The sequence below is a fragment of the Chiroxiphia lanceolata genome, chromosome 6, assembly GCF_009829145.1.
Source record: "Chiroxiphia lanceolata isolate bChiLan1 chromosome 6, bChiLan1.pri, whole genome shotgun sequence".
NCBI classification, from domain to species: domain Eukaryota; kingdom Metazoa; phylum Chordata; class Aves; order Passeriformes; family Pipridae; genus Chiroxiphia; species Chiroxiphia lanceolata.
In genome coordinates, this window is record NC_045642.1 from 7,771,529 (window position 1) to 7,843,617 (window position 72,089).

The following is a 72,089-nucleotide window of genomic DNA, read 5'->3' on the forward strand; positions in this document are numbered from 1 at the left end:
TGGAGAACAGTGGGCAGAAGTTGAAACACGATCCCACCCTTCTTGTTTCCAGCTCTTTAATGCTTCAAAAGAGGCAATGTTTTAGGGCTTGCCTTTCTGGGCAGCCCATTCCTCCTCACATATAGTCAAAAGAGTCTGGTCCTCATGCTGGGCTTTACACCAGTGGCCTGGCCTTATAAAAAAAGGAGGTGCAGTTTCTGGCCTGTCTGGACTGTCTCTGCATCAAATCTGTCCCCAGATGTGCTTAGTTTCAGGCATTTGAATTATGTGTCAGAAATATTCATTCATTAAAAAAAAAAGGACTGGCTTTCCATACAGTTACTTGAGAGTTGTACGTCAGGAGACTAAAATATCTTTCATTTCAGTTCATTTAGTCCAGCAAGTCTCCCCACTGTAACTGTAACCCACCCTGCTGTCAGGGAATGTGCTAGAGCTACCACAGAGCTAGAGAACCAAAAAATATACATTTGAAGTGACAGCATGAAAAAAGTGAATGGGGGTGAAATATAATTAGCTAAGGCAAGGACAAGTAGGTAAGTCTCCACAGTCATAATTTATGTGGGATATTGTTATAGTTATTACCATGCAATTTAACAGGAATACACCAGAGCAATTTTCATATCTTAAAACATGCAGATGCACTCACATATATACGAGAAAAGTCTCAGAACTCAAATCATCCAAAATAATCAAGGAAGTTATTATCATAAACAGCCACAATTAACACAGGGATCGCAAGGGATGAGTCTCAGTTTCTGATAATCTTAAGAGAAAATGAAAGCATTATTAAAACTTTAGTGTAGAAATGGTAGCTACATTCACATCTCTCTGCACACAGGAGCACTCTGTCATCTCTGCCAGTCACTATCCTACTGTTCCTTTGCCAGTCCCAGACCCAGCAAATTGTGCAGATTTGAGATTTTCCCAAACCATTAGAGGACACACGAGGTAATGAAAAATATTCAGACTGACCTTGCCAGTTTGATTTTTTTTTTTTAACAAAAGAGTAGTCTTCAATTACTAAAGAGGAGAAGGAGGAGGTATGGACACTATTGGTACAAGCTTCTGGGGATTTAAAGTTGCAAAGTGCTTTATGACAGTCTGTGCTGCCATCCATAATTCACAGGCTTCCTTCTAATGTTGCTGTCAATACAGGATTCCTCTTATCAGCTGCATAAATTATTTCTACCAGTAACATAGAATCAAAGAATGGTTTCAGTAGGAAGGGACACTTAAGGTCATTTAGTCCAACCCCCCTGCTACGAGCAGGGACATCTTCAACTAGATCGGGTTCCTCATCAGAGCCCCCTCCAACCCGGCCTTGAGGCAGGGATGAGGCATCTCTCCCATCTCTGAGCAATCTGTGGCCAGCATTTGACCACCCCCATTATAAAAAAATTCTTCCTTATATCTAGTCTAAATCTATCCTCTTTTGGTTTAAACCATTACCCACTGTCAAGGCTTTCTCCACAGGGCTGCTCTTAATCTGTCATTCCCCAGCCTCTACTGATATCAGGAGTTGCCCTGACCTAGGCACAGGGTCTTAAGCTTGGCTTTGTTAAACCCCTTAAGTTCCCATGGCCCACTTTGTGAGTTTGTTCAGGTCCCTTTGGATGGCATCCTGTCCCTCAGGTGTGTCATCTGCACCACTCAGCTTGGTGACATCTGCAAACTCGCTGAGGGTGCACTCGATCCCACTATGCCATTGAAGAAGATATTAAACAATATTAAACAATACTGGTCCCCAACACAGGCCCCTGGGGAACACCACTTGTCACCCATCTCCATCTGGATGCTGCACCATTGATCATAACCCTCTGGATGCAACCATCTAGCCAAATCTTCACCCACTGAACAGTCTGCTCATCAAATCCATATCTCTCCAGTTTAGCAAGAAGGATGTTGTGGGGGCCCATGTCAAAGGCCTTACTGAAGTTCAGAGATGACCTTTGTGGCCCTTCCCTTGTTCACTGATGTAGTCCCTCCATCATAGGAGGCCACCAGGTTGGTTAGGCAGAACTTACCTTGCTGCCTGTCTTGATTCACCTCCCTGTTCTCCATGACAGAGGGAGAAGCAGAGCTTCTAGGAGGATCTGTTCCATGATCTTCCCAGGCACAGAGGTGAGGCTGACAGGTCAGTAGTTCCCAGGATCCTCCTTTCTTCCTCTTTTGAAAATGAGTACGAAGTTTCCCTTTTTCAGCCACCAGGGACCTCACCTGACTGTGCCACCATTTCAACAAAAGGAGACATTCGTCATTTTAATTCACACTTAAATTGCTGAGGATTATCCACTGTCCATTAGATTTCAACAATACCCAAACGTAAGCAGTTCTAATCATATGCTAAAATACAATAACCACCAACTCTCACAACCGTCTGAAAAAATCAATCACTCCCACACCGATCAAGTTTCTGTCTCTCTCAGAAGTTTTTTTTCTCTTCTTTTCCTGTAGTTATGTGTGCCCAGTTGATTTCAGCTTAATATGCAGCCAACCCGTGACTCCTCACAGCTGCCTACTTATACCTTGTGTGTACATATGTTTCAATCCAGTAGATACGGTTTAGAAACAGTTGCTCTTGTCTTGGGGCATGAGGATGGGCTGGAAGAGCTCCAGAGGTTTATTGTTGTCTTTAAAAATCTGTTCCTCAAGCTAAAAAATGTTGTCCCAGCTTTGGAATGGGAGCACTTACTTAAGAAAAAGGGATAAAGTACTCCAGCCATCAGCACCTTTTCTGGCATTTCTGGCATTTCTGGATCACAAAATCATTCTCCATCTATTTGCCATATACTTAAATAAGAACAAAATGAATCTCCAGATAATGCAATTTAGTGGTTTTATCTTTTTCATTTTGAGGCTCCAGGTGAGCTGGGACCTTCTCTGAGCCAGACCAGTTAGCCCTGTTAGACCAAGTCTGTGCTCCCAGCAAATAACTCTGCAGTTAAAGCAAGAGACCCATAAAACTCTTGCAAATTAAGGCTTATGCAAGATTGCTAAGGTCAAAATTTTAGATCTATCAAAGAAAGCCCATTATGTTATTTCAGGGTTGGGTTTTTTGCATAATTTTTTTTTCTAATACTGCCAGTCCATGTCTGTAAAAATCTTCTTTCCTCTCTTTGCTGAATCATGCCTGGAATCCATATTAGAAGTCAAGTGTGAAAAAAGGAGGGGAAGCTGTGCTACAGGCAGCTGTTGTTGTCAATGCCCTTTCCTTTCCTGAAATAAAAGTCACACAAAAACTTAAAACCTTGCTGGGCCTCTACTCCTTACTGTCAACATTACCTCCCTTCAGATCTGTAAAAGGGCAAATCTTTTCCTAGCAACAGCATTAACCCATTCACAGGGATTTGAAAATAGGCTTTCTGTCTTTCCCGTAGCTGGCAACACCTTGTGCTGTTCCTGCATGCCTGTGGCTTAGAGTGTTGCAGCCTCTCTTTAGCATCAGGAACTGTTTCACAGGAACTCCAAAAAGAGCAGAGAAACGGTAAAGCTTGATAATACCAGGGCATTTGTTCTGCTCTAATCAAAGCACCAAATATCAGAGCAAGGGAAGGGCAACTGATAGCACTGAGAGGCAAATATTACAAATATACAGCTACAGCAGAAAGTTTTATAATCCAGTATTGATTTGAATATGTGGGAATTTTCTGATACAATCTCAAGTCAATAATTAGGCTGCTCACACTTACTCTTGTCTCAATAAAGAGCCATGATCAGGCTACTTAGTCATTGTGCAATGCTCCTCATATAGGAAGGAAGACAGGTAAGTATAGCCACATAAAAGGTCTACAGTTCATTTCACATATATAAAAATAGATACAGAGATAGACATATTTTGTAGCAGCACCTAAAATATTTTATGTATGTATTTTTCTAGCTTCTGGACTAAATCAAACTTTATTCCTTTTTCACAGACCACCAACTCAATAATCTTATTTCCCATTATCACTGTAAGGCACCAACACATTTGTCTTCATCTCCTAACAGACTTTGGATAAGGAATTAAAGCCAATGTCCAGCAGCACTATTTCTTTCTCTTATTAGCAATGCACAAAACACATTTTCAGATAATTGGGTTTCAGGAGCCACATGTCCCTGTCTCCAGTGGAACTGAACTAACTTCATCACACTTGCTGATGAAGAATTGTGGCTGTACCTGGCCTGACAAAGGCCTGACCTCCCCTGTGCTGGCAAGCAGTGAAGGTGACTCCTAACAGCAGTCTTTAAATTTTTTTACATTGTTATAGCCTCCAAACTATGGTAGACTCATCCCTTGTCATCCCTGAGGTCCTAATAAATAGTCCTCATGTGCTCCAGGAAAATACCAAACGGGAACATATATGAATCTGTCAGTTTTATGCGACATGGACCTTGATGGAAACTCCTTATTTCTCTGCCCTGTCACCTCCTGTCCCAGGCTCTAGACGATGATGGGAGTTTGCAAGACATATGCAAGACATATGTCTGACTGTGGTCCGTTGGTCTAAAGTTGGGGCTATTCAGTTTTGCATCCTTAACAGTGTTAAGAGTGGCCTGTTGAAATCCTATCTATCTCTGGAGAGGGACCTACACACAAAAAAATGGACCATAACAACCACAGACTGGTGAAAGCGCAGCTCCAAATCTGAGCTTTGTGATGGGTCCCTCACTACAGAGACAACACATTAGGCTACACTAAAAAACACCAAGGAATTCAGATTACAAAACTCAAGCAATGCTTTCTTTTTTGTTGTACAGGTGCAAAAATGTGATATCTGTGTATACAAATGGCAGACAATTCCAAAAAGGAGTGGATGCCATTTAAAACACGTAACTCTAGACCAGCTGGTAATCTGAGTGTTTTATCATAATGCTACTGATATTTTGTGAGCTACTAAAGCATCTGGAATCCACTGACATGTCTCATTCAAGACAAGGGTAAAACCTAAAGGTGAATATCTGGTGATATGTCAATGCTGAAATGAAATGAACAATAGAAACCCTACGTGATTTTTGCAATATTTCTTATCAAGTAGGAGACATTTTATCAAAAGTGTTCACAAGAGTTCTTCATTCAGAAATTATCAAAGAAAATCTCCAGAAACCTGACCACAGTGGCTCTCCAAAGGTGTTCTTATTTTTTCCAAAAGGAAGCAAGATACAGAAACTTGTAATCCGCCCCTAAACCTATGATCTCCTTGCCAGCAGATGATGTGGATTTGGAAAGGGGAGACTGGACAAGCACTTGAGAGAGATTCACTGAGGGCACTTAAACAGACAAATTGCATTAGACTCAGGCAAGCTCTTGAATCAGACCCAGTCTGAGACTAGGAGAGTATTACTGTATGTAAATATCATAGATGCATGCCTTATTCTCACTCGACCCGAGGCACTTGCTATGGCCACTGCTGGAGACAGGATGCTGAGATATGCCTTCCTCTGAGCCCTTATGGTTATTCTTGTGTTCCAGTGAAGTCACAGTAAAAGTCCTGTTGGCAGGAAAAGCTGTGTTGGCTTCATGTTGGCTTCATGTTGGCATGAAGCATGTGTTTAGCTGTCCATCTTTTTTTGTTTGTTTGTTTTTAAATATATTTTCTAGTGCTTCAGTTATCTCTAAAATCTATACCTACAAAGTAATTAATTCCTAGCAATGCATAAATGTTTTTTCTGCTGGATTTTACATGGAGTATGTCTCAGGGGTTTTAGTCAGCCTGAAGGTGAGATGACTTTCCTTATTCTTCTGTGATACACCTGAGAAAGTGGTGACACATCCAGAGCAATTTCTCTGCCTTGCAGTTCTTTCCACATATGCATCACCCTCCCTTATTTTTTTATTACTTATTATATTTCTGTGTGTCACTACTATGAAGTTATATAAGGTGATTAATGCTCTATGACTGTGCAATGATTTCGTTTGATTTGAGAAAAAATAATTAGAGAAGAAAGAAACCGCCCTTAGAAAAAAAACGAGGCCAGATGGAACGGTATGTCTTGGGCGTGGGAATGGCTACACAGTAGTCTTTGGGAAACAATCACTGGGGGATTTTGCTCCCCTGCTCTGCTTGCTCAGTGATGACCTCAGTGACCAGTGCTCTCTTCTTAATTGTCGTAAAAGTTTAGGAGAGAAATTCATTAGGGAAATTTGCCCTTCGCCAACAGATTCGTCTGAGTTAAGCTTCTCTGAAACTTTTGACTGGCCAGGGAAGTCCTTCCCCATAGCTTTAGTATTTATCAGAGGGTTTGGTTCGATTTCAGAGGACAAATCATCTTACTGGCATCTCCACACCCAGGTGGGACTGAATACAGACCAACCTCTGCCAAAATAATAACAACAATAACGAGAGATGTGTTGACTAAGGACTTGTGCTCAGCCACTTCCTCCACTACTGACGCAGGAAGCAAAGGGGAAATTTTCATAAGACAAAAGCAACACAATGCCATCTATTAGCACTTACTGCTGTCACCTTGCAGTAGGGGCTTCATACTTTAGTGGATTTAGGACCGTACACCTTGCCACAGACCTCACTGTCCTTTTAACCTTTTCTGTGGGACATGGAGCAACAGTGGCAAGTGCAGGAGGCTGTTAGGCTGTGTGACTCTCACTGTCTAAAAAAGCTGTACAGGGACCTGAGCTTAAACATAAGGAATTACTTGATTCAACATATTGTCACATCAGCCATGTAGAAACAGAACCAGTCCTATGCAGTTCTGAAAGGCATCACTAAAGTATTTATGTCTAACCTGGGAACTTGTTTTTCAGCTGAAACAGGATTAAAAGAGAAAGACCCAGTCAGTATGGTGGGGGCTATACATTTAAAGGTTCTCATTCACTCTTGTGTTTCACTATTGAAGCTTAATTTTGCTACAACATCGAGTTGGTTCCATCTAAAAACAATCCCCCCTTCAAAAAGAAAAAAATAAAATCCACAAAAAATTAAGAAGCATTAGGAGATATACTTTGGGTTTAATTCTACTCTCCAGCAAAGCCAGAGTGTGCAGAAGATGATTGCTTTCAGTCTTAGAAGCACCTGTTAGTTCACAATCCAAATGAGCTATACTGGTTTGTTTAATCAGAATTAATAAGAGTTTTAAGTCTTGGGGAAAAAAAAATCTCAGGATAATCAAGTCTGAGATTTCTCTGTTTACCTTCCCTGAAGTCTCCTCTCAATGTTAAAATCAATAAACATGTATTTGTGATATCAAAAAAAATGTGGGATTTCAGAAGCTTCTTAGCATTTGATGGTAGACAGAACCAGATTGGACACAAATCTAATGTTGATTAACTGTTATTTTGATATATTATTTATATTTAAAATGTATACTTGATTAGGTGGCTTGCTGTGGTGGAGATCACAGGGAGATCTTATGTTTCTTTCTTTATTGGGGAGAAAGCATGTTCTCAAAATCTTATTTATTTCTGAAAAATGAATTGGGACAGAGTAAGCAGTGCCAGGGATGAGTAACCAGTGCCAGGTTAAGCATGCTTCACTGGATTGCGAGGATTGGGAGGCTCACTGCCATAGCAGCTCATCAGCCCAGACCCACCCTCTGCCTGGCACAGTGTCTGGTCACTGTGGATTCCTGCTGTGCTGCTTTTCACCACCTCAGATGGCCACTTCAGTCAAGTTTATATCAACTGTTTCTGGCTCTTTGAGGTAGGTGTCTCCTTCTTCATCTTACAAAAGCTTTGGTTGTGCCTGTGACACGAGCAATAATTCAGACTGGCAAAGGCTATTCAGTTCCATCAGACGTACTGATGAGTTTTCACAACGATGGCTTAGGCAAATTTCCTAACTATATGTTTCTTCTTGCTTGGGAGATTGTTGACCAGGAGTTCACAAGTGAGCAGGGCACTCTTTCCAGGAGAAAAGGAGGTCTGTTCCTTGCCCAGGTAGAAATTCAGATGTTGGAGGGGTGTTTGAATCAGGCCTGGCGACGCAGACACAATTAGCGGACGTTGCACCTGCCAAACCTGTAGCAGATATTAATGTTGCTTAGAAAAAAGGGTCACGAACAGAGATGTCAGACTCTGAAACTCCTGAGGAAATTATGCTGTCAGCAAAAGGCCAGGCAGACCCCCGAGACGGGAGAACACGCCAGGAGGTTCCTTTTGCTGGGAATGCAGAGTTTTCCCTGTGGGGAATGGGGGTTGGCAGCTGCACACCTGCTTCCTCTGCAGCTTCCCAAGTGCCTCCCCAGATGGGAGCGTTTGCTGGAGATGGCCCACGCTGCTCCGAGCAGTTTCCTGAGCCCTGTGGCTGCTGTCAGAGGAGGAAACAGTATGTGAAACGTGGCATCATTTCATTTCACTAAAAGGAGGCAGACAACACAATGGATAAAATAATGTTCATGTGTGGCTCAGCACTGGTGCTTAAAAGCACTGTATGAATACAGTGGACCAGCAATAAGCACAAAGAGAGCAGGTTTTAAATGCTTCTAAATTACACTGCAGCAGTGTTTCTCCCAGTTTTCACAGTCTCCACCACCATGACACATAAGTATTTGATGTAGGGCCTTGCTCCACATACCTTCTTGTTCTTGAATCAGTTGAGCTGCTCTGCACTTCAGGCTTTCTCCTTCCACTTGGACACTGGAGGACTCATTTTGCATCTTGTTAAAAAGCAAAAGAGCTTTGTTGAAACTTCACCCATGGAAGGCTACAGGACAGGATGGAAGTGGAGCCACAAGCTTTGCTGTGCCGCATTTCAGAGACCTGGCCCCGCTGAACACCCTCGTGCACCTGTAGGCTCTGTTTGGAGTGCTCAGTGAGAGTGAGGGATCTCAGAAGGGGATCTGGCCCTCCAGGCCCCCCGTGCTGCCCTATGGTCAGGGTGCTGCACACCCACAGTGTGGAGGCAGAGCCTGGGGAAAGGTGTTTCCTCTCCTGCTTGCCCCTCTTGCTGGCCAGCTGCCCTGTTTGGGGCAGCATGCAGGCAAAACTTGCCTGGGATCCAGTGCCAGGAAACTTCTCCTTCAAACAAGAACCATAAGGGAGGCCAGGGAGCAGTCTTACTTCCAAAAATGATACGAGGGGATGATGGAGCTGTGACAATTATTCAGTCACAAACCAATTAGAGCAACTCACCAGAATGTGAGGACTTGGCAGACCAAGTGTCTTCCAAGTTAAATCCTGAAAAAGTCCACTCCAAACCAGATAAACTATTGCAGGAACAAGACCAATGTCCAGGTCTCCTCCAGGATTCCAGTGAACACTGTAGATGGTAGTGCCACTAATGCTTTCTTTTTGTCTTTGAACTTTCCAAAATGTGACTCATGGGGTCAAATCCAGTACAAACATCTCCTGGTCTGCAATAAGGAAATGAGCTAGACTGGTTGGTAACATATGAAACTAAGAGCTCACTCTTTCATCCTGCTTCCACAACCTCTTCTCCCACCTTGTTTCCTAGAAATATTTATTTGTATTCTGAGACTGTCACTGTAGAAGCTGCACTGGGAGTTCACCTGGAGTGCCCAAACTTCAGCAAGCTTCTTGCAGCAGCATGAAAACATCAATATTTGTACTGAGAGAAAAAAACCTGCCATACCTTTAAAAAACCTCATTGCTCTCCCATGGACCTAAGGTGAGCAAAGAGAAACCTGGAAGTTTTTCCTGCAGTGAGACAGGGAGTGAGCTGTATATTGACAGGACATCTTAATACAGTCACAAAATTAAGTGAAGGGCACCAAAAGGGGGATGTTCTGTCACCTAGTCACTTCTCCTCTCGTGAAGCCACACATAGCACAAAGTTAATTAAAGCCTCTATTCTGAGAAAAAGGAATGTTCCATTTGGTAAATTTAGAAACAGCTGGTTAGTTTTATCCATTACTTTTGTGCTAACATCAGTTGAGCTCATTCAGCTCTCTCTTTTTATGAAGCTGTCCTTCCTATGCTACCTGATAGCTACTAATTGCTGCAACTACATTTCTGAATTGCAAATTTTCTGCACTGATAAAAACTTTGATTGCCTGTCAGCTACACATAAGGAAAAGATCACCAGTGCTAAATGAGGTGTTCCACGCTTGGATAATAATGCCTAATGAATTATTCAAAAAAGAATGCTTGAATGAAGCAAACAATTTGAAGGGTTACTAGCAGCCGTAACAGTTCAACAGCCAAAAGAACAAAAGTATCATCCTGAAAATTACACTAATGATTAAAAAATGCGTATTAATTCTACATTTGGAGAAAAAAGAAATGCCAATCTGATTTTAAAGGTTAATCATTATTTTTTCACTAATGCTCTAATCTCTGGGAAAAACACCCTTTACCAATATTTTGGGACATATAATATTATGACATAACATATTTATATAATTTTCCAGGCATTAACCCTCTCTGCAAATTTCAAATTTCACTGGGAAAGAATTGAAAGCCTGTTTTGAAAGCTGTTCCTGTCCACAAGATTCTTTCCATTGCTTTAAATGAACCTCGAATCAGGCCCAGTTTCCAGCACAGCAGCATCACACTGGTTGCCTTGGGATCAAGCACCACCAAAGGTGCTCTCAAGAGAGCCACCACTGAGCCTCAACCACACCAAAACACAGTCCAGAGTGTCTGAATTCCTCCAGACTGGCTTTGGTGTGGTGAGGCCAGAATCTGGCTCTCACTGTTCACTCAATGAAAGATTTGCTAAATGGAAAAATGGGTGATGGAAACAAGACCCACACATACAAACTGTAATAAAAAGAACAGCTATATTCCATAGCTGCTGTTATATGTAACTCTTTCCAGCCCAGATTTGATTGTGCCTTTAAAAAAAATGGGTGGCTAGTAGGGAAAGAAATATTTTCCCTGACTGCTCCTGGCTAAAGGGAGAAGGATAAAAGAAAAAGAGATCCTTAATAAACCATGAGAATTTCATGTATGTCCAACACTGACACATTTTCAGCTTTCATAAAAATATATTTCCAAGATCAAAAGTGATAATTTATTATGACAGACTCTCTCTGGTTGCCAAAAAGACAAGAAAAATCCGAGAACTAAATCCTGAAGAACATCTCCTGTAAAATATTAGCATTACATGAAATACATGAAAAATAACAGCACAATGGCAGTGACACGTTTGTCTGCTTTGCTGCTAAAACACTCCTGGTTGTTGTGTTTGGAAGTGAGCTAACAGAGACACTCTGTTACAGCAGAGAGGTCTCCCAGTGATAGCACAGCGTTGACTACACTAAGGAAGGGTTTGTGAAATAGCATTTATTAAAATGAAACCCAGTCAACCACTTAGCTACCTCTGTTGCAATTTTACAGCTATAAAGCCTTTGGTATTAGACGCCAATTAGTGATTTTATTATAAAGATGTTCAATGTCAAGATAGCACTTCTTCTCATTTCTGGCAGTGACACTGAATGGTGGATAGAAGAAATGACTTCAGGAAAGCTGAGCTGACCATCTGCTTAGGCCTGCTCACTCACTGATGATTAATCCTTTCCCTCGAGGACAATGTCTCCATGTGTTTCTCTTGCTGTCTTTTTAATGTCACAAAAAGAGGTTGATAAACACATTCAAGTCACAATTAAAAAACATTTTAACTGACCAGTTGCCACTGATGATATTATTAGACAGTTTTAGTCACTGTTGTAACAATGTGTTTAGTGGTGTTGATGTGAAGTGGAGATGAAGTTTCTTTAATGTGCCTTCTACCTATTTTTACATTTAGGTGACATTTAAATGTTTACCTTGATGCAAACAAACAGTCTGCAAGGAGCACAGGGAGAGGGTAATTTTTTACCCTACACAAGCAAAATTGGAAACAATACCTGGAGGACTGCAAGGTGACTGCTGTCCTTTGCCTGGGACGGGGGAGGAGGAGGAAGAGGAGGAGCAAAAGACCCATCAGAGATTTTAGGCAGATTGCAGCAATTGCTTCTAGACCCATATATGCTTCTGCCAAATGCACAAGTGATTGATTTCCAGTTTCCTCTCAACAGGTCAGTGGTGGGTTCATGGGCATCGTGAGCACTCGGGAGTCACACGTGTGCAGGGATGTCCTGCTGGTGACGTGGAAGGTGTCACAGCAATGAACAGAGCAGTGTGGGCTCCTACCTGCCCTCTTTTCTCTCGTGGATGACAGTAAGAATTTTGCTCTGTGTGGGAGCTCACTGCTACAGACCTGTCCTGAGGGAAGAGGTGACTAGTGAGGGCCTAGTTGCTGACAGATGAGAGGACCAGCTTTCTTGAGGACTGGCTGTCCCAGAGCTCTGCACCTCTGGCCGTAAGATTACTTTCTATTTGTATTCTCAAATATGGATTTTGGGAGGGGCAATTTCCAGTGCTCAGGGCCTGACCTTTCACGATCTCTACCCCAGCCTTTTACTGTGTGGCATACTTTTGTTCCTCCAGTGGATGTGCACGTGCAACCAACAGAATCACATTTCTTGGCAGTCCCACAGTGGAACCACTGGGATTCCTAAGTACCTGGGATGACTTATTTATCACCTACCCAATTTAAAGCAAATTTGGCCAGCAGAACAGATGATGTTGATTTGTTTGCAACTGATTTAAAATATTGTCCTGCATCTATTATAGCACTGGTTTCAAACTCCTTATTTGCATCACTATATTTACTTCCATTCCAGTCTCACACACATTATATCAAGCCCCATCAAATCATATACATTGAGCATTTGATAAATTAGACATCAAGTATCCTTAAAGGAAGCATAGCATCTGAATATATTTTATTCTTGTGAGGGCATCATGGGGGGCATTGACTTCACAATCTTTGTGATTAATTTGAGTGTCTTGGCAGACATTACTTTCCAGAGCTTCCTTTAGTTTTTATAGATCTATATCTACAACATTGCCTTTCATTAGATTAAGGGACTTAAACTGTTCTACAGACCTTAGAAATTAATGTAAGATATGACACAATAGGAATCCAATAAGTTATGAAAGAGGACATAGAAAGAAGGAGAGACTTGTTGAAGGTAGATTTGACTTCTGATTTTATCCCTCACCAAAAGGGATTTTCAAAAGCCCTGGGGTAACTTGGAAAACCAAGTGTCACTGACTTTTAATCAATTAGACAGACATATTTTTGAAATTCATGCAGATAATGAGTAAGCAAGTTTACAGTCCAGTCCAACCTGGGGTGAAATCGATGGCAATGTTTGCTTTGTAAAAGATAGTTCCAGTACTTAATTAGGTTCCCTGTAAGCATTGAAAAAAACCAACAAACAAAAACCAAAACAAAAAACCAAAACAAACAAACCCCCCCCAAAACCCCAAACAAAACAAACAAACAAAAAACAAAAAAAAACCAAAACAAAACAAAAAACAAAAACAAAACCAAAAAAATAAAAACAAAACCCCCAAAAACCCACCAAAAACCAAAACCAAATCAAAACAACAACAACATCTCATGGGATGAGAGCAAAGGAACAGATATGGAAAGAGAAGACAAGCAGGATGTCATAAATCACATCACTGGTGGATGGACCTTGGTGTGATATAGAGGGGATTCAATGAAGGAATATAATGGAGGAGGAGAGCTCATTAAAGAGGTGGACCTTTAAGATGATTTTGTTTGAAGTATTTTTTCCATATGATGGCATCAGGAATGGATACTGAAAACTTATTTTCTCATGAACAAAAAAATAGGTAATAAGGAAAAGGACAGGATTTTAAATGCTGAGTCCATGAGAAAAAGTTGTTGTTTAAAAATGGTTTCTTTTAAAATCATCAGGATGTCTATACCGATTTTCAGTAGAATCACATAGATGCTTTATAAGGGGAGAAGAGGAATAACCCTTGTAGAGGCTCTCAGGGGATAGCTGCTGACATGGAAAACCATTTGCCCCAGTCAAATTTTTGGCTTTAATCTGAGATGAAGGATCTAAGTCATTTAAGGGTGTTTCTGTTTACCCCTCAAGCTTCCTGGAGGCAAGAGAGAAGCTTCTGTGATCAATAGTATCAAATGGCATGAAGAAGCATAAAGCATTACATATGTACATACTTTTTTTTCAAATGCAGAGGACATCTCACCTGCTAGATACCAAGTCCCTTTCCACATTATAACCTACAATCAGTCAAACAGACCAACTCAGTGTAGTGGTACGGGATAAAAAGTCTGATTTCTGGTTTATTAAGAGTTCTTAGAAAATGGAAATTAAGCAGCAGGTGGTACCTTAAGCAAAGTTTTTTAGGGTGGATTACTGCAATGGATCTAGGCAAGTATCAGCTAATAGCAACTTTTGAAATTTCATTAGAAGACTTCTTCCTTCAAAAAATTCCTGTGCCTAATACAGAACCACCAGTTACTACAATGGATTTGTGACAGAGTCCTCATAGAGCTGGATGTGAGCGGTAAAATTCATCAATTCCCAACATCTAGTTCGTACATTATCCAACTTAAATAAATGCTATACCTCATCAGTTTAGGCTATTGTTTCCAGTGATAAATTACCCACTCTCTGTTTTAATTCCATATCACCGCATGTTCCTTTCACTTAAAAAAAATAAATCTTTTATTCTCAGGATTTTGATCAGACAGTAGACAAGACTCTTCCTCTTCACAAAAAAGGCTATCAATTTTTTTAGACAAATAATAAATTCCATTTAAAAAATTACGACAAAAAATTCCTGACTTAAAACTTTGGAAGCCAAATTATTCAAGAATCTCAGGGAGACTGCTCAAAAATTGAGACATCAAGGGTGTTCAGACACTCAAAAACATAGGCTCTTACCTTAAAGCTGCCAAGTCCAATTTAAAATTAAATAATAAGCCAAATTGCACTGACAATTGCAAAAGCAGGAATGGATCTGTCTTCTACTGTGGAGCTAGAAACCCATTATTAACAAGATATATTTTAAGAGTTGAGTAAAATGCTGTTAAGTTTGCAACTGAATTCTACCAAGGGTAAATCCAGAGGAAAGAAAAGTGTGCTACAAAGGTAAGCTTTTTAATTTCTTCTTCTGTGTATATTTGGTTTGTGGGATGCTTCCAAGTAATAAAAAGATGACTTTGTAAACAGAATGTGTAATATGATCCTGAAAAGGAGGCATTTCCCCACCTTCAAGAAGCACAGCTCAGATGGCAAAAGAAATGAAGGAAAAGATTAGGGGAATAGTGACAGATTTTCATAGAGACATCTCAAAATGTTGACATTAAAAATAAATTCAAAGAGATTAAATGGCTTTGAGTAGTCAAGAAACAAATCACATGGATGTGTCATCAGCATAACTCTGGAAGCTGGAACCCAAACCATCCTGATGGCTAAAAAAACAGAAGGAGAAGCATACACCACAGGAATCAGCCTGCACCCACCAGCAGCAACTAAAATGACTGATATTGATAAGATGTTAATTTTAGGAATTTTGCAGTTAAGTGCATTATAACTGTAATCAGGGTGTCAATAAAGCTCTGCAAGTATCCTGTGGTCATCGGGGTCAGTCAGAGGGACTGTTCTCTTGTGATGTGCCCCTGTGACTGTATCTCCCTTTCAGCTGTAATGAATTTGAACACCACAGACTTCTACCCAAATGTCACAACTTAGCCCTTCTTTAAAAACAACAAAACAAAACAATCTTATTTTTCTGTCGCTGTTGGCAGCCTTGATGGCCTGCTTGGCCATCTCTCCTACAAGTGTCTGTACTTTTTGTCTAATGGCTGTTTGTGCCTGGAAGCCCTTACCACAGCTCTTCCTTCCATCATCAGTCCTCCCAAAGCATTCTCCCAAGCACCGGCTTCTAATTGTTAGCAGGAAACTGTCCATCACACCTGGAAAACTGAGCTGGAAACCGAGAAGATAAAATAGAAAAATAGACTCCACATGACTGTAAGGAGATGAAAATAAGTGTTGGGAATCACAGCAGCCACACAGGAGGATAATGGGAAGTGCTGGTGTTAACCCTGGAAGACCAAAACCAACCACACAGCCACTGCCCTGGGCTGTTAGATCTGGATTAAGTAATTACTCCATCAGATCTGCCCAGATCCAGGTGTGTGCATCAAATCTTAGCCATGAACTGTTTCAACAACATAGTGTGGACATTATGAAAAGCCAGATATGTAACCAAACCCACACCACCCCTTTCACTTGTCTAGCACACTGTCCTATGAAACATCTATTTTCCTTTCGCTTTACCTTACTGCACCAAGAGAAGGGTTAAATAGAGGGTGTCATCAGGGTGGTTGTTCCAGCACATTTTAAAAGTTCTGTTGCTGCACTTTCCCTGCTTTTCCAGCTCCAAAACTGAGGGCCTTTCTTCATGCATCCAGCTCACTTCTTTGGTTTTCATCTTAATAAACCCACAAAATATGGAGAGGAGATTTCAGAACACCTGAGCAACTGAGGGGCTCTGTGTTGAGCTGGAAAAACAAGAAAAGAATGGGCAGGGACAATGCACTGTAGTAGAGAGAAAATCAAATGCCAAAGCCATTCCCATCTGTTTTTTAGCTTTTCCAGTGTTTCTCTCCCTGTGTACATTGTCCAGGACAGCCACCTTCTAGTAAAGGCTATTTTGTCAAAATGTTCTACAGGGTCTCTATGTTTGTCATCCCTATATCAAGAACAATGTGCATTATTTCACGTTTCTCAGTAATAAATTTAATTTGCCATGTGTCAGCTCAATTACTGAGCTGATCTAAGGCACGATGAATGTTTCTTGCCACTCATTTTGTGCTCAGTATGCATCATAATTTAGTATCATCAGCACATACAGCACATTATGGTGGGTCTTTCTAGCTAGGCAATTTATTTAAAATCAAACTATGAATCCAGGTATTAATCACAGTTAACTATTCCCTTTTGGGGGGATCCCTCAGCACAGAAAATTCATTTTCTTTCATGTATTTCTTTGCCATGTCCTTCTCAGCCCCTGTTAGGTTCATCTTCAGAAGCAGCCTGTCATGTAGATCCTTATCAGAGATTTTCTGAAAACCTAGATAAAATATGTCATATGCACCGCAATTATCTACTTTATACCTCCTAAGCTCATTAAAGAGGTCAATTAGTCATTATTGCCTTTTTTAAACCCCCTCTGGCAGCCTCAGGTTAGACTTTGGCTCCTTAATGCAGGCAGTACTCAAACCCAGTGAGTGCTCCCAGGAGCCAAGTGCTCCTGCAGCCAGAGCTGAGCACCAGCACTTTTAGAGGGAAAAAAAGGGAAAAGAAAAAGAAGGTAACTGCCCACTGTTCCACTCACATATTAAATATTGATGAAAAGACTGAGAAAATAGAGCTGGAAACGTAAAAAAATCACACCTGAGTGAAGAAAAAAAAAAATCACGGAGAGAGCAGGAGGAAGGGCGGGGAGGGGGCAGCGAACACTGCAGAGCACTTTTGTAAGCAGAAGCTGAAATTAGCAGGGGGGGGGTATCTATTTGCAGGCAGAACAAACACAATGAGATGTTCCCTCTGCTAATTTTTGGCTTCTGGTTGCACGAGTGCACTGCAGGGCACACACCTTTCTTACCGTTTCCTCCTGTTCAGTGCTTTCCAGGTGATACCTGTGAAACAGCAAAGGAGGAGCACCTTCATTTTGAGTGCTGACTGTAAGCACCTGGTGACTCCTAGCACTTTGTTATGAAAATAAGCACACAGAGGTTTTGGGTTATTCCTAACAGAACCTTCCTCATAGCACTTCTCCAGGGTGCTGGTTGGATGAACCAACACAGCCAAGCATCCAAGAAGACTCATGGCTGCCTTGTTCTTCCTCTGTTGACTCATCTCAGTTTCTTTGTGGGTCCCAGACAGGACTATGCAGAGTTATGTGAAGATGGAGAAACTCGGCTCAGTGGGGAAGACAGGGAGAGAAATGTGCCCCAACCCCAGCTGAAACTCCATCTAGGAGCTCTCTGCAGAGCATTTCTTCCCTGCTGACCGTGAACTATTCCCAACTCATCTCCTTGATGTTTTTGCTGCCATTGTTGTGGTGCAAATTGAAGGAGAGAAATGAAATGGAATAAGAGAATGAAAGAAGGCTATTCCTGCCTCGATCTCATTATCTCTGCTGAAAAAATGAGCAATCATGGCAGTGAGAAACAAAATCTCTGAGGAGTGCTACTCCAGGCAGAGAAAGCAGCATCTGGGGGAAGGAGAGCATTAATATGTGCTTTTCAACCAACTGCATTTCAATTTACTACTGGACTCTAGCTTTCTTTTATTAATTTAGCAGTGTTCCTAGTTTATTCTGTAATGTGTACCCTACATTTTACAGAATTAGATGTCTATTTTTTCTTCTGTTCTTTTTTCTTAGTTTTGTTTGGCAGTGTTACAGATGATCACATTTCCTTCTATTTGCAAGTTTGCTTTATCTATATTTCACAGTTGCAATCTGGGCTGTCCACTATCTTATTACTGTGTGATAAGTGACATCTCCTAAAACTGCACATGAACTCATTTTTCTCTGTTCCCTTCAAATCCCTTCAAAGTCGGCTCATCTAAAATAACAAATTGTTGTCTTGTGACTGGCAATTATTAGTTTGGGCTTATTAGTTTTGATATCTAAGGTAATTTAATGTGCAACCTTATTATAGTTACACATAGCGTTGGACTCTATGTAAAGTCCAACTTGGCATTACCTTCTTAGCTATTAATTGCAATCCAGCTGAGCTCTGCATATATTAGAACAAAGCAATACTTTCATGAATAAATCTCTGCATCAGTTCCTAATACAAACATTTTAAGGTCATCCAATTAATGAGGAAAACTGAGGTAGATCACACACACTATAGCATTTGTGATAATATCTTTTGTATTTACTAGAATTCAGGTGACCAATATAACAGAATGGATGGTTTTATAGACTAAGCCAATCTTGCACTATGACAAACTAACATTTATTAATATCTCACTATCTGTAATATCCTGAGTTCATTTTTTTCCTGTTCTCAGTTCTGCTGTTTATGTCCTGATCCTCCTGTATCATCCATGCAAGAAGAACTTTATACCCATGCTGGATCCTATGAAAGAGTAAAGGGGCCTTCTTCGAGGGAGAGATATGTCCATTTGCAGCCAGTCAAACATGCAAAGAGCTGAGTTGTGTCAGCAACAAATATTCAGATTTTTTTTCATTGCTTCCCAAACTAAACATGTTAATTGCCAACCTTGTTTCCAAATGACCTAATATGCATTGGATATACTTACTTGTGCTAAAATTCCCGATGCCTTAAAAAGATGAGATGTAGCTGAAATTTATTAAGAATTTGAAGAAATCTATGATAACACCATGCAAAGAAAAGCTTTGCATCACCAGTAAGAGGTAAATATATGAACAAATGGTTACAAAAGTAAGTTGCCATAAATACCTTGATGATACTGGCACAGTACTTGGGGGCTTTGTCTTACAACTGAGAAGTCAGCACAGTAGCAGAGAAGTTAAATAATCTGTGAATCTGATTACATCAAATAGATGATGTTTCACTCTCCATTCATTTATTTAAAATTTTCTCTGTTTTTGGAGAAGTGATGTCTTTTTTTTTGGGTGAATGTGGGGGTGTGTTAACACGTTCCTCTGCTCAAGAATATGATCATGCAAACCTGTTCATTATTGAGAAATAACTGTGTATGTATGCTGCTGTCAGAAGGGTTTTCTGTGGTGATCGCTGAGTCCGGTGAGAAAATAATATAATTTCAATTTTGCTAGCACTCCTGAATCCTCAGACACCTCCTCTGCAGGAACACTCTGGTTACTGTGAAACAAGACCACCATGAATAAGAGCACTTGAAGACCACCACATCAGGACTATGAGCATTCCAAAATATTTCAATACCAGACCTTCGGATTTTCAGCAGAGCTCAGACCCGCGTCTCTGGAATAATAAACCCCCTAATTATTCTGCGGCAAAATCATAAGTCTGGGAATGAAAATCCTGTTATACTAAACTAAAAGCCATCCTACGTGCTGTGAAGCCCTTGCCAGGACCGTAGGCATTAAAAGAAAGTGCTACGTGGATTAAATGCGGGCTCACCTGCCAGGCAGCATATGCTTCGCTCCTGTCAAACCCAAGGGTTCTGTAAAGAATTGAGACAGATGCTTATCTCACCTCCTGCACCTTTTGGAGGGATCATGTCACAGCACCCCCATCATCAGAATGCTTTGTTGTGAAACACAGCACCCTTTTTAACACTGGTTTGCCAGCAGCCTGAGACTTGCTGGTAAGAGTTTTTCTCCCACGTCAGCCAGTCTTGGCTATCCTAAGTTTTCCTAAAGCGACACGTTGGAATTCCCTGCACACGTATCAACCTGGAGATACGTGAGGTGCAGTGAATTGTAAACTTTCACAACTGATTTACATGTTCCAGGTTTTAATACCCTCTCAATTCTTAAATGGATTAAGGAGGACAGTCTTTAGCTACATTTGACAGAGATTATTCTCGACATGGCCTATTTTTCATGGTAGTCATTTGTTGTACTTGGTAATTAGCTATATGGCCTTCTGCATTGATTTTTTTTCTTTCTGAATCTACTCTAGGTCTGCTTCCTAAATGCTGAATATGGTGTTTAGTGACACCACTTTTGTTTATTCTGCAGTCTGGCGTATTTGATAATTCATTCATTTCTTCACATGACATAAATTGGCAAGGAATAAACTAAGGTTGGAAATAAAATGGCTTTGGCTGTCACAGGATGGATAAAAGCTCTGGAATGGCTGCCCAGTAATAGGAATACTGAGGGCCAAAAACCCAACTGTTTTTTTCAGATGAAGCTTACCCAGTTCCTGAAAAGGTTTGTAAGACCTAACACAGTAGCTCTGGTACGGAGGAAATGGGTCCCAAAACACAAAATGCCGTTTTCAGACATTTGCGAGATGAGTGTTCACGCACAGCATGATTCATCATCACAAAATATCACAGCATTTTCTTGTGTGTGCACAAAACAAACAGAAAATTAATCATAGCTCATTACTTATAGGCTTCCCTTTGAGCCTTGGAAAGGCTAACTCTAACTTGGAACACTGGTGCTTCCACAGGGGAAGTCTGACTTTTAAAAACATTTAGGGGCACATGCAGCTGACTCCTGATGCAGAAGTACTTGCAGTTTGTAAGGTTGCACATGCTATCAGATCCTGCTTTGTGATATTTTCCACAAAGACCATCCATCACAGTTGCAGCCTTGCACCTTGCTTTTGCCTCCCAAATATCTCCCACTTCTGAAGCTCCTTCCAGCTCCACTTGCATCTCTGCACCTGTGGGCTCTTTTCTTGGATTGTAGCAAGGGACAGAAATTCAGTGTCTGCTCCCTTTTGTGCATTCTTCCCTTTCACCATATCTCTGATACTACTGGAGAGGGCTGGGAACCACGGTAACCCAGAAACACACCCTCCAAAATACAAGAGAGTTCAGCAGAAGAGTCAGATAACATCCACATCTACAACGACTAAGACTACATCTTCAACCTTTGCACTGAGACCTTGTGTGGCACACGACAAATGCAATCAGCTCCAGGATGACTGCCAAAATCCCCTGAGGAGCTTCATCAAGGGACAAGCCCAGTTCCACATGCTGTGGTCCCCCCTGCCTCATGCAGGAAGCTCTATAAATGCTAAAGCCACCTAAGGGGAACAGAAAAGCATTTCCTGTTCTTCTGTGTATCTGTAACAACAACAGATACCAAGACTGTGACAGTTTGGAAACAGACCCATGGGAATCATTGCATGGCACTGTGAAGGTGAAAGGCAAACACAAGCACAAAGAAAGCACAAGAACCCAGAGAATAAGCATTTAAACAAATCACTATGCTGCTCTCCAGAAGCAAGCTCTCCCATCAGAGCAGACTCATGGCTTCATTTCCCATATTCCATGCTCCAGTCACTCATTCAAGTCATTGCCAGCAGTGACATTTCTATTGCTGCTGCAGTGGCAGGAGAGTATAACTTTTCAGAAGGTGTGGGGGCTGGGGTAGGGTTGAATTTATCTGACTCTTATTTAAATAGGGGAAGAGCCAGAAGGGATAGGTGAATTCAGTAAGACAAAGAGTTTCTGTATCAAATGGGACCTATAAAGCTGCCCCATGTAATACTAGATTTGGAAGTTGTTTGTGTAGCTCTTTATATTCCCAGACTAAGTTCCATAAACAAACCCTGTCCATATCTGCTCTTTTACAGGAGTTCACGGAGTATGGAAGCAGGCTTACTGCTTCTTGAGCCTAAGGGAGAGCTCAGGCTCTTCTCTGCACCAGGGCAAGGCTCTCAGGCTAGACTTGTCAGCACCTCAAGCAACAGAAGAAGAGTTTTACCATGGAGATCTATTCAGGGGCAGAGGCTGTGGATGAGTCTCTGTAGCCTGAGATTTTCCAGCTGCCTCAGGGAACATTGAAAACAAGGACAAGTTGGTGTCACTTAGACAAAAACATTGCTTACATCTGGGACTATCCCAATCCCAGAGTAGCAAGAGAACCTTGGAAGGTTATATCAGTATCATAAAGTATCATAAAACTTTTTCAAACCCTGCTCTCCTCACCTAGAACAAAGTGGAGCCAACCACCATCAGCAGGAATGCAACTGGGACCATCCCACCCCATTAACCAGAAAGCCAAGAGATAACAGAAATGCTAGTTCAGTCTGAACTGAAAGGAGACTTGAAATATCAGTTCAACAACAAAAAGGCACCTATCCCCATCCTAAGCCAACCTACGCTGCTAGGTCTTGAAGAAAATTAGTGTAATAAAACATCAAGTCAAAGCAATATTACCTGTAATCTCAGTCTGGTTAATCATAATTATTTTAAGTATTTATTGTTGGAAATGTGAGGAAAATGCAGAAAGTGAATTGAAAATTGACATGAAGATGTGACAATTACAGTAACAATAATGCCTTTGTATGATGGACTATTCATAAAATGCCTTATATAATCAGATGCACAACAAAAATGCCTGAATGTGTCTTGCCATGTATCAGATAAAACATGAAGTACTTATTTGGCATCAAAACCAGCTGCTATTCCTTCGACATCCATCCTATTTGCAATAGCTTTAGAAAGAACAAGACATAGAAGCATAAGAGGGAAGAGAAAGAAGACAGTGATAAAGATATGAAAAATGCCTGTTTAATTATGCTCCAGATTTTATCTCTGTTTCATATCAGCTCTCTCTCTTTCCTTTCCAAGAGAAATAACTGGCATGTGCTTTATTTTGAAAGCAGATTGACACAAAAAATGAGAATTGGCCATGTATCCTGGCATTAATCTCCCTCCACAACAGCCTGTGATTGAGTCAGAGCTATTATTCTCACTTTCAGGTCTGAGTCATTATCAAAAAGGATGCTATTTCTCCAGCACCCTTTCCAGTAGGAATATACACTGTCTAGCAGGGAAATTGCAGAGCACTTCGAGTCCTACAGAATTTTCTCTGGCTCTTGCTTTTGTCCTGTTCATCCAATGAAAAACTGAAAGCCAAAAGGAGTACAAGGAAATGGTATTGCTGTTCCAGTTTCCTTATTATCTACTTTCTTCCATCTTTCTTCAGTTTACTCCATGATAGCATCCAGAATGTTATCTTCCCCACTAAAACCACAGTGCCTCATGAAAACCCTTCCCTGTTGATTTTGAACTCATCCCTTTTACTCTGTGTATACAATAAACATTGTCTCCCATTATGGTTTCTCCTTCGTCTTCTCTGCTCCTATGCCTTCTGCTTACATGCATCTAAATATTCTTCCTAAAGATTAATTGGCACCCTTTTTCTGCTCTGACCTTGAGATAGTCCTTAACAGGCCACCTTAAATATCCCCACTTGCTTCCTACCCAAGGAATGGAAACAACCTGCAGTGCCCCTGTACATCCCAGCTGCTGAGCTCTGCATAAGACACCAGGTACTCAGGAACATTAATATTCATCAAATATAACATGTCTGCTCCCTACCTCAGCTTCACCTGGGCAAGTGCAGCCCACCCCATTTACCAACAGAAGGAGAAATGATCCTGTGCAGGGGGAACACGCTCAGAACCACAACTGCCTGTCAGCTGATGAAATGGTGCGTTGCGTAGCTCACTGACCCTCAGTTTAAAGCTTCAGTTCTCTTCTAAAGAAACTGTGGAGCTTTTTACTTGGGTGGGGAGGTGGAAGAGACTGGCTTCAAACGCAGCACTTGCTCCCTGAGTTTTCCCAGCTCTCACTAAAGCTTTTGGGCAGCTTGGAGTGAGAGAGTAGACACCTCAGAGAGCAGGATAGAGAGCAAACACCCTTCAGCCTGGTGATGACAGAGAACCAGAAAATGGAATGCTGATCCTAACAAATGCTCCTGGTCTGCTCTACTCTGAAGCTGAAGAGAATCTCATCTTCTTTTAATTTAAATTTTTATGTTGTTCTCTTCGATAGAGTACCTGAGTGCTTTCCTCAGCCAAATTTCTCAGCTCACTACCTGCTTTCCGTGCAAACACCCATGGAGATCTGAGGGCAGAATTGTGCCTGTTGTTGTAGTTACGAAAATAATGCAGGACTCAACTAATGCAACTCTTATGCTTAGACCCCTTTAATCAAGCAGCTTTTCCAAATCATCTTATTGAACTCTTTTTAGGAACAGTTCTGACTCCTACTTTTCACACGCTGCAGATATTCAGTGGCATGCCCGTGAGACTGGCTGGCGGAGGCACCCAGCTTCAGAAAAGAGACAAGGCTTAAACTGCTCTGAGGTTTATCCAGCATTCCTAGGAACTCACTACCTGCAGGAGACCGCATTCCAGTACTTCCATGAGCAAAAGGATATTTTCCCAACACAACTGGGTGCCAGTATCCAGAGCACTCAGCAGCAAAGATACTGGTGCTCAAGGATGGGGTCCCTTCTGCCAGTGTTTGGATGGGACCTCAGGAGCCGACAGGACTACAACTCTTTTTTTCTTTCTTCTTTTTGTTTTTGGTTTGGTTTGGGTTTTTTTTTGGTTTGCCATATCTAAAGTTTATTTTTTACCAGTCATTTGAAAAAAAAATAAATTTGAGCTACAGCTTAGGTGCATTTTTGTTTCTGGACAAATCTCCAAGAGCCATCACTTACTCCCTTCATTCAACATCACACTTCACTTAAGTGACTTTTCAGAACTAAGCCTGTATGGAACTGACTGTAGTATTTTATCCTCACTGTGAAATATTCTTCACTTTTGTGACACCAACTAGTCTTGAAATGCTGTAAAAATGCTGACAGAAGAAATACCAGAGAACGGTTTTAAAAAGCTTGTGAAGGATCGGTAGGTCCAGAGGTGTTTTTTCAGCACAAGAACAGCTGGGGGACATTTAAAACCAAATGGGAAAAATTCTAAAGGACACAGAAGATTTAGTGTATTTGAGGGAGTCACCAACATGAAAGGTAACATATTTTGGTGGAGGCTGGAGGGGACAGGATCTGATGGACAGTATGTCAGCCCTATAGCAGGAACAGGGGGGCAGGCAGCACTGCTGGAACGTGGGGAAAGCAATGAAATGAGAAAGGTAAATGAAGCGAAGTGTAGCATCAGGCAGAGGCCCCAACATCACAAACACGGTCACAGTGTACAGTTTCATAGATCCCCTGAGTTTTACATTGAAGAGAAGTGACAAAATCATCAGGAGAGAAATGAGAATGACCAGCAGAAGCCTGAGGAGGAACAGTGTGAGAAGGGAGTCAAAAACACTAAAGAGCTGCCTGAGGTTAGTGCTACTGGACTATGATTTATGGAGGGATATATTCAAAACTGCCTCAAAGGTTAAATGTGAAGCTTGGACAAGAGAATGAGAGAAAAGAAAACCTTCAAGAGTCCAAGATGTAAGCAAGATATGTGGCATGTGCTGCTCAGCTAGCACAACTGCGCTGGGAAACTGAATTCCTGAACAGCAGCTCCTTGTTTTGCTGCCCTGAAGGGGCACTCCCAGTGGTGTCTTTGTCATTTGAATGCTGATGGCTTCCACCCCTACAGCACCTGTACTACAACAGAGGAAGAACCCCTAAAATAGGGCTGTGGAATGTTCATTAAACAGTCTTCCAGGATTTCATTTTCAAATGTAAGCACCAGACCACATCCATGCTTACACATAGAGGTGCATATACACATATACATTAGGTTGCGTTTTCTTCTGCTCATCAGAACTCTTAACAATATTATTTAGTTGTGTTTAAAGTTTTTCTTAGAAATCCAGATGAAAATAAAAGTAATTTATGCAAACATGTCCCACAGTCTCACTTTGGAGAGACCAAAGTGGTACTTCTCAGTCTCCCAAATAAAAGTCACAGTAGAGTTAGATTTATAACCCTCCCTCTTATTCAGGCTTTTCCTAAGTCTTTACTGCATTCTGTAAGAAATCATTCACCTTTCAAACCAAGTGGTCCTGCAGGTTCTTTCCTGCACCCACATCCCAGGCTCCTCTTTTGCCTTCATCCAGCTGCATCAACAAGAGTCTTGTCCACCTACAGATGGCACTTTGTGGCTCCTGAAGGGTGGAATTTGTGGCCAGTTAATTTAATTTTGCACCCTCTACAATTATGGGGATTGTTCTGATTTTAATTCAAATCATATAGCCCTTTTTCACTTAGCTTTGTTACATCTTTAATTACGACCTTAGGTTGAGGTGGTATAATTTTACTTTAAGAGTTATGCCAGAATTCAAGTACTGACATCTCCAGGGTTCATAGAAATTGCAGGGATCATAGGAATTTAACTTGATAATTACCTCAATATTTCAAGTCAGACAATCACCATATAAAATAATTATGGGTTGTTGTTTTTCCAAATTAACTTTGTGGGTTACTGTGGGTTATTGCAGGTTACAATATATTAAGTTAGATAGGTAGAGAAACAGAGATAAAGAGGTATGCAAGATTATTCAACCAGATGGCTAAGGAATGCCAAAAGACAAAGAGAGACAGGTTTTTTAAATGCATAAAATAGCAAATAGCACATTCCCAATTAAGGAATGCTCACATCAAGGATTCTTTTCCATCACCTCTTCAGCCACAGAAGTTTCTTTCCCCATGGGACTTGTAAAGATTGGCACAAATTGGAGCAAAAATACCCTTTGTACTCTTCTTGCATGAAATCTTCAAGAACTGGCCCTTCTGTCACCCATATAAATTCCCTTTTACTAACAGAAGCACTCTTAGCCAGCTCTTCAACATGTTCCTTGGCACAATTATGGTGATTTAAGCTGTAAGCTACTACTTGCTAAGGTTTTCTTTATTTAATTTTAAAAACAGTAATTAAGAAAGACCAAAAGTGAAATATTTTAATATACCATAAACTGATTACATTTTGTGGGGATAGTTTCCCCCCTTCAAAACACCAATGCTTTTGTTATCTCTCGCACATAAAGATGCAGGAAAAAAAAAATTACTTGGCATGATTTCCGTCATGTTGATTCTTCTGGGTTCTCAAATATTATGATCCATGGAAAGTCTGGATTCATGCTTACTTCTACTCTTCATTAAGTCAGTTGTAGTTGAATTGCTGGTAGGGCAGGCTGCTGATACAGTAGGTGGGCATGCTGAATAAAATACATACCACAGCTGTACCTGCACTTGTCAGAGAGCCAACCTGCTTTACGCCAGTCTGTTCTCCACTGCTTCCTGGTCATAGCCCATCTGTTTCTGAATTCATAAAATGCTGAAGAACACAAATATCTGAACCTATTATAGGTAACATGCTTCAATTAAATTCTGATTGTGGAGCTGTGCTTAACAGACTAACATTGGTAATGTATCTCTTTCAAATTTGTCAATAAAATAGACATCCACCCATAGATATTTCAGTGGAATTCGGAGGCTTTTCTATGTAGTGGCTTCTACATATGGTGCATCTGGCCAATATTCTTGCAGTTGCAAACAAAATCAAACCCAAAAACAACCTGCCAAGACAGAGTATGGAAGGTTACTAAGACAGATTAGATAAAAACCTACATATAGGGAGAGGTTTCACGGTAGGAGCCCTTACAGGTGAAGTAAGCCAGACAGCTATTAACCTGAAGTTACCAATAGCTTAAAGTGCTTTACATTTCAGTTGGATTCAATGGTAACATAGAATGATAATGCACACAAAAATGATTGCACTAATAAAAGTTTACCATGTACACATAATTTTTGCACGGGGGGGGTGAAACACTCAACTTTACAAGGTCAGTTTTCATAAAAGCTATGATTTAAAGGAACTCAGCAGGCTGTCAATAACTGACTTAATAGGAACAGACTTTAAACAGAAAAAGTAGGTGAGGGATATATCCCCAGGAAATTTGCTGAGGATACCTACAGTACCTATGATTAAACTATCTGTCCTCTGGATGTCATCATTGCTCTTTTTATATGCTGTTGGTTAAAGACGCATTTATGTAGAAGATAACTGCAGTCCTAAGGAAGCTGGCTTGGGTGCATTATTTTTGGTAGCTCAGTGCATTTCTAATTAGAACTGAATTCACAAGAGTGTGGTCCATATCATTACTATTTATAATCTCTAATGAACCTTTTTCTATAATGTAATGCAAAAAAAAAATTAAAAAATGACCCCCTGTGCACATTTCATTTGATGAAAACTCACATCTCTGCTTCAAGAAGCACTTTATGCCTCTTCACAAAAAATTCGCATCTTTCCATATGTGCAGCTGAGACATAGCTGCCAGTCAGCAATAGTGTTTGCAGTATTTGCAAAAATCTTTACTTTAACCTGGAACCAGAATTTAAAATTTCAAAATAAGGTGCTTAATTCCTCTGGCAAGGGAATACTCCATTAGCGCTGAGGCACCAGAGCAGAAAGGAAAAATTTGGAATACACCTTACTGTGACAAGATTGACCCTGAGAGATTTGACAGAGAAAACACACCAAAGCGTGGCACTGCAGATATTTACTATATTCCTACAAGATCTTTTATAAGATATTACAGCAAAATAGTCTAAGTAGAAGCAGATTCTAGGCTGAATCATTCTCCCAGCACGAGGTATACAGTTGAATTCAAACCTTCTCAGTACCTTTCAAGTCCAGATGAATCCAAAGACAAGGAGGGGGCTGTCCTGGCGTGTTGGGTCTGCTGGCAGGTGGTGGATGCTGAACCAGCCCAGCCAGCCAGGGAAGGAGACTGTCACCTTTGCACTTCTTTTCTTGCGCTGTGCCAAATGTTTCTCGGCTGCTGTCAGCAACCATCGTGAAACACCTGAAACAGTGTCAATTTTAGCAGCCTGGGGACCACTCCAGAAGTCTCAGAAACACAAGTATGATGTCCTTCTCCCTTCTGCACGGCCATTGCACACGAAGTGAGTTGTCAGAGAGCTACATTGCATCAAAAAACCCTCCAGCTTTCACAGAGGAATTACTATGGAGCTTTCAGAGAGAGATGATGCCCAAGTTGTACAAGCTGAGGTTTAACATATACCTTCTCACCAATAAATACTCACCAAATTGACTGAGGTCGAGTTTCCATAGAGGAAGGGGGATAGGTGCTCCATTCCCATCTTTATCCAAAGTATTAGTTAGATAGCATTCAGCAAATCACACTGAAGTCTACAAAGAGAACCTAGACTGAGCCTGCAAGAAATAGAGCCTTTGAGCTTCAAGCCAGCAAAGCTAGACGTACTTATAGTCTGTTAATTTTCTGTGTGTCTGTGATTTTGGAAACACTCAGAAGCCTCCTGCTGTTAGCAAGGCTGAACAACTCAGCATTTTTTTCGTGCCTCAGCCCTGGGAGGATCATAAAGTTTGATAGTCTTCTAAGTAGTTCATAGGTGCAGCAGAATGTGATAGGTGAGCTAACTCTGCAAATCCCTCAAAATGGGCCCTTACCTTCCTTTTAAGGAAGAGATGGAGGGTTCCCTCATCCTTATACCCAGTAACTAATAGATAGCACATCAGCCTCTGAGGACAAAGACCATTTTAAGGGGTCCTTACTTCTATTTAAAGTGAAACACAGCAACAGGTGACAGAACAGGAATAAATGAGAGCTTTGAGGAAGGCCTATGGGTTTGGACATAGCAATGTGTTACTGTGGCTTCATGGCTTCTGGACCACAGCCAGCCTGGGTTTCATCTGGGACACAGACTCTGCCTCTAGAGAAGCCTCATATGCCAAAAGGGCTGTGTGAATATCTCACAAATCACCGCAGAGCCAACCCCCTTGGAGGATGTGCTCTTTATTTTCAGCATGTTGTCTTTTCCTGACTACCTGATATTTTCAGGGGAGCTGTGCCAATTCATTTGTTACAATCAGAAGTATAAAGCAGCATTATTAAAAGATATATTTTAGGATGTTTATTCTATTGTTTTTAAGCATCCTCTGGAGATGTGAAAACATGGCTAGAAAAATAACTTCAATGTGCTGCCCCATTTCAACGCTGGAGTTTTGCCTTGCATTTTAATGTGTATATTTTCATGCCTCAGCTACACTAACTGTACTCCTTTCCTGTTTCTATTTATTTTGGAAGCAATATATGTTTACTAAATCAGTTGAAAAGTGTTAATGATCAGTTCATAGAATACTAATGTGGATTCAAATTACTTTCACATGAATCAAGACAAATTAAAAAATACTGTTTGATCATAAACTGCTTCAAATCCATGTCACAAGAATTCTAGTATCTCAAAATAAAGATTTCTTTTTTTTTTTTTCATTTGGTTAAGATCTCATTAGATATTGAATTGATCAAAAAGGTGTGGGCACAAGAACGCATGGATTATCCATGGTTCATGTAACGAAGAGAATGGATAAACCCTCTGTGTGTGTGTAAGTGTGGTAAGGGGGAGGGTATCAAAACCAGTTGCACCACAAGCAACGTCTCTGCCATGTGCCTGAAAAGGAAGAAAGAGACATGTAAGCGCAAGCACAAGAGTTGTGACATGGATACAAGCCAGCCCTGACTGGTAGCATATTATTCAGCCCTGAGAAATAGATGTGAAACCTGAAGACTGGTAACCTACATGGACAGTGGGTCAAAAGGTTTCCAACAGAAATTTTTGTTGCATCTCATCAAACTCACAGAAATTGAGGCATGCTCTGAAGATGAACCAATTCCGGTGACACTTCAGCTCGATCCTGTCTTGAATCTGAAACATGGCTGTGTTTCAGAACTGCCTTTCAAGTGTGTCTTACAGTCTAGAGGTAGGAACTTCCTACCTCTATGAAATTCCTACAGGTTTTAGTGGAGGAGAATAACCTAATTTAGTGACCTCCACTGGGGAAAAGCAGACGACTCAGATGCTGCAGCACACGTGCTGTTTGGGAGCGGTGTGCTAGCTAGGAGCATATGCCGTGCCCACCGGCCGTACCTACTCACAGGTGACAAGGAACACACAACCGCTGGCAAACCAGGCTTCATAGTTCTGCTGCTCACAGAAAGCCTTTTTCCCCCCCCATCTGTTAAAATCTGCCCTTTTCCAGGCTCCCAGAAGTTGTGAGTTAACCTCTTAGTGCTTTGTCACACGGGAATACACGTGCAAAACGCTTCTTACGTGGATGCATCGTGATAACACGCACGGTGGCTTTGCTGAGCGGGTCAAACTATTGTTACTGAACAAATCAATATTGGAGGGGAAAACCAGCTTTGCTAGGAAAATTGCAGCTGTACCAGGGCACTTGCTAGACCCCAGTGCAGTGAAGATGCACAGGCAGAGCTGCCTGTACTGTAGTACAGGCCAGTACTGGGCACAAGGATCTCCTTTTGCCTGGTAGAAAGCAGAAGTTTACAGTAATGACACTAATCATTGCATAGACCTTGTACACTGACCCATGAGGGAGTGGATACTAAGAACTTATCTCTGCCGTGGTTATCCTGAATTGGCTTTTAGGAATGTAAGGTAGGGTGTCGGACTGGGTTTGCATCCTCCACTATAATTTTGCAGAGGTCAGGTAGAACATTCAGCTGTTTTTTTACTTTTCAATTTTTTTTTTTTTTAATATACAAAAATTTAGCGTGGATATTTTATGCGTGACAATTAAGACTCATCTAGGAAAATATCAGAAGGAATAAGCTCTCCAACCTACTCTATTTCATTCAAGACAATTTTAGCTAACCGATTTTTAACAAATTTAAAACATTGCCCACATCTACTCTAGCTATGAGGCACTGGTAATCAAGTCAAGCACCATTGACTATGAGAATAGTGAACTGTATAAAATGACTTCTCAGCATTATGTAGTGTCAGAGCACAATTTAAATAACACGTTCATTATTCAAGGTCTCATAATTCGTACATATAGAAATAGATACAGGGAGCTGAAAGAGGCTTTCAAGCTTTCAACAGTTAAATAAATAAGCAACCTGTGTCATTACAACTGTACTGTACATTCTTTAAATACCTGATAGGTTGTTGGAAAGCCTTTTTAAAATGAAATGCAATAATACAAAGTGCTAATTTAAGATGAGAGATGCATATACAGTAGTGACGGTTGTTACATGTTGACGCTGCTTTTAAAGGAATGAACAGAAGATTTGAGAGCAACTGTGCTTTCTGAGTAGGAATCTCAGACATTATTATTATGTTGATGTACAAAAGGGTTCTTACAATTGCAATTACAGAAATCTAATATTAAAGTCATGCTCTTTTCTATAATTTTACTGGATGTTGGTGTTTGTTCCTGTGCAAGATGGAATTTATTGTGGAGGTTGTTGTCTTGATTTTCATATGCATTTAGAAGATTTCAAAGTAAAATTGTTGCAGTCACATTCTACCTGACACTTCTGGTAGAACCATAGTTGAAGAAGAGTATTCTACAGTTTTTTTAATAGTACTCAAACCCAGTCTCAGAGAATTTCCTGTAGCTCAATAATTTCATGTTATACTTAGATGAATGAGATTTACAAAATATAAATATGATGTGCCTATTTATATGGAGGCAAAATTTATAGATATATTAATCTGAGCTGTTTATAAGCAATTTTAAAATAAATTTACCAGTTTAGTACTGTCTTGTGTATTTTGTAAAAGACCAATAAATTTGACAAAAACTATTTCTTCACTATGAGAGCAGTAAAACAATTGAGCAGGTTGCCCACTCCAGAAGAAGGGTGGCTGCCCCATCCCTGAAAGTGTTCAAGGCCAGGCTGGATGCAGCTTTAAGCAACCTGATCTAGTGGAAGTTGTCCCTGACAAGACGAACTAGATGATCTTTAAAGTCCCTTCCAACACAAACATAGCTATAAGTCTGTGATTCTATTTAACAAAGACAAACCAAACAACAAAAAGACAAACACAAAAGAAAAAACAACCAAGTTTCACCCATCAATTCTCGCCAAAGCAAAAGAATTTCAGAAATCTTTCCTACACCTGACACTTGCCCACTTGGGCCCTGTTGTCTCTGCCTGCTGAATTTAAATTGTGAGAGAGAGATGAATTTATACCATGCTGGTAAGCATTAAGTATCTCAGCAGAAAACATTTTTCCTCCTTTTCTGAGAAGGTCTATGTCTCTAGACAGAGCAGGGCAGACAGCTGTGTTCCCCTCCTTACAGATGAGAAACACTGTCCTCTTCTGACTGGCACTTGGAGCAAGCCTTTCTTTTGGAGACCTGGCATTTCTGGGGCATTTCTGAGCTTACCATTCACTCACTGTTGACCTCACAAAGCAGCCTTCCCAAAGGAAAATGCTATTTCCCTCACCTGAGAACACACAGGGAGGTCCATGTGTTCCTCTTTCTGAGTAGTCCTCCTCAGACATCCATTTAGCAGTAGTGCAGGGATTGAAAGTATTCTTGATGCCTTATAAAGCTTTACTTTACCATTTGCCATCTTCATTGATACTACAAGCCTTGTCCTTTGTCTTTCAGTTCCAGATATGTGGCCTGCCTACATCACTCCCTGAGTTTCAACAAATTCTATTGCCTTGTTCAGTCCATAAAACAGCCAGACAGCTGGAATCTCTCCACTGCCCTTTCCTAACTTTCTTCCTGACTTTTATTTCACCATAGCACATAGAATTTGCTCCATAGCATTACTACCACACCATATCCTATATTGAAAGCATCCTCTCCTTCTTAATACTTCTCAATGTTAGCAAGCTAGTGATGCTTTAATCCAGTTTTTAGGCATTTCTACCACTGGTTCATGGCAAAACCTCATGTAGAGTTTTTCTTCCACACTGATCACTTCTCCATACACAATTCTTCCTCAATACTTGTTCATGACTAAGAGGGAGATATTTCATATTTACCAATGGATAAGAACGCACACAAACTCTCATCTAGTCCAGCAGGTCTTGCAGTATCTTGCTTATATATTGTTGTTTTACTTCAGCATCTCAAAACATCTCCTGCCAAACATAGATGCTTCACAGTACGTTCTAATCCCCCCTGGGAATTCCTAGTGCAATTCAGCTGCACATTTGGATGCTGTGCACCTTCCTCTGTACACCCTGATTTCCTCTAGTAGAAAAACTGTCTCTGTGTAGGGAGGACGCTACTATATTTTCCCCAAAGTCCCGCAGACTGAATGGTCAGGAGATCATGACTCCAGACATGCTGTGGAAAACACTTTCCCTATAGGGCACCAGCAAGTACCTTAGTGCTGGTTTAAACTGGCTTTACTGAGGTCAGCTGACCTGCAGGAAGTTGCAGTGGATTTGACATTTAGCATCATCTGGCTATTAAAAAAACCCCACCAGGCCACGTCATTCATTCAGTGACCATATCCTGTGTCCCTGTGTTTCTTCTGCTGTCTGTGATGCTCTTTCGGGTAGCTAGCTCTGTACATGAACATATCCCTGTAGGTCAGGCTCAGATCCATCCTTGCCCCGTGCCCTGTCTTTGAGCTATTAGTAGGAGATTCTTAGAGGACAAGAATAAGAAACAAGACAAATCAGAAATCCCTGTGCATCTCTCAGCTTCCAGCAATCAGCTGCTCAGAGGACCTTGAACCGGAGTTTGCCACGGTACCATCATGTTAATAGTCCCCCATGGACCTATCGTCAGCAATACATCTTATTTTTTTGAACTTGTAGCATCCTGTGGAACGAGTTCCACAAAATAATTATGCCCTGTATGACAAAAGTTTGTTTTAAATTCCCTGTGTGATTATAACATTGGAACCCCCTTAGGTCCTGTATTGTCAGAAACAATGCATTAGTCACTCCCTAATCGCTTTCTCCATGACACTCATTATTGTGCACATCTCTGTCTTTTTCCCCTTAGTGGATCCTCTGAAGGGTCTAGATTATTTACTCTCTCTATCTGTTATATTTCTCTGTTCCTTTCTATCCCTTCGAAACACAGAAATCAACCAAATAAAGGATGCAAGATAAGGCACATTAGATATGCCTGTGACATAGATTTTAACAGTTTGATTTGACTTGCCTTGGTTGTGACTAAATGGTAGTTAGCAAGTAGACCACCAGCACAAAAATCCAAACAACAATTAAAATATCATTGGCTAGCAAATGGTAGTAGCAATAAACAGATTAGTTCCTCAAGGAATAATGTGAAATAAAACAATAAAATAAACAGGTGGAATAAAAAATGATCACAAGATAATTTCCAAAACTAAACAACCAGTTCTTATCCCCAACATCTAGTGAAAGCTCCTTTGCTCAGGGAGGAAATTCCTGAGGTTTACCACTTCGAGGGAATGAAAAATAAAGGGAAATGCAGAGTTGACTCTCGAGGTCTCTGTGATACAGCAGACAATTGCATCTGCTCTGCTATTGACCCTTTGAACAGGGTTTCAGAAAATCCATGCATTTAAGAAACACTACATGACAGCTTATTACTTCCTAGAACTGTCACATCTCTGGCTGCAAGTGACTCAGCTGAACAAATATCAGCTCATACATTATCATGTATCTGTGAGCAACAAGATTGGTTTTCTTATGCATGGTCAGCACAACACTTTTTCTCTTCTGAAGGAAAAAAAAAAGAGATATTTAGGCTGAACATCTCAGTATTTTCATAAAACGCCTCTCGAAGCAGCTGCATCTCTGGACAATTTCAAAGCACCTGAATAAGAATTTGGGCTCCTCAGCAGTGCTTGCTTTGTGCTGGCAAACTCTGCCATTCCTCTCTAATGCCATTCCTCTCTGCCATCTCTTCCCTAAGACAAAGAATGTTTGCAGTCACAATTAGCCAAGGGGTGGCAAAATCCCAGCAAGGATGCGACAGCCTGTGACTGGTTCAGTCCCTTCACAAGCTGAATCTCACACAGCCTATGTGACCATTGCAAACTGCCTTGTTCTCACATGCTTTTCTCTTACTCTTTTCTCCCCAGTGAAACAAAAATTTCTCATTAAAAAAAAAGGCTTAAAAAAAAGACTTTTATACAGCAGCCAGTAACCAATTTAAGAGCCAGTTACTGAGGTAACATCACTGGGATCTGGAATGGCCTTCTAACTAAGAATTAGTACCCTTAATGACCTATAGAATTAAGCAACCAAGCCCTTGTCTGGTGCACAGACCCTGTGCAGGTGACAGAGATCCAGACAAGCTGTCAATAATTATGCAAGAACATACTCCCACACAACCTGCCCAGCTTAACAGAAAGCATTGCTCTTTTCTTTGATCTTTTAAGTCAGTGGATATTTGGATATTCTTCGAGGAAACACTAATATGCCAAGTCTCCTCTGTTATCATTAAGAAAACATTAAACAGGTCAAGCAGGTGCCTCTTGTTCTGCTGGCTTTACTAATCTAAAGGTTCATCTGTCAATTGACAGGCAGCTATCGCAAAATCCACGAAATATGTGTGTGAAAACAACTTCTCTCCCTATGCTTCCAAATAGAGATACTGTTACTTATTCATCACTTGATAAGTGTTTCAGATTCCTTCTCCAGCAATAAAGAACTTGCACTTCACCCGAGTGAATATCCACCCCATGGCAGATGCAAACCCCAAGTGTTGCCGTTTCCTAAGGGTAAAATGCACAGTTGTAAACCTGGCTGGACTCCAGGGCCCTCCTGCTATCTGGGCTACCTCAGGTTCATGTTATGGGTCCAAACCAAGAAGAATGACTTGCTATCTGTAGAAGGCATCCAGCCAGAGCTTTTTGACTTCCACACACTCCCCTTCCTTCTTGTTCTCACCTTTAGAACTGAGGACAGTTGTTTTATCACACAACAGCTACAGGATGGACAAGGGATCAGACCCAGCCAGCAGGGGTTTAGGAAGGGCACATCCTGTTGACCTGCCTGATCTCCTTTTATGATCAGGTGACCCGCCTGGTGGATGGGGGAAAGGCTGTGGATGTCATCTACCTGGGCTTCAGCAAAGCCTTTGACACCGTCTCCCACAGCACACTCCTGAAAAAGCTGCAGCCCATGGCTTGGACAGGGGCACTCTGTGCTGGGTTAGGAACTGGCTGGAGAGCCACACCCAGAGAGTGGTGGTGAACGGTGCTGCATCCAGTTGGCAGCTGGTCACTAGTGGTGTGCCCCTGGGATTGGTGTTGGGCCCAGTCCTGTTTAATATCTTTATCGATGATTTAGATGAGGGGGATTGAGTCCATCATCAGCAAATTTGCAGATGACACTAAGTTGGGGGGGGTAGTGTCGATCAGCTGGAAGGCAGGAGGGCTCTGCAGAGGGACCTGGACAGGCTGGAGAGTTGAGCTGATTCCAACGGGATGAGGTTCAACAAGGCCAAGGGCCTGGTCCTGCACTTTGGCCACAACAACCCCCTGCAGCGCTACAGGCTGGGGACAGAGTGGCTGGAGAGCAGCCAGGCAGAAAGGGACCTGGGAGTCTGGATGGACAGGAAGCTGAACATGAGCCAGAGTGTGCCCAGGTGGCCAAGAAAGCCAATGGATCCTGGGCTGGATCAGGAGCAGTGTGGCAGCAGGACCAGGGAGGTGATTCCCCTGTACTCAGCACTGGTGAGGCCACACCTGGAGTGCTGTGTCCAGTTCTGGGCCCCTCAGTTCAGGAAGGACATGGAGGGGCTGGAGCAGGTCCAGAGAAGAGCAATGAGGCTGGTGAAGGGACTTGGACACAAGTCCTATGAGGAGAGGCTGAGGGAGCTGGGGCTGTTCAGCCTGGAGAAGAGGAGGCTCAGGGGAGACCTCATCACTCTCTACAACTCCCTGACAGGAGATTGTAGCCAGGTGGGGTTGGTCTCTTCTCCCATGCAGCTATCAGCAAGACAAGAGGGCACAGTCTTAAGTTGTGCCAGGGGAGGTTTAGCCTGAATATTAGAAAAAAAATTTTTACAGAGAGACTGATCAGACACTGGAATGGGCTGCCCAGGTAAGTGGTGGATTCTCCGTTCCTGGAGGTTTTTAAGGTGAGACTGGATGTGGCACTTAGTGCCATGGTCTGGTAACCGTGGTGGTGTTGGATCAAGGGTTGGACTTGATGATCTTGGAGGTGTTTCCTAGTTGATTCTATGATTCTGTGATTCTGTGATTCTATGATCAACAGAAGTGATGCTGATTCGAAAGATAGGCATCCTCAGGCAAGCATAACTGGATTAGCAAGCCAGCACTGGCAAGCCAGTCATGGTGTGAGAGGAGAGAATCACAGAATCATTTAGGTTGGAAAAGACCTCTAAGATCGAGTCCAGCTGTTAACCCAACACTTCGAATTCCACCACTAAACCATGTCCTTAAGTGCCACATCCATGTGTCTTTGAAATACCTCCAGGGATGGTGACTCCACCACTGCCCTGGGCAGCCTCTTCCAATGCTTGAAACCTTTTGGTGAAGAATTTTTTTTCCTGATATCCAATCTAAAACTCCCCTGGTGTAACTTGAGGCTCCTTCTTCTTGTCCTATCGCTTGTTACTTTGGAAAAAAGACTGACATGGAAGATGACATCTCTTCTCTGGTGGGAATTTTAAAGAGACTTTTATGGAATTCATTCACATAGTGTGGTGGAAGAAGGCAAAGAAAGATTGTATAAACCAGTCTTCATGCTGGCTTGTGGCACGGAATATACAGTGAAGCAGGGAAGGAGGAGAAAAAAAATTCTGCTGACCATCTGAATTTAGGTGGTCAGGGAAAGGGCTTAAATACAATCTCCAAATGGCAAAGGTGGCAAAAGCAGCTTTTCACCTGGACAAAATGAAAGAGCTGCAGACACAGAGAAATTCACAGAGTGGGGAAGGGCCATTTGGGTTAGGAACTCTGGCTAAGATGACCCTTTGGAGAAGTTACCATAGGTTAGAATAAAAAGAAATGTTGAAAAATGAGAGCATAATGCCTATTCAGTAGATGGGAAGTATATTTTTTTTTAAAGCTGACATAATTTTTTTATTTGTCAAAAAATTCAGTTGTAAAAAATAATTTCATTTATGTTTTGAGTTCATATTTTTAAAAGTTTTTGCATTGCATTCTGTTAAAGAACAACACTACTCAAAATGTGTAGGAGTAAAACATTAAAAACTGACAAAAGCACTGTTATTGGTCATCTTATCTGAATATGGGTGTATCAAATAGTATTTCCAGTGTTTCCATTATTTTTTTAAAAATGCCTTTTGACTACATTCAGAACAGGAATTATGAAAATATATTTATCTTTCCAGGAGAGAAAATACTTCAAGTATTTTAAACTGGCTACTTTATAGATATGTAAAGGAAAAAAATTCATCAAATAATAATTGGAGAGATCGTGAATGGTCAGCTATAATGTGCTATTTGAATCAGTTTGTAAAATGAAGTAATATTTTAAAAAATTTTAATACAGGCAGACACAAAGTCAGATATGTCAGAAGAGAGAATGTAGGTCACACTAACAACACAGAATACCATATCCTGAAATGCAGTGACACTGAAAAGGACTTCAGAAAATCAATTTACCATGAATTCCCCATGCAATCTATGGGCTAAGGTTAATGCAATACTTGCATGATTATGCAGGAGACCATGATATTACAGGTATGTATCACTGATGGGACCAGCATGGCTATGTCCAGTTCTGGTATCCAATTTTCAAATAATGATGATTCTGGAATACTGTAAGGGAATCAAGAATGAGTCACTAAATAATTTGAAATTGTGGAAGCCTTACCTGTGCATAACATACAGCAGAAGGCCACCCCAGGAAAAGGGCAGGGATAACTCACCACAGTGTCAGTGAAGTGCTGTGAAGGGAAAGCCCTGACACCAGTGGACTTGCAATTAGGGAGCAAAACCACTGAAGTAAGTAATTAAGAAAGAGAAGGCAGACAAATTCAGGTTGGAAAAAAAATTGTGTGTTCTTTTAAAAAGTAAAGTAAGGATTAGGTTAAAATTAAGTGCTTGAGAGCACTGGATATAATAAGCTGATGTCTTTTCAGTAAGAATGACTGCCCTTACAAAAGATACACTGCAGCTTGTCTGCGACCTGGGGCTGAAATCACATGACTGGCATGATACAAGAAGTAACACTAGATGTCCTTAATAACCATAAAGCCTCAAAATCATAATACATTCACTAGAGTATGAATATTTTGACACAAAGAGGAAGGAGAAATCAAGGAAAAATAAATATTATGTTTACGTGGTCAGCTGTTTACCAGTTAGCTTTCAAAGCAGAGGAACCCCCAGCAGGTGAAACCAAAACAAAAATACACGTGCTACTGTCTTTAAAAATGCAAGATAGAAACTAGGTCTGGGAAAAAAAATATTTTTTGACTATTTGCTTGTGAAAAAAAGCAACACTTTCTTGCACGCACACAGAGGCACATAGCCAAGAAGCAGAAGGACTGAAAGAGGGACAAATGAGTATTTAAGGATGATGTGTTCAAAGATCCCAAATATTTTATTTACACCTGTATTCAAAAGAGGATTTTAAGCTGTCATTTCAGCACATTATTCTCCCATGTCAGGAAAATAAATCAATATTAAAGACTGTTACCAAGGCAGTAAGTGCTACAACATTTGCATTTAGGAGCAACAGATCTCCAGAACTGGCTTGTGTGCATGCAAATATTTTCAAGGAAGTGTCGAAGGAACTAATTAAAAACCCCTACATCCTTGCTCGTTACCATCAGCTGCCGGAAAGCTGGAAGCTGCTATGTGAGTATTAGCTTTAAAAAACATGTTGAGCCAGCCTTGAAAATTTCAGCCTAGTAAACTTTACCACCAGGAAAACAAAACTCTTAAAACAAAAATAAAGTATGAAAAGAACCAGACTGTCATTATATAAAAGAAAGATAATAGTGCAGAGTTTTTAAAAAGAAAATGAAGCTCAGAATGTTACCAACTGCCTCAAGTACAAGTATATCTGATTAATCTACTGCTCTTTCTAAAAACAGCTGATAGCCCTCATCACACAACGTGACAAAGGGAACAAAACCAACTTGGGAAGTAAAAATCACCAAAGAAGAAGAAGAAGAAAAGGCTTTCAACTGCTTTGACAATGAGGTGACTCAGAGAACTGTGTTAGGTACAGCGCTGTTTCATATGTTAGCAAACAGGAGAAGGGGCTTAAAAATCCAGCCGATAACATTGGAATTTGATACAATTATTGAGGCTTGTCCGATATTATGAGAATATTAGGAACCACTTCAGAAGGACCAAATAAACTAACTAAATAGGCAAAGCGATGGCAAACGAAGGTCACAGGAGAGAGAGACATGTGAATGCATATTAGAAAGAATTTCTCCCATGCATCTGTGCTAAAAGGCCAGCACTGCCACCGCCTTCGAGCTCACACAAAACCGTGTCTGTGGGCAGTGCTATTGACAGGGCTGGAGGAGCTCCGGTAGGAAGCGAAATGCGTGTCTGGATCGGGACCTCCACTGAATCTGTGACCGTTGTGGGGGGAGGTGGGATGGAGTAAAACCGTGGGCAGCTGGCCGACAATCTGTCCATGTGCAAGACTAGGCAAAGAAATAAAGCAAAACAAAACATGTTCCTTCTGCTTCACCATAAACAACTCGGCCACGAAAAGAAAGACTAGGTGCAGACTGAGCTAGGAAAAAGGGAGGCCATTACAATTTCATTTTGTAAAGGAGTGATTTGGCCTTTCTGCTCAGCATAGCCCAAGGAATTGCAGAAATGAAATGGGTCCCAGAAGAGGCCACAGAAATGATTATCTTGCTGAGGAGAGAGCAGAGGGAGGCTCACCCCCGGTGACGCATCCATCCGCTCCCTGCAAGAGCCGAGCTGGGATCAGGAGACCCTGGTAAGGAGCTGGAGCAAATTACCTGGGGAATTACCCCGGGAACCCGGGAGGGGTCGGAGGAGGTGCGTGGTGGAGTCACGTTTTCCTGCAGTGCTCCCAGCCCCTATGGAGAGGGCTTGCCCCAGGGAGACTGCAAGCCCTCACGACCCCAGAATGGGCATCAGGACCCCACTGTGAGGACCACAGCTCAGAGAGCTGGGCTGGCACGGGTGTCTCCATCCCCCCATGCAAGAAAGACCTGCCAGCACAGGAGATTTTGAAGCCAGGGTAAGGGCCAAATGCCTTAAGCACTCCACTGCTGTAGCCGAACTCCAGAGATTCTGGAATAATATTGGCTTCATTTATGTGAAAAGGAGGGGCTTTGTGCAAACCTGGATGTTTTAAGATTAAACAAAAAGGGTCTATCTTCATAATGGAAAAAAAAAAAAAACATTTTGTCATAACTAAGTTTCTGAAGACATCAGTGACAAACCACAAATTGCTCAGTATTTTCTGCTATAACAAGCAGATACAGAACAGAATAGGAAAATATCTGTGTGTTTCACGTTATGCTTTTATGTACTGTGCGCTGAGCTCGCCCAAGAGCTAAACAGCATTTGATTTGTGCCTAACAATAAATAGAAAAAGGATTGCCAATTAAGAATGTGGGGCAGCTATTTTTAACGAAATGTTTTTAAACTTTTGGCTAAGTACGAGAGAAAGGCAGTGCCATCTGTCGGGGAAACGCGGCCGGTTCAGGGACCGCGCGGGCTCGGCGCTGCTGCGCCTTGGGGAGAACAAAAGCCCGGTCAGGCTCAGGGACAAGCCTGGCTTGACGCGGGATAAACTTTTACTGATGAACAGAAAGAAGAAGTAAAATAATCTGGATGGATTCAACGCCGGACTGCGCAAACCAGCAGCTATCAGGTGTATTTAGCAGCAGTTTCAGAGGCACGGAGGCCGGACGTGGGACACGGGGTGATGGAGCGAGGAGAACAGGAGAAGCCACATCAGGGTAAATTCCACCCCACTTTGGCCACTGCAGCAGCCACGGAAACGTTCCTTCCTTGCCACTTCATGAGTCAGCACTTCCAGCGTCGAGATTTTACACTCAAATTGAAACATGCATGGGAGGAAGATAATCCGAGCTCCACAAAGGGATAAGATGGCAAGCTTAGGTGGTTTGTCAAGGACTGGGGCTCAGGCAATTTTTACTCAGCATTTCCACACTGCCAGTGGTTTCACTTTAAATACGCAGCAGTCGAATGGTTGTAGCCAAATGCAGGTTTCAATAGTTGCACTGAATTTGAAAGCCAATGTATTTAACATTTAAATACTCTGCATGCACCTTATGAATTATTTACCTACACCAGCCTTTCCGGAGATGTAGGGATATTCTCACACCCACACATGCGTAGCAGCACAAACACATCTATGTACATCAGCTGAGTCTTCCAGCTAATCATGCTTTTCTGTAGCTATTTAGCATGCTGCTATTTTCATTTACAGGTCAGGGTGGGTAGTGGATATCAAATATGGACATTTTTTTGCCCAGTGAGGGACTGACACATCGGCTAGAATCACGTTGATGGTTATTCAACAGAACTGCAGTAGCCGCTATTTTTGCTCCATTCCCACAGCAGCAATAAAACAGGAGCACAAAACAGAAAGTGACACACCAGATACATTGAACAGCAGCTGCCCTTAAAATCCGAGCAGTCCCCATGGACTGATTTGCCATTTGAAAACGTTACCTTTTTTTTTCTTCCCCCACCCCTACTAAGGGGGTGCAATTAAAGAAGAAGAGGGGGAAAGATGGGATCATACGAGCAGTAAGAGCAAACAGTGAGACCAAAAATACATGATCGTGCTCTGGGAGATGTGTGGAAGGGAGTGCATCAGCAAGGTGCTTTCTTTAAGAAAAAATTATCATGAATAGCAAGTGGACAGATTCCTGCTGCACTGTCTATTCTTGCCTGATTAGTAAAAAAATTCATTTTTTAGTTGATACCAAAGTAAGAAGTTGTCTATGAAAGCCATGTAAATAGTGAAAGCACACATCAAGTGTGCCCTTGGGCAGGATTAATGTATAGACAACCTTTTGGAAAAGCATATTTTTCTTTTTTAAATGGATAAATGTATTTCGAACAGGAAGTATTTTGTATTTTGAAGCAGGAAGACTTATTTTTATGGTGTTCCATGCTGCCCTGTTTTAGGTATTGCACATCTTAAGATATGGAATGAAAAAAGCACTTCTCTGGTGCCAAAGGGGAGCAAGACTTGAAAGAACACAAAAGTACCACTTAACTTGTAAGAGGTGCACTCTGAATTTTTTTTTCCAGCTGAACTCTGTAAGTGTGCAAAATCTGAGAAACAGAATATTAATCTTTGATGAAGCAAACCTAAAACTGTATAGGCTTGGATTGCAATCATAATGATATTGTATTCAAATGCCAGGGCTCCCTTCTGAATAAATTCACCTAAAGTATTCTGTAGAGCAATATTCCATGGGGAGACTGAACTAACCTCCACTTTCAAACTCAAGATGATACACAGCCCAACCAGAACCAGAATTGGAGCTAAAAATATTCAAAGACCCTGTCGCTGCATAGCTTGTGATAGTAGTCTTTTTTTCATAACATATGTTCACAGATATGTCATCATCATCTGTTGTCAGACTACTGGCAAATAAAGACTTGCGAATTTTCCTGCATTTTTCACATCTCTGCTTGTTTCCCCTCCTCTTATTATATACATTACATTTATTTCTTCTGATTTAGGTAGGACAGGAATCCATTTCTATATCCTGCACACACGCTCAAGAGTTTAAGACTCGAGTCACCCTTTTATTTAATATCAACAAACAAACCAGCCAAATTTGATCCTGGATGAAAACATAACTATCAGCATAGTAAAGCTCAGCTAAAAAGACCTGTCCCCAGTACTTCTAGCCATGGGATCTGGAAATACTTCCAAGCTGCTATGACTGTTCTGCCTGCATGTCAAGATGAGCCCCAAGACTTAATCTTCTCTTATTCTTTGATTTTCACTGGGAGAAGGTCAAGGTGTGCAGGTTAGGAACATGCCAGAGCATGCTGTAAAAGGTCTGGATGGTCTGAACAATAAGGCACTGGGACAGCAGGGCACAGGCACAGAGTATGATATGGATTTTGCTATTTGCAGCACTGGAATGGGGCCTTTTTTGCCCAAAATGTAGGAATTTGCAGTACAGAAAATTACTTTCCAAAGGGTGAGAGCAAGTGAGTATTAACTGACATTAGTGGCTGGTACCCACTGCTAGAATTCTGTCATCATACCCAATAAGCCACAGTTTTTCTCCACAATCTATTATTCCATGTAGTCAGACCTAGAACAGCAAGCAAGGTAAATAAATATGTGCAGAACTTCACATCTCAGGGGGATGACCCCAGTGAGTAAAGGCAGAACTGTAGTAAGATGTGTACTGTCAATGTTCACAATGCTCAAAGCCATCCACTAGTAAATTCCATTTACTTAGGGAAGATACACCAACCATGCAGATTTTAAGGCTATGAGTTAGTTTCCCTGATGCTGATGGGAATTTTAACCTTAGTCAAGGAAGTATCTGGGCCTGAAGGAGCCTGAAGACACCAATAATCACTAGCAGGTGATGAGTGTCTGTGTTGAATGATCCCATTTAAAATCCTGCCAGGCATCTATTTGCCTCTTCAGCTCCTTAGTTACTTTTGTGTATCTGGCCTTTGTTATTTGGAGAGTCTTTGGTTTATTCTTCTTTCTATAGTCTTTTGTCTTTGAAGGATTGATTTATTGCTATCTGATATGAGCTACATAATCCAACAAAAATGCCTTGTCTGAACAGTTTATAGTTCTGCTTAAGATTTATGTTTCATCCATCCTTCCAAGGAAAGTACTTGCTTTTTCTTCTTTACGATTTTAAAGGTTTACCTATTCAGAAATAAAATCCTCTTCTAGGAAAGGAAATTAACCTAAAATCTGATTCACTTTAAAGTCTGAGATAGCTCAATTTCGGATGTGCTTTTTGTAACATAAAAACCATACACGTTCCCTGCTATCCATGTTCCCCAGTACATTTTTCCTAATACACTTGAATTGTTCCTACCTCTCACTCCAGCTCTTCCTCAGAAATTTCTCATTTTTCTCCAAACTTTTCTTTTTGTGGTTTCACCTGGTTTAAAACACTGTGGCCAACACAGTTTTTACTGGTTTCACCTTGTCTTCAACTTTGTCTTGAATCTCTTCCACACCTTGGGAGGACTGTTCTATCTTCAGCCCGTGCATAATTGTTTCCTTAATTATTTAACCTCTTACCCACCACCTTTCACTCATCCTGAAATCCCTTTCTTCAATTCCCTCCTAATAACAGATTCTGCATTAAAATCCTCATGAAAGCAAATGTTGGGAAAGCTCCTGTAACAACATATGGTTTCTGATGCAATAATGAATGCTGCAGATTAACATAAATAGCTCTTTTACTTCTCAGTAAATGGTTCTATTAGAACATCATAAACATTCTGCAAGGCACCTCATTGCTACCAAATGCAAGATATGGACAGTCCTGAGACCAGCAGTTTTATGCCTACTTGTGTGGGCAATTCAGTCTCCCAGTTGTGGAATTGCCTGGGGAAACCATGAACTCCGTAGCTCACTGAGCTGCAAGGGTGGGAACTCCAACCAGGGACTTATCACCTCCTTCCAAAATTGCACACTGCCTAAACTGTTACCTTGGTTTGGAGCCCTCAGTCTGCTGGAGAGTTGTAACACCTTCACAGCACCATTGTACCAAGGACTGGGATCAAGAACAGAACATGGTCCTCTGGATCTGAATGTTCAGGAATCAAAGAGGCTGTGGGGGGAGGGCAGGAGAGAGAAAAGGGAGACATGGCCTGGGCTTCTCTTCTGCAAAAGTTCTGGTCTCAGCTGTTATGCCTGGGAGTATTTTGCTGTGGAAGACAGTGACATTAGTACTCTGATAATCCAAAGTATTTTTCAACATCCTCCAGTTTGTGGATACACTCCTAAGTTAATACATAAAGAATGACATGCATGCAGTTTTCACACCAGCAAAACTCACATTCAAAGTGAGAATCCCGTGGAAATTAAAAGCTTCTGAAAAATCAGGTGCCTTTTATATGGACTCCTTGACTCATGTGTTTAGCTATGCTTTTCTTGCCTCAGCTGCTCTTCCTCAAAGGTGTCAGAAGTTCTACAGCCTCTGCGTACCTCAGCAGAAGGCACAGGGTGCTTGATGTCTCTTAATGATCACCCCACTAATTTTTATGCCATTGATCTCTGCAGCAGTGCTTACTATGCACAAAATATGATAATATTAAACATTCTAAAAAGGGGGTTTTTTTCTGTTTCATTTCAAACCAAATATTTCTGATTAAGGGAGTCAGTTCAATTCCTACCACAGTTTGCATCTAAACCTTTTTAATGGTTATAATAATCTTCTATACCTAAAAAAAGAGCGATGACTAACATTAGGTGTGCAAGCAAATATTTTTAACCCCAGAGCACAAACAAGGGTGGGCAGGTAGGCTTTGTTGCTCTCAGCTAAGCTACATATGGGATTTCTGATGTGATCATTCACATTTACTATGACTGTCAATCCAACATCTGCTGTTGCCATATTGGACTGTGAATATTTCAGATCAACAACTGAAATCCAGATGTGCTTGTGTCATGAGCTCTATGCACTCTACTTGAAATGATTTGTCTTCAAAAACAGAATTATGGGTGCACTCACGCTTGCAGCAGTATCCTGAAATGTTCTCGTGCACAGCAGAGCTTTTGTGGCAGAACTCAGACACCTGGGTCCAAACTCTCTGACACTCTGGGCAAGAGGCACGTGCAGATAGGACTCCCTCCCTTCTCGGTGCAACAGCTGGAGGTAGAAGACAAACCAGCATCACATTCTATGCCATTATTATCCCCATTTCTAATTTAATTCTTTTGCACTAACCTCCCCCAAAATTTTACTATGCAGTCTCCCTTCTAAGGATAGCATAACATACGGTCTCAAAATCAACAAAAGCCATGCTTGTTTTTTTCCTCATGTCTCTCCACACAGCTGAGTAATTTTAAAAAGAAAAAGGTTGTTACAAGCAGTACATTTGTGACCCTGTCTTGTCTCTTTTTGACTGCTCGAGTTGAGGATTTCCACCCTGGTTGCTGGCTTCACCTTCCTTCCCTCTGTAGGGGGACTGGAGGAATGAGAGCTGTAGGAGAGTTGAAGGGTTGATGAGGTGTAAGGAGCAAAAGGGGCAGGATGGGCACATCACATAACCTGGGGGTATGGCTATGAGAATTTTTCAGACTGACTTTATTATGAGAACCAAGGGGTTAATTTAAATATGGAGAATTCTGCATGTATCTAATACTTCAACATCCTGCCCCAAAACAATGGAATATTTCTTGTTATGACAAAGGAAAGCTGTTGTTAAAGCTTAGCTCATATCAGAATGTCTTAAGACCAAATATTAGTTTTTTTCTGTTTTCTCCTCTCACCAAGCCTGGGTACTAACTGGTGCTAGAGGTGGGGTTCACATACACACGTGAAGAGCCACACACCAAACTCTTCATCTGTTTAGGAATCAAACATGGAGGCCTGGACACCAGCCCTCAACTTTCAAGCTAAAAACATTCACAGATTTGACCAGCGCTGGAGTTTAAAGTATTGCTGCTTTCAAAGGAGTACGGAGGACTGCTCATTTCCCTGTGTGTGGTAAAACACACAGAATTGCTCTCTGTCCACCATTAGCATGGTCCAAGGTGGCTTTCAAACTCCCTGTGACATGATGGGGAAGTACAGGAGTGCACACAGCTACACAGCATCTCTCAGGGCAGCTGTGCACAGCCTTGCTCGTGGCTGTAGAGAAACATATACCCCCAGGACAGAGAATGGACTCACTCTGCCTAGAGCCACACTTCAGGATTGTGCCACAGAGTTGAAAACCACTGCACTGGGGAGAGTAAAAAGACAGAAAAGAGGTACAGGGAAGTGTTCACCATAGCCAGGGAACTTACATTTACCCATCTGAGCTACTAATGCAGTTTATTTTCCTAATTCTGCTCGTTAACACATTTATTGGATCACTTAGTTCAGATGTGTGTAACTTCGGAAGCGTGTTCCTTGGTTTGTACATGGTACTTCTCATCTTCTAAGCAGAATTTATATTTTTAGACACAAGCCAAAGCAAAGGTGCTTTTAAGAAAACAGCTGCAACCAAGCAGGAGTATTCTGACAAAAAAAATAATTCACTGGAAAATACTGATTCATGGAAGCCTGCCTTTGCTTTTTTTTTTTTTTTTTTTTTTTTTGGGGTAGGAAGAAGGTCAGAGAAATATTTTTCAGAACTTTAACTTTTTGTAAGAAAAAGCTGTAGAGAATAAACACATTACTGCATTCACCTGAGACCCAGGAGACCCAGATTCAACTTAGAGCTTTACCTGATTTAATTTTGGCCTCAGCAAATCCCCGGTGAATGTCTCAGTCAAGTGCATACATCTCAGCCTCTGGTATCAGCCCAGGGAATTTATGGAGTCTGGGAGTGTAAAATGTTCCCTGGATACTCCTCAAGAAGGCATGACAATGGCAGGAGTGGAATCCAGACCTGCACAAATGTTGGGAAAGAAAAACACGTGCAAAAACAAACTTGCCCAAATGAAATGAAAAAAATCTCAATTTACAACATGTCAGTCAGAAAATGTGCTAAAACAGTAAGAAGCTGAGTTCCTCTACCATAAAACCTGGGAAAACTGAGTGTCTTCCATGAGGACTGAAATTCCCATTTTTGGTGATAAATATGCTTTAAACCATCCTCTTGAAAAAAATATAAGGACCATGAAATTCTGATATCCTGAAGTCAGAGGAAAATTCCCAGTGACTTTATTAAGAATTTTGTCTTGATGAATAGAGATTTTGGAGTTCAGGAGGTGGCCCTGAAATTTCAGGGTCAGATGTCTTCAGCAGTGCAGCTGAACACAAAACAACCAAGCTCAAAGGAATCACCCAGGACTCTGAAATCCTTCTCCTCCCCCTAAGGCATCGTGCAGCAACGTAAAAGTCACGAGTGTGACGTGCAATTTGCCTTCTATTTGCCAAGTTCTGGATTCCTTTTCTGATCCAGAGTACTGTGCTATCACACTGAATGCCACTGCAGGCTCAGTAAGAGCCATAAGATGCAACAAGTCCATGGTTTCTCAGACTCTGCATTTCCCACGCTGCTTGGATTTACTTGTCACTATTTTCCTGCTTGATAACTGCAGGGATGAGAATATTAGGAGTGGCAGTCTAATCAGTGACCACTCTGGGCATTCAACCTGTCAGAGCTGAAAACTCATGAATGAGCTGCAGTGGGTCAGTGATGTGCTCACACATCAACCAGAGCAGGAGGCTCCCCTACAATAAGGCTCTTCCTCACCATATATCCAAAACAGGAATGGAAGCCATAAAATAAATTAATTAAAAAAAAAAAACCAAGCCAAAACCAAGCAAGGATCAAAAATCACACAATAAAGATCTATTTTCAGCATAGTGAAAACATTACAGAATATTTACTTGTCCTTTAGACACAGTATCAGGCAAGTATTGCACTAAAGATGACTTCTTTTATTGCAGAGTCATAGCAGAGATCTGACCCTTTCTCATACAATGAATTCAAACATCAGATGTGCACAAATCCTTATAAATCTCAGAAATATATATATTTATATAATTTTTATATATTTATCTCAATCAAACCACACAAATACAAGTAAATGAATTCAAATGTACTCATTGCTCAATTAAATCTCATCCAGAGATGGGTCTGGGCAGCCATGGCCCCAGTTCAACAAACCACTTAAGCATATGCTTAAAACAAGCTCTGGATCAATTCCCAGTGAGGATTAATGCATATTCGTAAATGCTTCGCTCCTTTAGAGACCACAGAATGAAATATTGCTGGAAAAGCCTTAAAAAGTAAAAGCACAATTTTAGTTGCTTGTTTTTAAATTAGCTTCAGCCACACTGAATATTCCAGACTCAGCAAACTCTCCACAGACAAATGTTTATTTTCATTCTATAGCACCTTGTGCAATGAAATTAAAATTTCAGAATGCAGCACAGGGCTGCCAAAGGGAAGGATGAGGACAGAAGGTGGAGGTTAATGCAGAAGGACTGTCTGAGCTTTCCAAGTACATTGTAATAGAAAGCACATGAACAGGATGGCTAAGCTGGTAAATAATGATAGATCAATCTACTGCTATTTCTGTGGCTCTGCAAGATGTACATGTCCTGACACTCCTCCTTATGTATTAAATTGAGAATGTGAATTGATATAAAGTGAAATGTTTTCTTTCCCTCAAGCTCCTTCTGTGCCTAGATGGACTGATGTTCACACTCCACTTTTTTCCTCTGGTTAACCAAAGAAATAAATTCTTGATTAGACCCACATTATTCATGTTTTGCAGAGAATTTTTTGCCTACACATACAAGTCCTGCTGGGGTAAGCCAGCAGAGACCTATTGACTTAGTGTCGTAGCAAATTACATGGCCTCATAGTCAGATGAAATATTAACTCAAGGGACTGATATTTTCACTGGATCAAAGACCAACTAATGAGAAACAGAGTACTGGTTTTCAAAGAGGGTTTAAAAAGTTAGAACAAAACACAGATCGTTTAATATACTGCAAAAGTTGCAGTAACTTCCTGACAGTTTGCTTGCCTACAAACCTCTTAGCCCTGATTTATTAACATTAGCTGCTGTGCCAAGTTCATGTCATAAAGGATAGATGCTGTGTGCCCACGCTCTGCTTGGAACTGCATAAACATGATCATCAACTAGATTTGACATCATAATCAAAACAATGAAAACAAGCTAAAGGTGGCAGGCAATATCCAAGAAACTGTATTAAGAAGCTCTGTCTACATTATGAAAAATAAAATTTGTCTCCAATGATGGAGGGAAGGACCTGTTTTTTAAAGGAATTCAGGTGCTTAAAGGAGCAGATGGGTGCACAGTGGGATTTTTAGAAGCTCTTTGATGGCAACTCCCACTGAAATCACTGTGTATTAGGCAGCTAGGTATTTCGGAAAATTCACATTACCTGCATCTTTAAGCACCTAAATACCTTTAAATATTTGGCCCAAAGACAGCTTACTGTAACGTCATAGGAAACAGAATAGTCCCTGCTCAAGGGAAAATAGTTTATTGTATGGTCAATTAATTTTCAAGCAAGAGAAATCCATGTAAGCAATTTGTAAGAGAAATTAGGCCAGAACTCCTGAGCTATGACTTCTGAGTGGGATTTTGTAATTGAAATAAGAGATATGGCACACAAAGAAACCCTGGACACTTTTTTTTTTTATTTGCAAGATTATAACAGCAATGGTACGTGTACAGATAAGCTGCTCCTCTTAAACTGGAGCCCATCCGGAATGTTTGGGCCTCAATCCCACCAAAGAGCAAAAGATAAATGTGGTACCTTGGTGTTTGTGAAGGGAGTCAGGGGCTGGTAAGTGCAAGGGCTACAGGAGGGACACACACCCTGCAGGGAAGGCAGGCAGATGGACGTAGGCGTCATTTGTCTCTTTGGTCTGGGAGAAAGACATCAGCAGCTGCAGCTTTTTGTCCCCAGGAAGCCCTGGAATTCCAAATGGGAACCTGTAAGATTTTTTGGGACACTTATGGTCAACATTGTGAGGGGAAGAGGGCACTGCAGGTGTTGTGGAGGTGAGACACTGCACCAAGACTGGCTCACTGCCATTTAGTTTTCTAATTCCACTGGTCCAAGAACAAAGCAAAGAGACCTAAGATAGCAAGTCCCACACGTATCCTTTCACTCCTGCTTCAGAAGCGGGAGCCACAAGTAAAGAAGCCCTTCTACTTGCTTGCTTCTGGCTACTGTCTTGCATCCAGGCTTTGTCCTTTAGCCTGAGGTCTAGGAAAGCAAACCAGTTTCTTGGCTTACCTTTTACAGAAGCGGAAAGTAACAGCTCTAGTGCTGCACCGTGCCACCTTTCAGTGGCAGAAGAGGATTTCTCCTTCATCACCAATCTGTGTATCCCGTCCAAGTCACTTCATTTAATGTGGAAAAAACAAGCAGTGACAGAACAGGGCCCTCAGAGTAAGGCTCCCAGCATAATGCAGCCACAAGAATTTAACAAGTGGGATTTACTTAACTGGTCACTAAGTGTTAGGATTGCTTTAAAGATATATTGCTGAAAGTGTTTCTCTGGCTATAAAGAAACAGAACCAAGGGAGCAGAGAAAATGCCTGGCAAGCAAACTCTCTCCCTTTTGTTTAATAGCTCTCTTCAGATTTGTAAGCCCAGAAAAAGCTTCATTAAAGTTAATGGACAAATCTCCCAGGGAAAAAAATTAAGTACTTAAATGTTACTAGTTTTGGTCTGAGCACACAAAATTTCTCTTCCTTGCTGGGCTCACCCCAAGATAGCAATCTTCAGACAGAATTACATAAATATTGACAGCTTTCAGCCTGGCTTTTTGTCTCAGACCTTATAAGTGACTGGCAGAGTTCACGGGCCAGGTTCACAAGCCTTGTAAGTGGGCACAGCTTCACTGAAGTCAGTGGGAAGCCTGCACACATTACAGGAACCTTCCATAAATAGAACAGAGCTGTGTCCATTTGTACCAGAAATGACTGTGAATTACTGCCAGAAACATTACAGAGTACATTTTTCACTCTGTAGACTTCAGGCAAACCATTCCTGATGACACCGTACGAAAACACCACCCCCAAGTCACTTCCTCAGCTATTGCCATGGCACCCTTTCCCTTAACATTTAAAACCTCTCTAACACACCAATGCCAGTTGCTATCACCCTTGCTACACCTCCAGTGTGCTACTATGCTTACTTTTCAATAGGTGACTCAGGCACAGATTGTGACCTTCACCAGGTCCCAGTGAGTCGATGGGGAGACACAGCAAGGTGCTGGGACAAAGAAAGGTGAATATAATCCCTTATATAATGGATTTAACACTCAGTCTTTACTCACATCAGGCATTTCGCAGAAGAAATGCTTTAAATAGCTTCTTTATCCACTCACAGTACAGGAAGAAGTAAACTTACCCTGCTGTATGCTTCTAAAAGGCAAAATTAAAAAAAGCTCAGTTAACAATACATGTTGCCATTTTATATCTTAGATGAGATTTTAAATGGGTAGCCATTAACAAAAAAGGTTGTGCAACTTCCCCCCTAAACCAGGCAAAACTGCGACTAAGAATGGGATGCTGCACAGAGACAACTGTGTTCTAGTACCACACCTGAGGTGAGACATAGCAAACATAATCTGCAGTTCCCATTTGGGTGTTGAAAAGTGTAAAAACAACATTTGAGATGTCCTGTTCTTGCTAGACATGAATGATGCAATCAAAGATAAAGTATCCTGCTGTGAAGCCTGCAGCTCATACAGGGAGCAGAATGTAACAGAGACCACTTACACAACACGAGACTTCTGACTGCCCTTGGAACAAGGTTGGCGGAGACCCCTCTGGATGAACAAGGAGGAGTCATTTCTCATTAATGGACTGTTCCTAAAATTTTTACGTGCTATCTCACTGATATTATTATTTATAATATCAGTGTGATGTTGTTATCTGCTGTTTGTTCAAACGAACACAGTTAAAAATAGAATAATAGATGGGGTTTGGTGTATAAGTGACTTGCTTTGGCGATTTTCAGTAGCACATGAGTAAAGTGCATTGTGTCATGACTTCTTTAAGCAGAGTCAAATGCAATAGCAGAAAAATCAGTAAAATACTCCAAAGAGATTTGAAAATTTGGAGAGGATTTTAAGGGATCTCTTGGCAGCACTGTCAGGCTGCTCATGAAAACACACAATGTTTTAATACAGACTGTCAGCTCTCCAGCTATAAAGCAGATGCCAAAAAATATGGGTCTGAGGATCCTCCTGTAAAAGCCAGAAGACTGAACACTCATGTAGTCACAAGGAAAACTGATAAGGTTGTCTTTGACAGAAAAAAAATTAAAATTCTGGGAGGTCCAACTTGACAAACCTCATGTTTTTCCCATCAAAATTAAGGGGCAGAAATCCAAACTGTGCAAACTTATGAGTCCAGGCTGACAGCACTATGTACTGTACAGAACAGAATGGGGTGCACGGGGACCTGATGTTTGTGCCTTTGCATTTTGACCCACAGCATCTGATGAGGATTCTGCAAAGCTATTCTAATTTACTGCCCAAAACACACTGGCCTGAAGAAAGTTGAGTGAATACCTGCTTTTCAAAGCTGAGCTTCACATTTTAGGCATAATGTAGCCCCAATGCATAATCTAGTTTATGCAGACTCCAGCTTTTTCATGTTTTACTTTCAAATCCAAAAACTCATTAACAGTGACTTCCCTAAGTTTTAACAAAATGTCCATCTTGATGACACTGTAATCCCTGAAATAAAATGCCATAAGGCTTCAGAGCTCCCAACAGTTTTTAACTATGGAGACAAGTAGTACATATTAGCCCATGATTCTCACAGGGAAAGGTTATTAGCTAATAACAACTTTCCTTCTCTGTTCCAGCTCATGACTTTACTCCTTATGCACAGTCACGGCTGCTGCAACTTTCATATTTGATGTTCCTGCAACTGTCGAGCTGCACACTTCTCCTGCATGTCTTCACCTGAGCAGCAGCCCCATTTCACACCTCCCACTCTCCAAAAAGTTCTATCTTCAGGTATTTTTCACCACTCACGAGTTTTCAGTCCTCTGAAAACCACGAAACCACTTCCCGGATGAATCCATCATCTGTAATTTTGTATTGAGTTTATTTTGGATTGAGAGCACCCTGGGGTAGGGGCAGCTTTTTGTTCTGTTTGTACAGCACCTCCCATAAGGGCTTTCATAACTGAAATAATAAATATGTAACCTCTGTGTCATTAATGAGAGTCATTGGCAAAAGGAGGAAATGAGTAAGTGCTAATACCCATAACGTTAATCTGTGCAATGTGCTGCTTCTTAACACCACAGTGAGCCAATGGAGTAATTAAAACTGATCAGTGCAATTGTTTCAACATTAATGCAGAACTCAAGATCAGAAACTGAGCAGCTGCAGGGATTGCTGGAAAGTCAGTGTAAGTATCACCATCCTTGCCCGTAGGTGAAGAGCTGAGAGTGAAGATTAATACTCTGATTCACAGTATGGTAAAAGTACTTCAGCATTTTCCAGTGGACTTCTCTGCAAAGCTACCATAACTAAAATGAACTTGAAAAGGTGTTCTTCAAGAACTCTGTAGTAAAAGCGAGATGGGAAGGATTTTACTGCTTTTTCCGAAGCATGCTAGTATCACTTGACAATTTTTTGTCACATTGATTCAAATTCACTTTTTCCCCTGAGAAGTGTAAGAATTCATCAGCTTTCCCTGTCTGATTTCTGCTGTCAAACACATCAGGAAGCATGTACCTCTCCATAATTCAAATTCTTTCCTGCCCACCTTAATTGTGTGTCTCTTTTCTGGATGTAATATAGTAAGAATGGGCTGTCTCGAAGGGAGACTTCCCCTGGATGTCCTTATAAGGCAAGTGTACATGATCACTGAAGGATAAATCCTACACATAATTCTTCTGTCATCAGTTTACTTTAACGTCTCCATGCCTCATGACAGCCATTTTGATGGCCTTGTCTACAGGGAATTTTCCCATGAACTTCCTCAGACTCTGCAGGGAATGAAAGCAAATTGTTACCTCCAAGTATAAGTCATTCCAGCTGTTTCAGGAGAAAGGAAAATGGTAGATTCATGCTCTTCAGAAGCAATAAAACAGATCCTGATTTAGCTAATTGTCCTAACAGGAGTTGAGGAACTCAACAGTTTCTGTGGAAGCCAGCTAAGGTCTCACCTATTTCCATTCACCTTTAACAACTTCCAGTCAGCTGATAAGTTGCTCTGCTGATAACAAGAGGTTGTTGTGACAGACAGTAATTGCTAGAAAAGAGTAGATGATCATGTCTGTGCTTCAGGATTCACAGAGCTCTAAGAGACTGTAGATCCTGGAGTTTGCATGTGTGTGGATCTTTGGTTATACTGACTGTCCCCAAATGCTATTTGTGCTACATCTTCAGGGATTAGGGCTTGGCAGCCCTGCATCCCTACCCTTTTAACTCCAAATGTCATACATTGCTAAGGAAGATCTTTAAAAATACCTAAAATTTGGTTTGTAGCACTGGATTCCTTCAACACAGTAGCTTTCTGAAATACCTTCACCCTGATATGCTGTGGTACCCACTGAGGATTGTAAACAGCAGTAGAGGTAAGGAGGAAAAAAAAAAAGAAAAGAAGTAGCATAAAAATACTGAACAAAACGGAAAGAGAGAAGGATGACAAGAGAAGTAAGACAAGCCAACTGTAGTGAGGAAAGATGTCCTTACCCTGATACACTGGGGACTTCTGCAAAGAGTTCACAACTCAGTGGTGTGAGAATATGTCAAGGTTATTAAATCTAAGGCATAGGTTGCTAACTAACTGTTGCTTACTTTGCTTGACCTTTGAGTCTGCTTACCCACCTTCCCCAGGACTTTGTAGAGTGTACAAAATGCATCCTTTACACTAGATGGCCAGTAATTTGGGCTAAATTCCCATTGTTTGCTGTGCAGCCAAAGAGCTGTCCCCTTGTTCTGCTCCCACATTTAAACCAACCCAAGAACCATCATCTCTAAACTTCACTGAAAACATATGGATACCTCAGAATAAAGTTATATACAGTTACACATACAAAGGAGGTGCTAAGCTTGTTTCTTTCCATGTAGAATAAACATGGTGGAGGGGAATATATGCAAGTGTGTGTGGTGGGGAAAATACAAAGCTCTGTCATCAATTAGCTTAATTGTCAATCCTTTCAATAGCAAAAAAAAATAAAAAAAGGAAAGAAAGCACGTGAAATAAGTATTTTCATTCTTTTCCTGTTCTCTCAACATTTCAGAATATCTACAGTGGAGATTTATCATCTTTTAAAAGAAGAAACTTTCTAAGACATCTGATTCTATGAGGCCTTTTCAGGCTTTTTAAACACCCTCCACCCAAAAAAACCCCCCCACAAAAACAACATCCCAAAACCTGGAAGAACAGCACCAGTAGCTGTGGCTTGAGAGATGCTACTTTTGCCTTTCTTTTCCTTGTACTGTTTAGACAGATCTAACCTTGAAATAATCTTGCCATTGCCTACTGCTGGCTGGAGCCCCTTTCGTTTAAGTCAGAGAGAATCAGAATAAGGTTTGCAAGAACCTGAGAATAAAAATAAAACAATCACCCAGCAAACAGAGTAAAAAGAAATTGTAAGCAAGTATTTGTATCAGTAAACTTGAAAACCATCATCTGCTGTCTTCGCTCAATGTCAAGAGTTACTGATGTCTGCTCTCATAAATATCATCTTGTAACTGGCTTTTCATCCCTTTCCACGCTTGCCACCCCTCTTCTTCAACATGCACTCAGTTGTAATATATGGAAAAATTGAGCTCTGTGAGTAAATTCCAGTCTGTATTGGCAAACCTCAACAGATTTCCACATAGTGCTGGCAATTTACACTTATAGCTAATTTGACCCATTAAAGAAGTTATTCTGGTCAATGCATTAGTTTGTTTACCAGTAAAAGGAAGTAGTAACTGTGAACTAAAGTGCTATTTGAATATTCCTTATTTACAGACTCTGGTTCAGCAAAGCTCACACTGTGGCTACATTTGATTAGGATTGATTCTGCAGTGCAACTTGAGCACAGGTTATTTGATCAGTATCTTACTAAAATAACACATTTTATTAATAAACTGTAATACTGAACTCTACCTCTGTTCCTCCAACTCTTTCAGAAAAAAAAATAAAATCCATAAATATACATACATTGTTCATATGCCTGAAGGCCAAGTGAATATACTTAGTGCTAGTTGAAATAAGACAGTTGAATGCTGCTGAAATCTTACTGAAGTAGCTCGCAAAAGGCCTGAGGAACAGAACACAATAAGCGTTCAAAAACATCTCACAATGTAATAATCAATGTGTAATATGAGCTAGGGGTTAGTTAAATAAAATGTGAAAGCTGTATTAATGAACCCTTTTGCTGTCCAACACAGCATTTCATTTTCTTTCATAGGCTGCATAATGCAGGGCTTGGGAATAAATTATAGATGAAACCCCCATCATATGTTTATAAATACACTAACATTAGCATTTTACTTCCTCATAAATCTGCACCAAACATTCAGGCACAAGATAGAAAGCCCTGTAAAACAATGATATATTCTCTGCTTGCAAGACTTGCCTAGTGGCCCATTCATTTTTACCGCTGTTCTCCAAACATTACTTTCTTCACTCATGCCCCCTCATTTAAAATCCATTTTAATTTAAAGATGTTCGATGCAGTCCTAGTGGTACATTTACTCATCCTGGTTATACATCATGGAGCAGGGAAAAGAAAATTGTTTAATCTAGAGATACGGTTCACTGTGGTCACCACTGAACAGTGGAGTAATTACCAGATCAGCTCTGCTAAAAATGCACTCAGGGTGTTCTGTGACCTATCATCTTCTAATCTGCATAGTGAAGTATAGCTTCATAACTATAAATTGCTGACTTAATTAAAACCAGGACCTTTCTGTCATTTAATTACAGGGAGAAAGGTTATTGCTTAAATGCAATTTTCCAAATGTGATTTCTTAACAGTTATTAACTGCTTCACCATCATTTATTGTTTCAGATTTTTCAATTTGAAAATAGTCCCTGTGACAGAAGTAATGACTTCATGAAAAACTCAATCTAGATGGAGCTGAGCAGACCCATTTGTTTCTCGTAAGTGGAGCAGACAGAAAACTTGAAAATGTCACAGGAGGATCCTGTGATTGCTCCACTTTACAGGAGTAATTAAAAACCAAGAGGTTGTATTAAAGGTGAAGAGAGGGGGTTTATGACAATCTCAAGGTTTTTCTCCTTACCAAAATATTGTGCTTGCTTTTCAACTCTATTGGGAAAGATTTGGATTAATAACTGATAGTTTATCCCAATCCGATACACAACGCCAATACACTAAGATAAGCCACTTAGTTCTGCAGCTTTTCTATTCATCTTCCAAGAGTCACCTTAATTTGAAGAAAAATAAGTTCCGTATAATTTCCCTTTGCATATAAAGCTTTTCCCTTCTAAGAACTATTGTTTTCATGAAGTAAGTGCATCTTAACTAAAATTTGAATAGTGGCTTGCTGTCTAAAACAGACCTTCTCATTCAAGAATTAATTTGATTCTGCTAAGCCACTTTTATATCAGTCTGAGTCCAGTGAGAAAAAAAGTCAGCATCAAGACCTCCATTGCAGAGTTCTCCATGAAATTCTACTTGAAGGACAAACCTGACCCTTTTAACTCAGAGGAACAGCTAAAGCCTATACAGCAGATACAAGGTAAGGTCCCTCTCCAAAAAAAAAAAAAAAAAGAAGGAAAAAAAAAAGAAAGAAAAAGATTAAAAAAAAAAAGGAAAAAGAAACACAGATGCTTGCTGTTGCCAGGACGACAATTCCTTGCTCCCCATAAGAACACATTTTTAATGTGAATTTTCCTTGAATCCCCTTTTGTCTAATTAACAGCCCTTCCAAGATGCAGGTGAATGTTACATGAAAGAGGTTTTGCAGATCAAGGGAAGCTTATTGTTCAAGAATACCATAGGAAGCTAAGAAGCTTTCTACCAGGCAGTCATATATTTATTCCTTTGCTCTTGTGGTGAGACTCTACATTCTCATAAAGCTTCACTGGCATCACTGGCAGGGGCTTTAAGGTCTTGGAGGAGCTGGTAATGGATACAATAGGCAGCACTATGGATCCATCCATTTCAATCATCTTTTTGATCCCATAACTGTACCGTCTTCAACTCATTAATCCTCCAACATCCTCATTAGTAAGGGGAGAGCTGCTGCCCCCAGTTTCCTGGAGCTGAGGGACAGAGGCCACGTCACTATGGTCCAGAACCTTCAGCTCTGGGTCAGGGCCTGGAGAACAGAGAACCTCTTCTTTCCTGAACAAACAAGCCACGGGGATTCATTTTATGTCCAGTTTTCTGAGGCATTCAGCTGCATATGAACTATGAAACTAGAACCTGAAACTTAGTGGGGACTGTGACTTACTAGGTAATTCTGCTGAGCAGTTTGCAAATATTCACTGTAGGCACAGCACTGGCTGCATTGCGTGAGCCATGTGGCATTGTTTGCTCTCCCTGCAGCAACACAGCTGAATATTGCCCATTCAGAATTTGCTCTGCTTTTACTATTAACACAACACCGAAAATATTTTCAAACCATGTGTCACCTCTGTTACAAACTGCATTGCTAAGTGGAATACAAGCTTTTGACTCCCTTTTTCCCCCCCCCTTCCATTTTTTATTGTGAGGACAAATCACGCTTTTGGTTAGCCACCAAACATATGTGTTATTGGTTTTGTTCCCTGACTGGTAGACTTGCATAACTTAGCAATGGAATCAAAACTGTAAACAGACAACATATGTGCATGTACGATGTGCAGTTTGCTTTCAGCTAATGATCAAGCACTCTGGGTTACAGTTTGCCCTTGGCAAGTATCTGTACCAGCATAGCTGGAATCCTTACATGTTTACACTCCACACTGGCAGGGGAGTGGCAGTGTGGCACAGGAAATAGCACGAGGGAACATGAATTATCTATTTTCGAACTCTCTGGAGATGCCCTTCACGCAAATAAAAACTACAGAGAACAAAAATGCAAGAGAGAGAGAAAGAAATGGAAGAGTTTAGCAGAAAATGGGAAAGATAAAATGCAGCAACCATAGAAAGAGAACAGGAGACAAGACAGTGGATACAGCTGCATTCCCTGGAATGAAATTACAGCAGCTCTGAGCAGAAAGCATCAGGTATAGGCAGGCTTGACAAAGACTCTGGACTATCTTACCAGGCCAAACCAACATCTTAGTGATATATACTGTGGCCCTACCTGTTTATTTAGAAAGCAGTGTTATTGCCAATTCCTTGGAATTACATGGTAGGGTTAATAAACTACATGATTTTTGTGACCTTTTCCTTACGCAGAGGAAACCCTCCCTTTTTGCCAAGAGATCTGTCAGAGTGCAAAAGTATCTCCTAAAGAAAACCATACACCTTCCGTCCCCTTTCAAATTAAGCTAGAAATTGTACTCTAAGGACACCAGTGCACTAGAGGAGTTTGGTAACAATTTCCAGTCTCAGTTCTACACTCAAAACACTTCTGTGTCCTTCCCCAATGCCAATAGCTACTCTGCAGGGGGAGGAAGGAAAGCCTGTGCCTGACACTGCAGACTTCCTGCTGGGTTGTGTCCTGTGCAAGTTGCAGCAGAGCTCCTTGCTATCACATTCATGCTGGGTATGAGTTTTCATAAAGCTCTTATATTTGTACAGAACTCCTAGGGAACAGTCATTCCCTAAAAGGGCCCAAAAAAATGTTTACAGAATATAATGATGAGTATCTTTTGTCTCCAACCTTTCTCAAATACTTTTTTATCTCTGATGCCATTGTAGGTGGGACTAATCCAAGAATCAGAGAAAAGTTCCTAATAGTAGAGGCCAGGTCCCCTCCAAAGGAGAGAGAATTTTCCAGGCTTTGATCACTCTTACTCAAGTTTAACTCACATTCAAAAGGAAATAAACCTAATAAATTCAATGTGGCATTTTTTATTTCCCCTTGCAGCTGCTGAGGCTCACAAGGCAATAGGGCACATACCACAGTTCAGAGAATTAGAAGAATGTGCTGAGGACAGTGAGAGTTACTTCACATATACTTTTTGTGAGCCCACTAACATCAAAGCTATTTCTTCTTTAACACCTGACAGATTCTCATAGGTTTTTGTAAAGTAGATACTCTTTTAGTGAACACTAAAATAGTAACGGATGCCCTCAGGTCAGTAAAATTCATTGTTTTACCTTGGATATGTCGGGGGCCAGTTGCCTGCTCTGAAGCAAACTTGTCATGCTCATGTATTCAGAAATATGCAGTCCTATTTCACAGGCAGAACTGGTTTGATCATGTAAAACAAGACCCACTGTCTGTGGGGTCTGACAAAGCATGTGCTTACAAAAATCATCATGCCATGCTGCCTTATGAGCCTTCCATGCTTTCCTGTGAATTACAAAAACATGTACTCTCAGAGAAGCAACACATGAATTTCAAAGCACACCATTACAACAGGACATAATGGCCATGCAGGTTAATAGCCTGAAAATACAGAAGGAGCCCTTTTTGTAATTTCCTATATTTTGTTCATTTGATTAATTGAGCCCATTCGATTTCCATTTAAGACTATTAAGGAGTCTGTAGCTCCAGCTATTTTTGTCTGCGAGACTCAGCCTGGAGATTTCAGAAGCTTAACATTCTAGCTGCATGTCACTGCCACCATTGTCTCTTGTCACAATTCTAATTCTATGTTCTGATAATAAAATTTCATTAGTGTCTGCACATCCTTTGCCTTACCTTTGAAGTACTGTCTTGTGCTGAAACGATTAGCAGTACTTTACGTCATATCACTTGACTGTTTGACAGCCATTGTGAGTGAGCTAAACGGGGAGAAATTAAAATTTCTGACAATTTCCATTACATCTAAATTGCTGAGAAATTAAGGGATATTTACTTTTACAAATATTAAAGGTTGTTTAAAATGTAAACTGACTTCATTTTATTAGCAGATTCCACAATGTGCTAATTCAAAATGACTACATGGCCTTATGTGAATAAATTACCAACTCATTTTCCAAAAGCGAAGGACATTTCCTCCAGGCTGCTTTTTGACTGTTTGTGTCAGTAGAAAAAGAAAACAAAAAAACTTATGAATATTTCAGAGCAGAAGATATTCCTTGGTGCCTGTATTTCTTGCTTCATCTTAACAGAATAATGAGGTTATTCCTGTATGATAGGGTTTTTTTAACAACTTAACAAAAAACATGCCATGAAGCACTGAGTTTATCATATGATGTTAATTTATCTTGGGAGGGGTCGCTCCTTAATCAGTTTTTTGAGCCCTGCTAGTCCAGACCATCACACCCCACATGCCTGTCCATACAATGACTGAGTCTAATTTTAAAACTAGTTTAGGTTTTCCTGTTCCTGAGGGTTTACATGTTTGGTGTCACAATTTCTTCCATGATTCAGTGTTTCCTCCAGCCTAAGTGGTTATTATCCAAAGGGACATAAGTAAAAGAGAAGTTCAGCACACCTGCATGGGCTTGTGGGGCGTCACCAGTCAGGTGCCTATTTCAGACTCAAATACATCGCTGAAGTCTTTTAACCATTCATTTAACTGAGCTGACTGTAGCTCAGTCCTGCTGATTTAAAAGCTAAGTTACTACAGCTGCCTATAGTTATTTAGGTTTCAGGTTGGGAATGAGTGTTGTTAACAACACTCACGACTTTCTTTTATCTCAGCTGAAGGGAGGCCAGACACTCCTTTATATTTTGAATTGCAGACTAAAAAATCTGGCCATGGCTCCTCCACTCTAAAACATTTCCTTTGATTCCCCCAGACCCTCTTCCGCACTATCTTTCTTTCCAGACTGATGAACCCTCATTTCATCATTTTTTAGGGTTTTTCACCTTGATTTTTTTACCAAGACTTTTCTTGGTTTCTAATCACAGCTTTCCTCACAAACATTTTTTTTTAAAGGTCTCTGCACATGGCCCAAAGACAAACACTGCTCCTAAAAGTCCTAATGCTTTGCCTTGTAGGTTCCTCTTTTATAGACTCCATTGTACACAGCATTCACATGATGATTCTGAGATGAAACCCCCAATGACTGCTCATAGTGTGCTGGCATGTTAAATGCAGCTTATTTCACAAAGTCTGGGGCCCATAAAATGGGTATAATAGTTACCTACCACATAGGATGTTGTAAGGTTTAATTTATTAGTGCTGTAAAGCATTTTAGACCCTTAGAAGAAGGGTGTTACGAAAACATAAAGCACTATTGCCCTAAAACATTTGTCTGGCTGAAAACCCTCACTGGTCTACCTGCAAAACAAAGAGAGATATAGGGACTCAGAGTGTCTTACCAGGCATTTTCCATTAAGAAAAAAAGTACTGCTTTCATTTATTTGCTGTCAGCATGCATATTCTAAGACTCTTGGTGATGGAGAAGCAGGAAGAGCAGTGAGTAAGCTTTATTGCATAAAGCATTTCTATTTGATTAAAAGATTACTAGGACATGCAAAAGCATACGAGCTGTTTCCCATCACCTAAGCACATTTACAAAGAGAAACAGATCTGCAGATGCAGGAACTTTTAAAACTTTAAATCCTTCTGATTAAAGCAATTCATTATGAATAATGCAAACTGTGTAAGAAATGCTGTGCAAGGATGTGAAAACAGAGAAAGATTACAATATTTTTGATGGCTTGGTTGTGGGTTGTTTTGTTGAGATTCTTGAGAAGCAAGAATCTCAGCAGTAAATGCAATCATGTTCAGTGGCTGCCACCAAAGCTCACTGTGTCTGAAATTCTTTCTTACATGCTTTGCTGAATCAGGACTCCAGTACATGAAATATACTTTGATCTTGACAGTGGTTCAAGTCTTTTCCTTAAAGTCAAAGCCATTTTGGGTTTTTTTTGCTTTGATGCACCATCAAGCTCATGCGCATTCTTTGTCAAAATATATCCATATGATAGGGTTATAATAAATAGTTCTTTTAACAGTTCATTTAGGATTCCAAAATGATGAGGTTTGCAAAATGCAAAGAAAAATCACACAGATTTTTTTTAAGCAAATAAACTGTAACAATCCCTGAATTAATACTACAACTGAAAGAAAATTAAATCTGAGATAAGTTTGTGACCTAAAGGCTTTGGGGCAGTACACAGCAATATGCTAAAGACAGAATCATAACCACAAGCTACATTTAGGACTCAAATCACATATGAGTGGCACATTTCAAATGTTCTTCTACTCCTTAAAATAGATATGTGCTCACCAGATGCTGACAAATGGCTACCCAATAAATGGCTAAAGAAAGATTTCTCCTTGTTCATATTTCATTTTCTCTTGCATTCTATGTCATGTCCAGCTTCTGCTCATATGCTACTGAGTCAAAAATAGACCTATTCCATGATAAATGTTGATGTATGATATTTTTGATCTGCCCAGAAGACAATACAGCATGTGACAGCACATATTTCATACAAGATTTTCATTGAGTTCACTAGAAACCCCCATATAGGTGCTCATAATTTGGGCTCTATGTTTGGATTCCAAGAATCAGAGGTTATAAATCTCAAGAGGACCTTTACCATCCTGGGCTGCCCTCTGGCAAAACAGACACCAAAATGTTCCTCCAGGAAATTGGAAGGATTTAGAGGAGCATCTCAACTTTGGGAAATATACTTTGATCAAACTTCCAAACCACTTCCGACAATATAAAACCAAAAATAATACTGGCAGGTGCATCTTTTGCAATGTCCTATTGTATAAAAATCATGGATCACTTAACTGAAGTGATTGGAAGTCAAGAAGATAATCTAAATATATACAGCCACTCTGTGAAGTCTGCTATGTTGTAACCGGACTTCCAAAAAGTTTGCTATCTAAAATTAAACAGCACAAAACGAGCCTGACTTTTAAATTCTGATGACATTTACTACTGGGATTGTAAGACAATACAACTATAGGAACGAATTAGTGCAAGAATAGCTTGGGTGAATTCACCATGCAATGCCCAGCTTCACAGCAGAAGCTGGTCTGTTCTGTGCTCTCCCTCACTGAAATGTGCTGAAGCTGCTCTGTAGATAAATGTATAGATCAATGTATACCCCGTGCCTCACCTGGCTGCACAGTAACCTGTGTAAGCATGTCTGGAGAAGGGGTTATCATTATGATCACGTCAACAAACATTGACCTCAAGGCACTTACACAGAAGCTACTCGTTGTTAGTAAAACCATGGCTCGCTGCAGCTTGAACATGGGATATTCCACCAGTGGAACAGCAGCACTGCAGCTCCCAGGGAAGCTGCAGAATTTGTGTCCATGTGCCACCACCCAGCAAGTGTCTGCCTCAGTGATATTAGACCTCTGACAAGAGTTTCTAAACTGTGTTAGGGTGGGTAATTCTGCCTCCAGGCCACAGCCTTTCCCCTTAAAGTACTGTTAAACAAATTTAGCTCACAACTTGGTTGGGGTGCTGCCTACTCCTTATCACCAGTCTTATGGTGTCACCTCTGCCTTTGTTTCATGTGAATTAACCAATTTAAGACCCCCTCCCTCTGACTTCAGCCTTGAAAATTTCGATCTCAGCAGAGCAGTTTCACTGATTGCACAGTGGCAAATGGGAGATTGTCACTTGTTTTTAAAGTGCTTGCTTTTTACAGTGCAGAGCATGAAGTGTACCAGCAATGTTAACCTTCCGGAAACACACAATATTTAAATTACACTGCTCAGAGCACAGTAATTGAGCCAAACAGACATAAGTTCACATCCACTGAGCCTTCAACGCAGCAAATGCTGCCATCAATCCCCCTGAAGTGCCCGAAGGATGGTTCACATGCCCAGAACGTTGTGTATCTTTTTTCCCTATTCTAGCAGTAGATTTAATAAACTAATAACTTCCTCTTCCAAATTGTACCTCAGCCATGTAATCTAGGGATAGTCAGATTGTTGGCTAACCCAGACCTTTCTGACACGCTCAGTTAAAACCCTGAGCAAACAATGAAACACCACTCTAAACACTTTCTTTGCCACATTTTGAGTGAGCAGACTGACAGGAGCCCGTGCACAGGCATGATCATACATTTGTTGAACTGCCATGTGTATAAAGAGTCCCCACATTATTAACAAGCATTTTAAGAAGAGATTCAATCACTTCAGAATCCCCTATTTGGTTATGAGCTGTACCTAGTAACAGAAACAAGACTTTTCACAGACTGTCATGATGCTTCATCCTTCAGAGGACCAGATTCCTGTTCACCAGCCCTTACTTCATTATTTGCAAACAGAAGTACAAGAAAGGATGAACTGCTTGCCTACTGAATTCCTCAAAAAAAAAGAAAAAATTACTTTCATTGCTTTTGTAATTTTCCAAACATCTGAATCTACTTTGCACTCACATAAGAGCATTACAGACACCAAAACACTTGGTTGCCACACAGCTGTTGCTACCAGATGTCTCAGCTTGGGTGCTGCTGCATCCCAGGATAAATGAATACTAATGTTCCTAGAAAGGGAAAGAGGGTCTTGCCGGTAACATTCTTCTTACTTGTTACATACCACCGTGGTGACTCTGGCCTGGCGTGGGAGGTACCTCCAAAATGCTTAACACTAAGAAAACAATTCAACTTCCAGTTACTTAGTATCATAAGTACTAGGTAAGACATCATATATATCTGTATATCTAATGTATAGGTACAACCTATGGTCATATTTCAAAAGACATAAAGAAATGCAGCAGCTACGTTGTTCTCTTTCCTCTTTATTTTGTACGTCTTGCAGTGAGTTTCTGGACTCACTGCACTTTGTGGCAGTCATGACATTTTAAGGTCTTGCAGGGTAAAGAGTAACCTCTGTGGAGAACCTGCACATGGCATATGAACCACTACTGTGCCTCCCTCATCTTCAAAGCAAGGTACATTCACCCCATCTGAGAATATCAAGAAGTACTGTGCTCTCTCTGCTGGGTTACACAGGCACAAAGCAGATCAGAGAGAGACACAGGCAAACACATTTACTCATCTAAGAAATCCAAACATCCTTTTTAAAAATTAAGGTCTAAACTATCTTTTGAGAGAAAGTGTATTATATTCATGAATAAAATAAATACCTTTGTTATCTGTTAGGAACATGTGGTTAAGCATTTCTTGTTTTATGGTATTTTAAAATCTTACTTTACTGATGACTCCAGCTCTCAATAGGCAGGAAATGAGCAGGTGCTCAACATTGTCTATTAACTACCCTATCAGCCTGTCAAAATGACATACAGAGGCTTAATAAGAGATTTTTGATAAAAATTTTATAAGTCCAGGTGTAAAACACATGCTATGTCACAAATACAAAGGGTTTCACAATGTCAGCTGTAGCCTGCTCTGCTGGCTTTTTGCAGAGTGGGTATCTCGAAGAAGCTTTGTCCATCTCAGATAATGCCAGAACTTTAATTCTACTTGCTTTAGAAACAAGTCATATCAACTATTCCCACACTCTCCCAAACCAAATAACAACACCTTTTCCCTCTACTTCTGCCTGTGCGTATCATATCCTAAAAGAAGGACTAACAACACATAAATGCATGCACTCTCAATTTTATATTTCTAATGGATGAGTTTAAAGAATCCTCATAAAAAAAGTGTTTGGAATCTCATTCCAGAGGCAAGTTTTGCTTTTTGGAGTCTCTCCCTACTCCCAAATGCAATGCAATATGTCACACTATGGGCTAACAAACCGCTCTAAAATAAGATACTTGAGGAAATAGTGATCATTTTAACTGTAGCGTTTTTTTCTGGGGGAAGAAAGTCTAGATCCTGATTCAGCAACACCCATGTTGACTGAAACAAAGCTGTTATTGAAAACAGGCATGAGCTGAAGTATCTTGCAGAATTTGTCTCTAAATATACATAAATTATATATATAAAATAAAGCCTTTAGACATGAAAGTATTTTTCTGCTGCAAAGGCACCCTCATCTGAAATTAAATCTGCTGTGTAAATAAGCCTCACTCCTGATCATTGTGCTCATCTCAAACTCATAAAAGCAGCAGTATAATTTAAGAAAAAAGTATCTTAATACATCGTTTATCACCCTGTCCTTTTTACAAGTATTGTCAATATAAAAGTCTCATTTATTTTCTTTCTTGTTCTGGGCAGACTTGTTTATGGTGTTCTCATTTCTAAAGAGAAAAAAAAACCCAAAGCCACAACATAAAATCGCCCTCCTCAGTACTGAATAAAACCATTTCAGGAAGTCTAATTATACCCTTGCTTTTGTAACTTTTTCTCATTCAGATTCACAGAGAGCTCTTGAAATCAAATGCTAGTAAAAGCAAAAGATTAGTGTTATTATTATCAAGCACTTACAGTGTGTGTAAATTTACTCAGTGTTCTTTACAAGCAGAGATAAGATATCCTTCCTACCTCAAAGATAACAGCTGACAAACATAAGGACCGCAAAGAATTGGGTGTAAAAGGGAGAACGCAGGGTAAAAGAGGGTGATAAGAGATAGGGTAATCAGCAGTGAGTCACTTCTAATCCAAACCCAGCCCGTATGGAAGGACGGAGCCGCGTCCTCCCCGTCCAACAGCAGGTGGGGCTGCTGCAGTGCCGCGGCCCCGGCGGGAGAAAGAGGCCCTGGAATTCCAAACTCACCTGTGGAAAACTGACCTCTCAAATTCAGAACCGCATTACGAACGGCCTGACTTTCAGACAACTTAATTTCATCGTTCCTGTTGGCCTCAGCAAGCTTTACCAAAAAAACTCCCGAGTGCTTTTCTGCGTGTCACTAAAACACCGAATCAGAAAGATCCAGGCCAGACCCTTGTCCCAAATCTGCATCACATCTCTCATGGCAAAGCTCCACTGGCTAGTGATACAAAGTCAGTCTACACCTGTGCAGAGCACACCTGAATGACTCCTGAAAAACTTCAGTGCATCTCGTTTAGAACACATGTTGCAGACCAAAGCCAGCTCTTTATAATATAAGGGTCAACTTGCCAACTCCACGTGTGGGTCCTTCCCATGGGCCTATCAAAATTAGCAGCATGTAGAAATGATGTTCAAAGTAGAATGCAAGAAGAAGTCTTGAGGACAAATCTCGTTAGCTGAAAGACTGATATTATTTTCAAGTCCAAAGGTCTGGTTCTGCTGGACTGAATGGGAGGCTGAGCCCTTTTTCATGAAAGGGAATGGGCGCAGAAAGGTGGTATTTGGTTTAGCATCCAAAAACCACCTACAAGGATGATAGAACCAAATTCTAGACTTCACCAGGGAGACACAGCTCAGTGAGAAGTACTGGCTGCCACTGCAGAGCCCAGACATTTAGTTCAGCTCTGTGGACCTTCCTCAGTCTGACAGCTTACATAAGCCATGCCACAGGGTAATGCAGGAGAGCCCCAGGGATCAGTCTGTGGCAGGTAACATCCGGATATCGTCATTCGGGGTTTGAGGCCCAGTTTTCATGCTCTATTTCTACCACTTCTGAGTCAGTGGCAGGTTGTTCTGCAGCATGACACAGTCCCTGCCAGAACGTTGCTTCTTCAGAATCAAGCACCATGGGAGGGTTTTAACAGTCCTGGTCATCATTTTTCTGGCATGGGTTCGTACTTCCAGCACTGGAGTGGAAACACTGATTTGTCTCCATCCCTCCCCTGACATGCCAGCTATTATGTTGCTCTGCACAGGAGTCAGTCTTCCCTTTGTTTGCCTCATTTTCTATCTTCAGTCTCTTAGCATTGATTCCATATGTGCTGAGGGTGTCTCTGGATGAACATTCGTACTGCTCATCCAAGATGTTATCACTGTTTCCTGCTCACTAAAATGAGTGTATCCCATCCACAGCAGCATGATACTCAGGACAAACTGCAAAACTCACCCAAGAAGCAGCATAAACTCTGTGACAGTCATTTAAGTCAGCCACTGCTAAGTAACAATTCACTCACTGTGACATTATTAACAGCTATCTCAGGGTATCTCTGCAAGCAGCAGTTGTTGCAGTGTCAACATACCCTGAGATATGCACACAAGGTCTCTGGAGACTTTTTAACTTGGTTGCTGGCCAGTGCTGCTGCATCCTCACTGCTGCTATTACCTCTGCCAGTTAAATTAAGACAGGCAAACATGCTGCAATCACACCTTCATTTTGTCAGGTAGACCTGTGGAGATAAAGACAGACCCAAACCAAAAGAGAATCCCTGATTACAGGGAGAGACAGATGCATAAAGACAGCTCAAGAAGTCAAACTGTACTTTTTCTAGAGAACAAAGAAATTCTGCTCTTTGTTGAGCAGCACACAGAACCAAAATATGCGAGTGTGGGGCTGGCCATGCCTCAGACATCACTGAGGTAGATACAGCACCTCATCAGGTCCAGGGTCCCTGCCAGCCACCCACAGCAGGATAGCAGGAGGATGCAGGGAGCAAGAACAGTAAGAGAGCATGATGCCAAGTTAAGGACTCTCTGGTTTTTCTTTTTTTCCACTGAATGATGCTACCTTTCTGCACCTTTCCATCACCTGTGTGATGCCGCTGTGTGTAGGGCCATG

The 72,089-nt window shown here is 40.9% G+C and overlaps 2 long non-coding RNA genes across 2 annotated transcripts; both read right to left on the reverse strand.

Annotated features, from left to right (window-relative positions):
• Positions 1 to 25,538: 25,538 nt before the first annotated feature.
• Positions 25,539 to 29,124, reverse strand: LOC116788379. The gene is made up of 6 exons (XR_004357619.1): positions 28,844 to 29,124; positions 27,623 to 27,732; positions 27,423 to 27,514; positions 27,223 to 27,348; positions 26,203 to 26,322; positions 25,539 to 25,814 (listed from the first exon to the last, which is right to left on the reverse strand). It is a non-coding gene; the product is annotated as an uncharacterized LOC116788379 (long non-coding RNA).
• Positions 29,125 to 29,326: 202 nt separating this feature from the next.
• LOC116788380 lies at positions 29,327 to 49,502 on the reverse strand. Its single transcript, XR_004357620.1, has 3 exons — positions 49,334 to 49,502; positions 47,631 to 47,768; positions 29,327 to 29,372 (listed from the first exon to the last, which is right to left on the reverse strand). It is a non-coding gene; the product is annotated as an uncharacterized LOC116788380 (long non-coding RNA).
• Positions 49,503 to 72,089: the final 22,587 nt, after the last annotated feature.